Source organism: Gossypium raimondii, chromosome 8 (genome assembly GCF_025698545.1).
Source record: "Gossypium raimondii isolate GPD5lz chromosome 8, ASM2569854v1, whole genome shotgun sequence".
NCBI lineage: Eukaryota > Viridiplantae > Streptophyta > Magnoliopsida > Malvales > Malvaceae > Gossypium > Gossypium raimondii.
Window position 1 is genome coordinate 45,639,406 of NC_068572.1, and position 72,089 is coordinate 45,711,494.

Here is a 72,089-nt window from a genome sequence, read left to right on the forward strand (position 1 = left end):
AACGGGATTTGATACTTGTCAGATATCTTTGGATATGTGATTAATATTTATACATTTCAAAAACATAACATTCAATTTAACATATAAACATATAATTTATTTATACGAACTTACCTTGACTAGTGTTCGTATACACAAAAGCTACTAATCCAATACTTTCTCTTTTCCTCGATCTAACTCCATATTGTGTCTATATGGATCTATATGAATGAATTTAACTCAATTTAATACAATTCATATTCAATTCAATCCAATACACATCTTTGGCAAAATTACTATTTTTCCCTATACTTTTAATTAATTACGATATCATCCCTAGGCTTGGAAAATAAAATTCATACAATTTAATCCTTATTCCAAGCCTAGTCGATTTTCATATGTCACAATAGCAGCCCATGTATTTCATAAAATTCAGAATTTTTCCATGAATTTTTCATCTTTTCAATTTATTCCCTAAATCATAATTTCATCAAAATTCTCTTTACAAAAGTTTTTATCTATCAACAACCTTTCATTTTCTACCATAAAATTCATAATTCAACTATACTCATCCATGGAAAAACCCTAATACTTTAATAGTTTTACAAATTAATCCGCAAGATAGCTAGATTAAGCTATTACGATCTCGGAAACATAAGAATCATTAAAAACGAAACAAGAATGCATACCTAATTAAGCAAAATAAGCTTGCTTGAACTTAGGTTTCCATGCTAGGGCTTCCATGTTTTATTTCAGGAAAGATGATGAAAAAATGATGATATTTCATTATTTATTTCTTTTATCATCATTATTTATCATCTTTCCAATTTAACCTTTTACTTAATTAAATTTTCCAATGATGAATAATCATCCTTATCTAATAACTCTTCTAAATGGTCTATTTTCTATATAAAGACCTCCCATTTTGAATTCCATAGCTATTTCGTACCTTTAGCTATTAGAATTCAACTTTTACACTTTATGCAATTTGGTTCTTTTCATCAAATTAAACATGTAACCGATAAAATTTTCTTAACAAAATTTTCATACGATATTCATATCATACTATAGATTATAAAATAATATAAAAATGAAATTTTCTTCTAACCTCGGATTTATGGTCCCAAAAATTGTTCTGATTTCATTGAAAACGGGCTATTATAAAGGCTGAGAGACTTGGTTGAAGTGCAAGGGGTGTCGAAGCCAAGAATGCCAAATAGAGTGAGAAGAAGTCAATGGAGTGCTTCTTGTGTTGTGGTCCGCATAGGTTACAAAATTTTTCGAATAAGTTTATTGTCGAAAGGGACGATAGGTCACACAAAGCGCCTATGAGACTTGGTTCGATTGTAGGAAGAGTCGAAGCCAAGAAGGCAAAGAGGAACAAGAAGAAATGATTGAAATGCTTTTTGTGTTATGGTACGCATGAGTTAAGAAACTATCTAGAGCAATCTAAGTTATTTGTGGTTAAGAGAAAAGAAACGAAGCTTGTTGAGTCGTCGAAGAGGTTTTCACCCAAGGAAGAGGTGAGTTGTGCATCAAACTTCGAGGAAAAAGTAATGCTGCAAACACTAAAGCTAGGATAAATTATGCTCAATTATGGGAAAGTAGCAAAGCTTGTTGAGTCATCGGAGAGACTTCTGCCCAAGGAAGAGGTGAGTTGTGCATCGAACTTCGAGGAAAAAGTAGCGGCGCAAGTATTGAAGCTAGGATCAATGAGACTCAGTTCTATTGAGTCATTAGAAGAACTATCACCTAAGGGAGAGGTGGGTTGTACATCGGACTTTAAGGGAAAAGTAGCAATGCAAACTGGACAACCAAGTCGAGTAAATGCAACGAGTGAGGTAAATATCAAATGCCGTGGTAGTGTTTTACATTTTGACTTACCGTTAGCTTAGCAAGAATGTAGGGGCCCTTTCAAAGTTTTGAAGCGAGGAAGCCGATGGGCTGTGGGGATGTCGAAGCCTAGTTGTACGGATCAAGGGGATCCCGATCAAGGCAAGTTACAATGTGGTGAAGTAAGAGCAATGGGCTCTTGAGAGCGAGATATGCCTACGAGTCAAGAAAGAACTAAGGCGTCGAGAAAGTTTTGAAACAAATCAAGTTAGTGTCATTTCGAAGACGCAACAAGGGCGTTGCGAGAATGGGTGGAGGAGAATTGACCATTGCACAAAATGTGTCCCATGGAGGTCTATCAGTTAGATGAGGCTCATTTGACCCACGAGAACTGGCCCGATTCAAAGAACTGATGGAGAAGCCTATCTATTTGAAGCCTAGATGGCCCAATGAAGCAAATATGAAAAATTAGGCTACCTTGGTAAATAGGGAGAGTAATCTTCTAGAGGTGCTCATAGGCCAAACCAGGTTTAGGCTGGGCCCAACCAAAATTTTAGGCTCGTTGGCTAGACCCAGCCCGACCCAGAAAATGGGCTTAATTTTTTGTCCAAGCCTAGCCCAAATAAAAATTTTAAAACCCCAGCCCGACCCGTATTACTTTTTTATATAATTTTTTTAAAAATATATAATACATAAAAAAACTAAAAATATTAAAATAAATATTTCCCAACAAATTGAAAATAATTTTTTTTAAAAATATGTATACTTAAATAACACTAAGATAGATGCAACTTAATAAGCAAATGTATCTAAAATAGTAACAAAATTAACAATAAAACAATAGTTATACAATAATAACAAAATAGTAGTAACATAATAGTGAAATGGCAACAAAATAGTGAAAAACAACAAGAAAATAGCAAAAAAAAAAGATGTAAATTTTTTTGGCATATTCGGGCCGGCCGGGCCAAAAAAGCTTTACTCAAGGCCCCCCAAGCCTATTTTTTGAGCCTTTATTTTTATCCAAACCCTCCCACTTTTCAAGCGGGCCTTCTCGACCCATAAGTATGTCTACTTAGAAGACATGTAATATGATAAGGTTTAATTTTGTAATCTAGGAGATTATGTAAATTTTAATTGTAGACATGTTTTGATCTCGTTCGTCGATGTAATTCGATCTATATCGTCGATTTGAGGGGAGCTCAACTATAAATAGAGAGCCTCACCCCCAATCGTAAATCATCCATTGTATCCTGTACTCTTTAAGTTGAATACTAAATTTAAAACATTTACTGAAGCACTCCTCGTGCTTTGTTTTTTTTGGCTATTCTGTTCTCTTGAGCATTCTTTTGGTTTGAGTTGCTTCCGCTATATAAATTGTACTTGAATCCTTAATTGTTGAGAGTTAGACTGACTTTGACATTTTTCAAGAGAAGAAAATACATAAAGCTGCACAAATTACGAGATTAAAGTTCTACCCCCGTGACACTAGGCCCTAGTTCAATCCTTATACGACTCATATCCCTTTCTCGTTATCTGGAAAGATAGAATAAACAAATTGATTGTTTTGAAAAGCCAAATTTACCCAAGATTACAAATGTATTCAGCTCCATTCTAACATAACAAGAAAGGAAAGCTAAATTAAAGTAATGAGTATTGCAAAACTGTACCCTACCTTTTGCTCCGTGCTGTTACTGATGAATCATAAGCGATAGGAGAAATTTTGATTCTGTTTCTTACTGAAAAAAATAGAGTGTGTTACAATCGGAATGGTTTTGTCAGTGTAATCTTCAGTTGGAAACAGCAAGTTTCTTCAGAGCCTTCTAACCAAGCCTAGCAAAGTTTCTTTTGCTGCTACTGCAACAACCTCGGAGAGGTAAACCAAATTTCATGTATATTCTCCTTACTGGTGCACTTGCTCCAAACTAGTCAATGTCAATTGCCTTCCCTTTAGATCCAACAATCTTCCCCTACACAAATGTTGATCCTGCCTCAATATTGACCTTAGCTAATCAAAAGATGGTAAAACACTTTACTTGTAGGCATTTGATTGCTCATGAAAGAGCTCCTATGAGACAAATTTAACAGCCTTTCCTCCATTCTTTAGTTCATTAGCATTTTTAGTAGCAATCTCCAACTCAGAACCAATTCTAATCAGAATTACATTGGGGTTGTTGCATGAAGGGTTGTCTGAAATAAAGTAGGCACCCTTTTCAATCCTTTAAATGGAAAGTTCCTGCGAGTTCAACTTTTTGTTGGACAAAATATGTTAGCGGAAAAAAATATAAATATAAATATAAATAAACATATATATAATAAAATAAATTTAATAATTTATATTTAAATTATCCGATATGAAAAACCAGTACATAACATAACAAAAAGCAAAAATCAAAAAGAAGAAACGAATTTTATTAGATGTTGAGGTCTGCTTTACACAGTTTCCTTAAGATAGATTTGACCGCTTCTACAGTACTTGGAGAAATATTGGTCGAATGTCTCCCACAATACAACAACACGATGATCAAAGCAGTAGCACCGCTTTAAAGTGGAGATTAAGCAAAAACTTCTAAAGAAGTCTTAGCCTTTTATAGGCATTCAAAGTGGAGGGGTGCGCCCCAACCCCGACAAGTTTGGACCTACAACCCCCTTTGTGTGAGGTAAAGTTTCAAGCTTAGTCATTGAATCACTCTTCAAGTGAGTTCTAATATATATGCACATCTCACACTTGGTATTTAACCAATATGGGATCTAAGCTTTTATTTTCCTCAACAAATATTTCCAAGTAGCTTACTTTGAGCATCAATTTCCCATTCATCACTCTACCATTTTGAGCATATGATATACAGTTGTAAAGGTCTCATGAAGTAGAATATGAAACTATAATTTTATGATTCAACTCTTCACCTTTACATATTGAGAATATGCCTCAAAGTTCTCAAAAATTACAATTTTTCCAACGCTTTTTTCGAGAGAGAAAGAATGGAGGGTGTTTTCCTCTTGAAGATAACAACCTTGTATGCACCAGTAATTTCATTTCCATCAGCTGGATGGAGCACCAAAACGTTAGGCATTGCACAGAAGCTTGCTAAGTGCTCAATTGGCTAGTGAGTCGGCCTATCTTCCCCAAGACCAATGGAACCATGGGTCATAACATATATAACTCCAGCTTGACTCATGGAAAAAATCCTAATGGTTGCTCTCATGTAGTCAATGAAGACAAGAAAGTGGCACAGTAAGGAATCAGGCCAGGGCTATGAAGGGCAATGCCATTGCAGATGGCTCCCATTCCATGTTCTCTAACTCCAAACCTAACATGGCATTCCTTAGGGGTGTCCTAGAAATCACTGTACATTTTGATCAATGTCATGTTAGAAGAAGCAAGGTCTACACTTCCACCAAGAAGACCAGGGAGTACTTTTACAAGGACATTGCGATTTTGTTGGGGGAGGTTTTGAGTAGCAACAGTTGGGCTCTCTAGAGTGTATGCTTGGATATTACAAACAAAAAATTATCAAACGAAAGTTCTACATTCCAATATCATCAAACGATGAAAGGAGATTGTCTAAGAATTTACGTGTTTGACACTATTTAGTAACGAAAGTGCCTTCTCCCAGCCAGCTGACAGTTCACCAGTGATGATTAAGTTGAGCTCTACAGTTCTAATCAAATTCTAATTAATATTGGGCTAATTAGGAATTAGAACTAATATGCCAAGGTTATAAATATTAGGGTTATGGTCCCCAAATTACACACAAGATATCTTTTCTAATATCCCATCATTAGGAAAGAGAGAGCAAATATTCTCCAAATTTCTTGTGTGCTAATTTGAAAAATCAAAACCCCAAGATCTAGAAAATTTCAAGGAATCCATGGATTCCAGTACGCTTTCGCATCTAGTTCTGTTATTTATTTATTCTTGATGATTTGACATGATAGATCCTCATTTACAGTTCTAATTTTATATTAGATATTATTTAAAATTCTAACAAGTGGCATCCGAGCTTTGTCATGTTGAATTATTGAGAATGAATTGATTCTTTATTATTTTTGGATTGATTCGTTTTCTTTTTTAATTTTATGGATTTGATGTTTTAATATATATTATGTTGAATATTTGAGATTCTGATAAATTTTTGGTTTTGATTCTTTAAATAAAGTTTTAAGGTTTTATAAGTATAATCTAGTTTAATATTTCCATATGCTATTTGAAAGATGAAGGTTTATTTATTTATTTATAATCAATTGATAAAATTGATTTGTGAGATTTCTTTCTCTTCTTTTCACACAATTATTTTATAAATTTTGGTTAAAGTCATTATTAAATTAAAGTTACATACTTACAACTTTTGCAATTGAAGAATTCCAATTGGGTTGTATAATTGGTTTTGAAAGTTAATTCACTTGATAATCGAATAAATGAATGTTGGTAAGAAATTTTTTTTGCACTATTTGTTTTAAATTTTCATTTGTGGTTGAATATATATGGAATTATCATCTTTTGTCTTTATTCATGATGAATTATATTCACCATTGAATTCGATTCATATATACGAATGATTACTTTTGGTTTCTATTATAATTATTTTATATAAGTTTTACTCCTTATGGAACCCGAATAAAATTAAAATATTTGGGATTTTTTTAAATATGGTGGCTATGAATTTTCATAAGTAGTTGCATATAAAGGCTTTTATGCAGTTTGAGATTCTTTTATATTTAGTGGTTATGGATTTTTTAAGTATTTATCCGTATAAAGAAGTTTTATGATAATGTCTTTAGTCATGAATATAAATTTGAGTTTACATGAAATACGTAAGGCAAGCCAGTATTATTCTTCTATTATTATAATTGTGTATATATATTGTGTGTATATATATTATATGCATATCAATGATTTTGAGGATTAATGCATGATTATAGTTTGTGTGAATAGGTGTTTATAACCATTATTCAATAAGATATCTTTTATAGTTTAATTGGTGAAATTAAGTTTTGATGGATATCGTTGAAGTTGTTTTTTTTTGTTATGGTTATATATTCAATTTTATGGGTGCTTTGGTGCAAATTCATGTCAACTGTATACATATTTAAATATTTTGGTTTTAAGTTTGGTTCTATAATATTAGGTTTTGGTATCTTATGGTTCGAATATTTGGTTAAATTATGATGATATGGTTTATTGTATGAATTGTGAGATATGCCAACTATTATGATTTTGTTTTTGAGATTTATTGGCTTGAAAATATTTTTCAAGTATTCATGTGAAAATCTGTTTAATCATAAATACAACTTTGGATTTACATGGTAAATTCAATGTAAGTTTTTCTATTTGATTATGAATATTGGTCGGGCCAAATGAAGGTTAAAAATATCTGCTAATATAAATTCTATACTTATGCTTAATGGGACTAATTTCAATGAATGAAAAAAGCACTTACTTATAGTGTTTGGTTGTATGAACATAGACATTGGTTAATAATATCTGCTAATATAAATTCTATACTTATGCTTAATGGGACTAATTTCAATGAATGAAAAAGGCACTTACTTATAGTGTTTGGTTGTATGAACACAGACATTGCACTAAGGGAATAACAACCCGCACCTCTCACTGTGGAAAACACCCCTTATGTTAAAAGGGATTTTGAGAGGTGGGATCGTTCAAATTGCATGAGTCTAATGATCATGAAGCACAACATTTCATAAGCCTTTAAGGGCAAAAAATCTAGAAAGATTACTTAGGCCAAGGTTTCCTTGACGAAATTAAGAAACATTTTGCTAAAAACGATAAGGTTAAAATGACATCACTTCTGGCTTATTTGATGTCTATAAAGTATAAGGGTTAAGGAAATTCTGAGCGATCTAAGGTCTATGAGTTTTATGATCCCACAATTAGGAATATTTTTGAGATGAGAATTGCAACATTCTTTTAGGATGTTGAGTTTGGAGGGAGAAATAAGGTTAAAGACATTGCTTTTAAGGATGAATTGAATTCTAACTCAGTTTCTACTATCACTTTTGACAATGTTTAGGTTTTCATACCTATCATTGATTAAGAAGTGAATCCAGAACCTTAATAAGACAATGTTGAACAACTCCCTATTCAAGATGAAGAAATTGTTCCAGAAGAACAAACTCAACAACCTCAAGAATGAATGTCATTAAAAAGGTCCACTAGAGAAAGGGTTATAATGGCTTTAGTGGAATATTTTGACCTTAAGCTACATCAGATGAATATTAAGTTAATGGTTTCTCAATGGTAACATTGATCATACATTTATATGGTGCAATTAGAAAACTTTGTGTCTGATGATGCAAAAGTAATGATTTGCAAATTAAAGAACTTCATCTATGGGTTTAAGCAAACTTCTCATCAGTAATATTACAAACTTTACGAAATGATTATCTTATTTGATTTAGAGATGAATTTTGTTGATAATCGTATATACCATAAGATTAGTGGGAGTAAGGTTCTATATCTGGTTTTATATGTTAATGACATACTACTTGTCAATAATAAGTATAACCTCAATCAATGCCCTAAGAATGATTTTGAGATTACAAAAATGCATAAGATTTTTTACATTTTAGCAGTGGAAAGTCTAATGTGCATTTAGGTTTGTATACATTAGAATATTGTGTACATTATTGGGATGTTAGGCAGATATTTTAAGCAACCCTGGTTTGGACCATTGGATAGTATCCAAGAGGGTTATAAGGTATTTTTAGAAAACAAAAGATTACATGCTCACATATCAGAGATCTAATCAGTTACAGATCATCAGGTATACAGAACTCCGATTTTGATGGAATATGGATACAATATTTTGTCACTAAGGTGCAAATTGTGAAAACAAATTGCAACCTTTTATTCCAATAGCAACAAGAGTACATCAAAGTTAAAACATATAGACTTTAAGTTCCTAGTTATTAAAGTAAAAGTTCAGAGTGGCTGGGTCCCTATAAAGCATACTAGGACAAACTTCATGATTGTGAATCCGCTTACTAAGAAACTACACCTAAAGTTTTATAAGAGCACACTGTTCATATGGGTGTAATGTCATTTAAAGGATATTTGGTTTTAGTGGGAGTTTGTATTTTTAAATGCTTTTATGTTATAGACAAATTTTCAGCTATTTCAGTTTAAAGATATTAAGTTTATTTTCTACAGAAATAAAGTTTATTTGATTTTTTCACACTCTGATTTTTGTAAGGTTTGATCTCACTAAGGAGGACCAGTTGGAAATAGACATGTTTAGATCATATTGCATATAATTTCCATGCTACACATCCATACTTGATCTATGTCATTTGGTTGTGTTAATATACATGATTAAGGATGGATTTAGTTACGATATATGTAACGAAAGTCACCTTGGTTCTATGTTAACATAATTAATGGACGAGATTGTTCAGAATACCTTTTGGATATGATGGTAAAATTTTGAGCTGATAAGGTTATATAATGATATGTAATTATAGAGTAATTAGTATATATATGTGGTCCAAGTAGGAGATTGTTAGAAAATATAGACATCACATATATAATAAGGGTAATTGCATGTTATTATTTACTATCATGATAGGTTAGTCCAAATTAAAAGTGATCTAATTTGGTTAAAATTTTATTGGGTTTTAATTATTAAATAAAGTATGGGTCAAATATGTGTAGATACTCTAGTAATTGAGTTCTAATCAAATTCTAATTAATGATGGGCTAATTAAGAATTAGAACTAATATGCCAAGGTTATAAATATTAGGGTTATGGTTCTCAAATTACACAACAAGATATCTTTTCTAATATCCCATCCTTAAAAAGAAAGAGTAAATATTCTTTGAATCTGGAAGATCAAATCCCTAACATAGAGAAAACTTCAAGAAATTCATGGATTCAAGTACGTTTCCGTTTTTTAATTTTATTCTTGATGATTTGACATGATAGATTCTAGTTTACAGTTCTAATTTTATATTAGATATTATTTTACAAATCTAACAATTTCAAGTCTCGGGAGCTTTCCCATTGTCGGAAATTCTTCAAATCATCTTCCTAAAAGATAATGCAATAATCATAAATTTTAGTCATTTGTACAAGAATCAACGTTATTATTATTATTATTATTATCACTTAACAATGAAAGCAACCATCAAGGGCAACATGAAGAAAGAACGAAGGAATTTAGGAAATAAGTACAAAGACTCGTGGATTCATTGAAAGAAAGGGACACTGTCGTAGCCAGCGAGGTGAAGCACAGCATACTGTAACATACAACCATCAACTTCGCAACCCTTTTAAGTAATGGATAATAATAGAGATAGAGATGGTAATGGTGTGAGGATGATTTTGACGACTTCATTTAAATCATTTAATTTTATATCAAGCCGTATTTCTTTTTCGCTGTCTAAGAAACAAATTCGAAAAATAATTATTATTTGAAATACAAATCATTGCATCAAAATTATTTTTCCTCCTGAAGTTGTACATGTGCTGATAACCAGTAATCCCACTCAAAATGAAAATTATCAAAATATGAATATCTTCAAATTTATGTATATATAACCACAATGCAGAGGACAAATGATTAACCCAGAAATCGTATAAAATATAAAAATAATTAACACAACAATTAGTTTAATCTCTCTATTATTCTCAACTTTAGAATTAATTTTATATTTTAAATTGACGTATTTTTATAATGGTTTTGGTTGATACAAATAGATAGTGACTAGTGAGGTTAACTATTTTGATTAAAATGTTTATGTGAATTTTTCTTAAAACCACCACTTCTTTAATAAATTATTCTCTTCCCACTAAATTCGTCACATTTTGACTTTTAATTATCAAAATTCTTAATTTTGATTTCTTATTTATTAAATTTGTAAAAAACTTTAATGAAGTAGTTATTATATATATATATATTTGAAATTTAATTAATTAAAAATATAAAATAATTGATGTGATTGTTTTAAAAATTGAGTTAAAAATGTAACATGGTAAGGTAAGAAATTCACAGAAGTATTTTAAGCAGAGTAGTTAACAACATTGTTAGAAGGAAAAAGAAATTGTTAAGTAAACCACAAATGAAGCCGCACGCAGTAGCTGCGTTTGGAAATTAGGTAGCCCTCATGGCTCAAAATATGATTACCCCAAACCTCATTTTATAATATTTGGTATATATTTAAAGTTATTGATTGAGATATTAAGAAAGTCATATTATCACATTTTTATTTACTAAATACTTTCTTAAGAATATAAATTTATGAATTTATCCTTATTAAAAATAATAATATTTATGTATTTAATTTTATAATAAACTTTATTCTTAAAAGATATTTAGATTAAATATTTAATAATAAAATTTAATTGATTGTTTTAAATTATAATTTTAAGTGAAAGTAAAATTATTTCAAATTTGTCTTGCATATATATTTCTAGATATAATAATACATGTATAAAATTAAGTACATATAAACTTATTTTGGAATAAATTTAAAAATACTTGAAATCACCTTTACTTTAACTAAAGGCTAACCCTTAAGAATATATATATATATATATATAAAAGTTGATTCAGATATTGCTGTGAGCAAAACTATAAATAATTTAAACGTATATCATGCAAAAGATTATGATTAAATAAGTGAGCTAAACCTAAACCTTATTTTTCTTTTCCTTTTGCTCATAAATATTAATAAAGATTATAATAAAATTGAATTTTCAATTAATATACCGAAAAAAGAGAAAAACAATAGGAAATAAAGATAATATGTAAACAAATACTTAATAGATGATTAAATACACATAAATAAAATAAAATTTGCAAAAATCCGTTTAAATAATAGAGAAAATCAAGGAGGAAGAAGAAGACAATAGCTTTTATTTTTATTTTATTATTATTATTTTTATGTTTATTAATAGACTAATACCCTAAACCAATATAAAATATGATTCATTTTGTCTTAATATTTTTTAACTTTCCAATCTATATGGGAAAGTAATTTTCCCACCTGTTAATAAAACTTGAGATACCAAAAGTTGAAATCACTTTCCAACTAATTAAATTCTCAAGAAAGTGATTACTTTCCATTATACCAAACCTACCTTCAAGTTAAAGCAGAAATCTTTTAATCGGACCAAAATAAATAAAGGACGGCAATATCAAAATGCAAATGTGGAAGAAGGTTGTTGGGAAGTCTAACTTGCTTGAAATTCATGTTTTTTATGTTTTAAGATCTTGAGAAAATTTCACTGAACAGCTAAGATTAGTAACACAAGCAAAAACAAGACCAAAGTTAGTAGAATACATATATATATGGCTAAAAGTTTGTAATATTTCACTATAAAGCAGATTTCTCATTTCTCAATTTTCAAGTCAAGGCAAGGCCCTCAGTTTGTTATCGATGGAAAAACCAGGTGCAGCATTCTCTAGTTTCATCTATATTTTACATCATTTTGATCCGTTTACAGCTCGAGGAGGAATTCCTGATCCCCCTAGCTGTAACAGAATATGCTGCTGATGCTGATCGAAGAGAAGGTGACTTGTCAATATATGCATACCGTTCATTACCGTTCCAGTACAAAACTATCCGATTTGTGCAAGTATGCGACCAGCTATCACCTACTCAGCATGGTTACACTACATAAGTCAAGCACTGTAACTATGGCAATGGTCAACCATACAACAATATGTGTGTGACTATGCATTTATATAACACCTAGGAAACTAGAAGTTTAAGCGAGAAGTATAGGTGATCGGGGTTGATATTACCTAGTGCAAGAGCTAATTGAAAGGAGGCTTCTGTATGCTTAGTGGTCACCTGATTCAATAAAACAACCTGCCAAAAGGAGGTACAATAGAAATCAGTAAGCACACAAGCAAAGGTGAAATCGTTATGTACCATCCAATGAATTACAAAAACTAAAACAGCATGCATGATAAAAATAGAAAGAAAAAAGAAAAGAAAAGATGTATCATTGCATTTGAAAACTATGAATTTTACGACAAGAACAAACTAATCTCACCGCCAAGCTGAATCTTTTGGCCAGGTTCATTAACTTTAAAGCCATTCCACTGAGGACCCGGGTCCTAAGGGCCATATCATCAAAATCTTGGCGGAAATGGAAGGTAACACTATCCACAACAATCACCTTCACCTGTGACCATAATGACATATCTATTTAATGACCTGAGCAGGTGATTAGCAGCAGTGTTTACCAAAAAAAATCCCAGAACAAATATATCCCCAATAAAAAAGGAAAGGACCCGGCATAAAACTACTATACCTACATCTTTATGTTCTGAAAGGAACTTGTCTAAATAATTTATCAGGGCAATTTGCTCCGTATAACTACAAATGCGGAAATAAAATATGTTTTCCAGGATATCCTGAGGCAGCATTTTGATTTTGCATTCTTGGAAATCCTTCCTCAAGAATCTGTTATATTCTGACATATCTTCTATGCAAGCTTCAGCAATTTGAAAAGCACGCTCCACCATAAAACTGCCTTCCGTATCTAAGTATCATATGATCAAATTGTTAGCAACATAAATCCAATGGTAAACAGTGGAAAAACTTGCAGTGGTTTTTTATGAAAGTTACCGATATATATAGCCTTCCCACCCAGACCACCAAAATCATTTGGAATTTGAACGTTAACTGCTATTTGAATCCTGTCAATAGAGACGGAATTACAGCAAATATAAATCTGAATGTAACATGCTAGCAAAACTTGATAAGAAGCAACAACTCCTACCCCAGCTGTGTTTTACCAATGCCTGGGACTCCACCTATCAACATAAAGATAATACTTTCACTACTAAAAGCAGTTGTCAATTTATACTTCAGAACAGAATTAACAATCAGTGACAGTGATGACCAACCGATTTCAGTAACTTCTTTGCAATGTATTCCACCACCCAAGATGTTATCTAGATCCGCAGAGGACGTAGTTATGTGCATCAATGATTCCTCATCATGGAGCATATCCCAGGCACTTTGTGCACCTGCCCACCATTGGAACGTGTCCAAAACTATAAGAAGTTAAACTGGCAATATAGGCATTGGAGAAAAGCAGGAATGCACGAGGGAAAGTACTAAATTTCAATCAACATCATCCTGAAAGGAACGCGATAAGTTGAACTTCACCAAATAAACTGAAGCTTGCCTGCACGAAAACTCTATAATAGAAGAGAAACGATAAATACCCTCAACGATTGAACAACTTGCATTCGAGGTTTCCGACCCCCTACTATGTGATGCAACCTTCAGAATATTCATAGCTTCACTTTCGGAAACTTTTAATTCTGTATAAAAAAAGATAAACAGCGTTAGAAACATGAAACTCTGAAGAGGGAATACACTAATTCACACACAAAACAGACTTCTGTCAGGATTGAGGGTTGGGATGAAAGATAAATTGGGGAGTGGGGGCTTAAATGTAAGAGCCCTTGGTGTTTGGGAAGTAATTCAAGTTCGTTTGGTATTAAAAACAAACAGTTGGTAGGCTTGCATTAGCAAATACAAGGACCGCAGGATCGCGTGATGCAAAAGAAAAAAAAGCAAAGAGCTAATCACCTCGAGCAAGGTCAGAGGAAGAGATGGAAGAAAGAGAAGAGAGGGAAGTGTAGCCAGATGAGATTAGCTTCCCTCTTTGCGATGCTGAGATTGGTAGCCTCCATATTTCCATCTCTAGCTTCCTTGGGGTTGCCTTGGCGCCCAATAAAACTTCGGCGTAGCTTTTCTCTGGGCTAAATGCTCAAAAAACACCTTGACTTATTATGGGTTGTTTCAAAAGGCTCAAATAGGGCTAAAACGCTTTCAATCAGGGTCAAGTATAAGGGTTGGTTTCGAGAGAAGGCCGGTTCAGATCATAAAACATACATAAAAATGAGTTAAATATTTGTATTGACAATTTATGACTAGACCCTACATTATACTTTGAAAATGCTATATTATACGGAGATATCTATGCTCATCGCTAAATTCCTTTTTAAAGCACTAATATATTATTTAAATGTGGCACATGTGTATGCCCACTTTTACATATTTGTAGGTTCCATATTTTTCTATTTTATATATTAGAGATATTATGTTTTGTTTGATTGTGTTGTTGTCTAATTTTATCACCAAAAGTCCAATTGAATCTTATCTCCACTTAATTTAATCATAAAAAGTTAACAACTCGATCTCAATTTGATCTAAACCGAAAATGGTCCAAATTCAAAACGATTCATACCCAATAAAACCTAAGCAACTAACTCAATATGACCAAAACTTAAAATCCAAAATTATATAAATATAAAATGATTCGACTCAAAAACTCGAATTTCAAACTTGAATGACCAAACTCAAAACAATACCAACCTAAAGTTGACTTAATCCCGAAATAATCCAAATGTGGATGGGCTGCTTGGTTTTTTGTTTGACTCTTGAAAACTAGCATGCTTCTTCCCTAACTTAAAAGGAAATATATCTTTATCTTTTCCATCTTTCTTGTCTATCTGTTACATTCCTTTCTTCAATTTAGAATTACATGGTTAATTGATGAAACAAAAGGCTTTACAGAGAGTATTGAAAGCATCATGCAGCTCTCCAATGGGTTTGAACATATTCGTATTCTGAATCGTGCCATTGTAACGAGCAACCTCAATTAACCATCAGATAGTTAAAGCTGAAGGATCATCACGACGTTGAATTTAGACCAGTCGAGGATCTATGAAGACTGAATAGAGATATAAGCTCTGGGTGCATTTTGGGTATATGCACACTCTTGTATCATTGTTGTTGCAGTGAGGCTTGTACAAGAGATGTAAGCGATGGATGAACCCGAGCCCTTCTTAATGAGCGAGCCTCACTCCTGCCTTCGGCATATTCCTCCCCTAATGGCCACCTTGGCCGCAAATCATACTAGTGCAACGCAAACATGTGAAAATTCAAGTGAACTTTAGCTTATTTTTGCCTTTAACCATGCACAACTTATAAAGCAAACAGAGTCATGTCATAAGATATTTCCGACGTACCATGAAATCGTCTGGATCATTGGCAGGTGGTGGAGGATCATATCTTCCAACACGAAAGTTCTCAATGCCAGTCCAAGCAATCATCACGCCTATTTCATACAAAAATTACGGCATTACTTGTCTACTTTTTTATCTATAATATCTAGTTAATTCCCCAAGGTCTAAACATTGGGTTTAGGCGTTTATCCTAATACTCTAGAGCATTTGAACATTCTATAATTTTATCTTTCTATGCATACATACATGCATACAAGAATATAGACACATGCATAAACTTATAAGTTGACTAAAAATTACAGAAATGGAACTTACCATTGTCAGTGCAAAGGTTGGGGGGCGGACAGACAAGCTGCAGACTGTACTTCTGAACAACCTGATCCAATCGAGCCCTAACGTATTGATTTGATGCCACACCTCCAGATACTACCTGCAAGAAGCAACATGAGAACAAGGTCAGCATACACCAGTATGTGGCAGATTAACTATAAGAAGCACTCAGTACTATCAGTAGTAAATAAGATTAATACACATATGTATTACATATAATTTACATCACCAGATGCTTTATGGAAGGTTCAATCTTCAATGCCCATTCAACTGCTCGTTCACACCTTTCTTCTAGATGCAACACAGCAACTCGCTGGGGTACAGATTTTAAGGTCTCATATATCAATAAATATATTTTAAAATTAATGAATAGATATAGAATTAAGATTGTGGTACGAAGAAGAAGGGAAAATGAAGTAACCTGAAAAGAGGCAGCAATATCAGCTCGGGAACTTCTGTCTAGGCTACTTGCACAAGAAAGGGGAACCTTGGCATCACTACAACAAATGGGGATCTAGCAGAATTACCATGATAGATAAAAGGAGGAAGAGTTGATAATAAATTATAATAGATATCGGTAAGGTTTACATACATATTTCTGGATGCAATTGCTAGTTTCACTTGGGTCTTTAGACCGGCATATGAGAAATTGCAATCTTTATGCTGTTTCATTGGAATCTGAAAAGAAAATGAAGTGCAAATGTGAAACTCAGAACTAAATGAAATGGTCAAAACCATACATAAAAAACAACAGAACCAGCAAATATACATTCTAGAAAAGGTCAATACAGCTCTAAAAGAAAAACCTACTGAGAATCTAACTGATTCTGCATCACCCTCCTGAGCAAGTTGCTCAACAGCTGGCCCACCACTCTTCCTCATATCAAGGCCAAGCCATTTTGCAGTCTTGTCAAAAGCCTCACCAATTGCATCATCTATCGTGGTCCCAAGTTGAGTGTAATGACCAAGATCATGAGCAAGAACTAATAGATTGTGCCCACCTACAGGAAAAACAAGCAAGCAAGCAATGACTGTAACTCACAAACAGGAATTTAGTAGGTAGCTTAACTAAATTTATTATTTCTTCCATGTCAATCACCAAATTGCTTAATCAGATGGGGAAGCACTTCCATTTTGAGTTATTAGCCAAGCAATTTCAGCATTCCGTAACTTATACAAAGAGGAAAACTGCAGATGACAACTTTAATTACCCCATGTCACAAAGGGTTGCAGAATAATACTTTATTGCCCATGATGTTGTTCCACATTACAGCCTTAATATGGATCACATTATATGGAAATACCACGCTGCACGCATCTCTCCATCTTCCTCTCTGTCTCACTAACTAGCTAGCTAACAAGCAAAAATGTTTATGCAACGAGTGTAAGCGGCATAATGCTACAATGCCAGAAGCATGTACCTGATATAAGCAGAGCCAGGAAAGGAAATTGCAGCTCCTTTTCTATCAGCCTAGATAAGGAAGTAACAATGTCAGGTACTCATAAACAACATATGACTTCTCTTCTCATGTCTTACCTGAAGGCTACTTATTTAGAAGTGCTGGGGTGCATGCCTCATTCTAATCTATATATAGTCATTGCTTCAATACCTGGCCACTAGAGCATGAGCCTCCATGTGATGAACACTGATGATTGGTAGATTGAAGCTGCCAGCAACTCTCCTAGCTTTCTGCACACCAACTGCACAGAAATTGCATAAAAAATAGGTCGAAAGGGAAGGGTAACTTTGACCACAGTTTGAAACAATGATTAACAACGAAGTTCAGCTTTAAAAAAATAAAAACCATTATTAATAATTACCTCGAAGGCAAAGACTTAAACCAGGTCCAATAGTAACAGCAACAGCAGATAGTTCCCTTTCAGTCAAGCTAGCTTTATCAAGTGCATCTTGCACAACCTGCACTTTATAATCAGTTTAAATTTTTATTTTTGCATCACATTAATGATATAATTTGTTTACAAATAAAAGAAACTTATATGATACCTGATCAATGACTTGTGAATGTGCTTCTTCAGCCATTTTAGGAGCAACACCTCCATATCGAGCTAGCAAATCTGCCTTCATAGGGCCAATAGTTAAAGTGAAAAGAAAAGGTATTCACTTCACTGCCATAAGAAAATAAAGATGGTAATTTTTCTGCTAATTGGAATAAGTACTTACCTGAGAAGACACAACTTGACTCAGAATTTCGCCATTGCCTCTCACCTAACATTCACCCAAATTTTCCTTTTTTTACTCAAAGATAGTTTCCCATTGAAACATAGAGAACACCCATGAAGGAAAAAATGAAAGAGGAAAGCGGGAAAAGAAAAGGGTGCTTACGATAGCGGCTGCTGTGTCATCGCAACTCGTTTCGATGCCGAGAACGACCAAATCGTCATCGAAGGATTTGGACGAAACGGGTCTTCTTGAAGTGGAAAAATGAGCTTCCGGCGAATTGAGTGAAGAAGGAAAATGAAGGAGAGGATAATTGAAGGGTCTTAATCGCGGTTGCTTATGGAATTTCAGTAAACTGAGGGCTTTAAATGTGAAGGGAATAAATATTGATGATTTTTGTACTAAATTTAGGCGGGAAAATGTTGAAGGAAGTGCTAACAATGAAGACACCATTTTCAGAGGGCATGAAGCTTAAAAGACGACTGTTAGCCAGTGGAGAAGAGATTATGAACGAACGAATGAATAATGAAGCGAGGAGGTCGCCGCCGTTATGTAACAACGCCACCGTTTTATCTACAAGCCCATCCGGATCCTGTGGCCAGTGAGTTCTTTACCCAAAATCCAGCCCAGTTGGCCCACCTAGGTTCATTTTTCGTAAAACACATATTCAAGGGGGTTTTTTAAACATAATTTCCTAGAGTTAATTGCAGCTAGGGGTGATCATTAGCCGGTACTGTTAAGGTCCGGGCTCGACTTGAAAAATAAGCATAAAATTTTGTCTAAGTCTAATTTGGATAAAAATGTTAAAATTAGAGTTCAATCCGACTCAGACGTATTAATTCTTTTTATATTATTATTTTTGCATAAAACAAGTTTAAAAAATATAATACATCAAATAGATTAAAAATATTAAAATAAATATTTCCCAATAAATTGAAAATAAATTAAATATATTTAATATTTATGCTTAAATAACACTAGAGAGGTGCAACTTAGCAAGTAAATACCTCTAAAATAATAGCAAAATTAACAATAAAATAAGAATTATACAATATACAAACAATAATAACAAAATAATTACAAAACTGTGGCAAAACAACACCAAAACAGTGGAAACAACAACATTTTCTTTTTACAAATTCGGGTCGAGCTAAGCCAAAAAAAACTTATTTGTCTTTTGTTTCAAACCCATTTTTTTAGCTTATATTTTTACGCAAAGCCTCCCATCTTAAGAGCAAGTACTTGACCTGGCGCATGATCAAATCTAATTGTAGCATACCAATTTTATGATTGAGATTTTAAATTCACCCGAAAGATTTTACTTTAAATATTTGAAATATTCCATCATATTTATTATATCATCGTATTAAATATCAACTTAAACCTAATGGAAAGTATGTACCAAATTTTAGATGTCTATGTATCTATTACAAGACAATATCATTAAAATTTTGAAGAGATATTTTAACATATGATCTATGTATTTTAATATATACTCCATGCTAAATCTAAGATAGCATTTAATTCCAAATTAATAATTAATATAATACTACATTAACACCCCAATTAAAATGTTTTAAAATTTAAAGTGATATGATGCGATTAATATTATATTTTAATTTATTTATTTATAAAATAATTTTGTATTATTAATTAACTTCAAAAGGTTAAGATAATTAAGCTCCTGATTGTTGTTTTTAATTTTACTAAACACATTATTAAGATATTTATCAAATTTATATTGAAAAGTTGAACAAAATACTTTTTTTAAGTTCGTTGCACCAAACATTCTTAAACTATGATTTTCATTCTAAATTCAAATCGTTTTAATTACATCTTTAATTATTGAGGTTATAGCAATTGAATCCTTTCGTTACTAAAATCGTTAATTTAACGGTTAAATGACATGTTAAATTTTATGTGGCATAATTTAAAATGAAAATTTAAAAAAATTAAATATTGTAAAAATAGACATTTAAAAAAATATTGGTTTTAAGATTTTTAAATATTTGAAAGAAGTTTTAGCATTCACTAATTTTTAGGGTTTTATTTTATCTTTAGTTTTTACTTTTAAATGTTATGCATCAATAATTAATTTATTTAAAATTTAACTACATTAAATTAACGAAAAACACTCCATTCATTTATAGCTGGATCAAGGATTATAGTTTAGGGAGTTTTTGTTATTGCCACAAAATACATAGCATCCAATTCCATCTTCTTGTTTATAAGGAAAGGAAAATAGTCCAGTTGTCAGGTCTTGACTGCCAAGCGTCCTCATAGGACATATACCAGAAGTGAACAATGAATTAATAACATCTTCTTGTCTTCTTCCATATTTTCATGCAATAAATGTCATCGCCAAATCCACAGTTAGTCAGAAAAGGAAACCTCATTTATGGTCATACTGTCAGACAGACAGACATTTGAAATATAATTTTCATTTACTCACAATAACTCACAGTATCAGTAACCCCACCGGCCACCATCATCTCATCTCCTCCCTCTTCTCTCGTTGAATTTCGGACATGGAGACAAGGCAACAACCCTGCGTTGCTTCTTCGGTTATCAATGGCATTAAGGTATGGAATGTAACATGTTTCCTAGCATGTTTCAAAGATTGTATTAGGAACATGTTACATGAGTGTTTAAGACTTCTTTTCTGGTTTCTTTCTTTCTTTCTTATGTCTGCAACATCTCTTGCGGTTGCATGCAAGGACGATAGGCCGATGGCAAGAGACCAGATGGGAGTTTGTGTACCAAGGATGGATCGCTTGATCGCTATGGCAGGCCAGCCATAAAGGGTAGAACTGGAGGATGGAGATGTGCCATGTTTATATTAGGTAAGTTAACTGTCAGTAGGCTCAAGTTTTGTGGCAATAACAAAAACAATGTTTATTTTATTTTCAAATTTTAGTTTTAATTTAAATAATAATAATGAAATTGGTGATGTCAAATTTTGTTATTAATTTCTTTTGTGGATTTAATTTATGTTGTTTTATTTGTTTACTTTTAAATACTTATTTGATTATTTTTAATTTTTATAGTTTTGAATTTTAACATTCCAATCCTAATGAACATTAACAATTAAATTTATTAATTAAAATGATGTAACTTCCTTTTGAATATTATTTGAAACTACTAAGTTGTCCTGGCATTATGTGTTTCCGTATGAAATTTTAAAAATAATAAATTTTAATTTAATGAGTTTAATGGTTATATTTTCGAAATTTGAAAAGTACAGCGATTACATAAATTAAATATGCAAGCTTTTTATAGTACAGGGACTAATTACAGAATTTGACCATCCATTTAATTGAATGTATCAGCTTCGTCGTTTAGTACCATGTTGTCAACATGTGGTCCAAACTTTAAGACAAAAGGAGATGCTCTTTATTTGTCTCAGCCAGTTTTAAGTTACAATAATGCTTACACATACATAATTGGGGTTTCATTGTTGGCTAACAGTAAATCAAGGACTGGTTACGCTTGCATTCGCGGCGGTGGAGGTGAATTGGTTCTTTTTTCAAAATCTGTTCTAAGACAATCTAATGCAGAGGCAGCCAACACATTCAGTAGGTGGATGGGAACTATGTACCTTTTCTCTTTAATGGGTGCTTTTCTAAGTGATTCCTACTTGGGAAGATACCTTACATGTGTCTCATTTCAGGTTCTCTACCTTATTGTAAGTAAGCCTCACACAATTATCATGTACTCAGTTCAGGCTTTAATGCACAAATTGAACTGGTTTTGATTGGTTTTTGTTGTTGTTTTGGTCAGGGGTTGATAGCACTATCGTTGGTCACACAATTGTCTCTACTAAAACCTCAAGGTTGTGGCAAACTAGGACAGTTATGTGAACCTCATTCATCAGCTGAAACTGTTGTATTTTATGTTGCTATATATATGATTACTTTAGGCAATGGAGCCCTGAACCTGCATTTGCTGCATTTGGAACCGACCAGTTCGACGAGGAGGACAACACGGAAAAACAATCTAAGATTTCATTTTACAGCTATTTTTATGTGGCCTTAAACATGGGATCCTTGGTTGTTGAGACTGTGTTGGTATATATTCAGAACCTTGGGAACTGGATCTTGGGGTTCTGGATATGTGCTGCTTGTGCAGCGCTTGCATTTTGCTTGCTCTTGTGTGGGACGTTTCAGTACCCTCCAATGGTGAAGGGCTTTATGAAGTTGAAAGGAAGCAAGGCAAAAATAATGGGGTCAGAAGAATACTTCACACCAATGGCTTCAAGTATGTTTTTTTTACAGCTTATGAATTTCTTAATTTGTTTGAATTGGATGTGGTTCTTAACGTCTTAAATGTCTGAATGGCAGATATCTCGATCGAGCCTCCATTATCACCCTGGTCGACGTGGTCAAACCAGCAAATCCATGGCATCTTTGCACCATCACACAAGTTGAAGTGAAGTCCATTGTAAAATTACTACCAATATGGTTCTGCACCGTTTTGTCCTCTGTAGTGTTCATATAAATACTCTCTCTCTTTGCCGAACAAGGAGCAGCCATGAACACAACAACAATCTCAAACTTCCATATCCCACCAGCCAGCATGTTTGCATTCGACATAATAAGCACATCAACATTCATTCTATTATATGACAAACTGATAGTTCCTTTATACATTAAGGTAACAAAAAGAGAACCCAAGCCACCATCCGAGCTACAAAGAATAGGAATCGGCATAGCCATGGCAATGGCATCCATGATAATCGCAGCCATCGTGGAGCAGCAAAGACTAAAACATGCCGATTCTAAAAACACGAGGGGTTTAAGCATTTTCTGGCAGATCCCACAGTATGTGCTTGTGGGAGTGTCTGAAGCATTTGTGTACGTTGCCCAGATGGAATTTTTTGCGACACAAACACCTGATGGATTGAAAAGCTTGGGGATTGGGTTGTCGATGTCTTCTTCAGCAATGGTTAGTTATATATGTAGCATAATTTTGACAACAGTGATGGCCATTACATCTACGAATGGGGAAGCAGGTTGGGTTCCACCGGATTTGAATGATGGACATTTGGATCGGTACTTCTTTTTATTAGCTGCATTGACTGCTATTAACTTGGTTCTTTTTGTTATTTGTGCTAAGAGGTAGAGTCCCACATCGTTTGAGAACAGAGCTGAAAACATGGAAATGGGGACACAGGAGCAAGCTAATGAAGCTTGAGCAGATAGGAGTTTTCTGTTTTTGTTTTTGGATCAAAGATCTATTTTCTACTAATATGAAAAAGACAGGTTTTTCTACGCTTAGTTTGGATGGCTAGGGACACTAGTTTCGGTAAGATTGAAAAAAAGGCAGCAGTGAGATTAATTATTATAACAATCAGATTAAAATTAGTAATGAGATATGCATTTGGATTCAAATACAATGATGACAATGAGATGAGAGTAAAAAATAACTATTAAAGACATAATATTAAAATGATGGTATATAACTCGACTAAATTATCAAAAAATGTCAGAAATTAAAAAAGTTACATGTTTAAGCCATTTTCTCGAAAAATGATGGGAATAGGCTGATTTTACACAGCATTTTCAGGTGAAATGCATAAAATTGTATCAGCGTATCTGCAAGAAAACGCTTGCAAGTGGAAGCGTTTTTCCCCAAAGATCAACACCACAACGACTAGTTAAATAGCCGCTCCTCCATCACCTTTAATTGAACCATACTTAGATGCCGAATTTTTGCATGTAACCCTTATTGGTCGTTAGTGGAAAGGTGGAGATCCGAGATGCATACATTTCACCTTCCATGCGATGAGTGCACTATCACTCTAGAAGACATACAGTTACAGCTTGGGTTACCGGTGGACGGGCCGGTAGTGACTGGGTCAATTCACGCAGCTAATTGGAAAGACGTATGCTAGCAACTTTTGGGGTAGATTTCGAAAACCATTTTTGGAGCTCGGATAGATATAAATTGGCTAAAAATAAATTTTAGTGGGCTCGATAAGGATTAGACTGAAGTCCAAAGAGAACAACATGCTCGGGCGTACATCCTTATGATTATCAGGGGTTTTATAATGCCCGATAAGTCACGAAATCTCATCCATTTAAGGTGGCTTTTAAAATTCGTCAACTTTAGATAAGCGAATGAACTTAACTAGGGGTTAGCCCTGTTTGCGACATTGTACCGAAAGATGTGTCGGGCGACGGTACCACAAAAAATCAAAATCAGTGGTTGCATGCTACTACTACAATCATGGGCGCAGTACCGGCTGCCATTTTTATGTCCTCAAACGGACTACCCTTATACATTCTCACTCGTAACAAGGTAAAATTCATTAGTTAAAATAGTTACCATAATAAAATTATTTAAAATTTTAATTGTTGTGTTAACATATTATTTCTATAGGTGGAACTATGGGTTTAGTTACGTGAAACTACTTGACAAGTTTCGAGATATGCGGCTTCTGTTAGACCAATGATCGGAAGCAGAGATATGTATTTTTTAATTTTGAATTATATAATATTAACATAGTTCATTTAAAAATTAATAGTATATAGATAACTAAAATTTGTATTATTTTAATATAGTTTGAATGGACGCCTTACTTCGATCCAGCAATTCAAGAATACATCCCGTCAAAATTCTTAGTCAATCACAACATCTAGCACACGAAAGTGCCATAGGTAGTGTACACTACCGTGGATATGCACGAGTTGGATAGAGTGTTGTGGCAATTCAGGTTCCAACAATAAACTCCAGTGGCACCCTAAGACCTCGATGATCTGCATCTTGTCGACTTGCAAGGGAGGACGGATGAGAACTGGACTACTTCTACGCCCAATATATCAACATGTGAAACAATAAGTACGAGTTTTTACCTACTCATAAACCTATTTTCACTCCCGAGTTAGCCTGCTATCCGGAGTACATGCCATGGTTTAGGGTCCATGGCAAGTCATATCTGCTAGATGAAGATGCGAGGGGCAGGCCACCCTATACAAGGAGGCCACACGAGCGCCTAGGAATCCAAGGCGAGGAGGCCACAACGGAGTTGACAGTGCGGGCCCGTCGTTGACACTGGCACAAGAATCGACACCGATGGTCACACCACCCCTTGGTCAATATGACTCGACTTATTTTGGTGCTTATACTAACCCCTTCTTTTTTACACAAGCACCACACATTGTACCACATTTTCCTACTTCTACTTGGATGTCAGGTATTACACGCCAATCCCATCGACGTTTCTGACGACCACGATACTGACGACGACGTATAGGCTGTCTATGTTTGGCGCACTAACCGGGCGTCTGATTGTTATGCCGCCGGTGCATGGGACACAATATAGTTATACCATTACGTCGATGGTGTCGCAAACACCTCTAGGGTCATTGCTCTACCAAGGTGGACCATCTTTGCAACCACCTATTCCTAGATCGGAGGATACACAATGGCAACTGAGAAGCAACCGATCGCAATCAACTACGGACGAAGGCGAAGAAGATTAGAGGCGGAGACCACAACCTGTACCAGAGGTTGAACTAAGAAGGAATCCAACTCGCAACCGTCGACCACCGTGATATGGCACACATTCTGACTGGAGATTGGATTGATTTATTTTATTTTTGTACTTGTCATGTAAATTTTTTAACAAATACATATTTTATTGTATCGAAAGCGTAATATCTAATGGGGTCGATCGAAGTGCAAAATCGATATTTAAGGGACAATACTCTCATCTGGTTGGACCTAATGATTTTTTGCCTAATACTTGTCCAAAGTTCTGACAATTGTATGTTCTGGTTAAAATCCAATTGCGCTATGTTCTCTAATAAAAAATGACCCCGCTCTCGATGTCACGCACTTCACCATCGTACTAATTAATTTGTCCACTCATTTTCAACGAAATAACTTGTTCCACATGTTTGAAACAAAAATATATATTATGCAAAGAAATAGTGCTGTAATTAAATATGAACAACAAAAAATGATCCTTACTTTATGCAAATTGCGTGGTAGCTCCAAATTACCCCTAATCTGTGAACTTTTCTTCTTCTGATCTTCTTTCAATTTTTTTTGCTCGTAAATGCCTTATGGCAATCAACCCTGAAATAGCTTGCTTTTATAGACCTGAGGGTGAGTGCCAATTGATTTAGAAAATTTTCTCGGGCTAGTGGGAGTTAAAATTCTTAGAGAGAAAGCGCTCCATGTATGACGCTTTTTTAGTACATGTCAAAGAAAAGCACTGAAAGTGCCTCCAGCAGGACACATTTTCTTGCCACATCAACTGAAAACGTGTCCAGCTGGAAAAGCTTTTAGTGCTTTTTTCTGACATGGACTAAAAAAATGTCCTACGTGGAACACTTTCTCTTTAAGAATTTCAAGCTAAACTTTTAACCACTCAACCATCACAAATCCCTAGATATATTTTCTGAACCTATATCAGTGTTTGAAAATAATGCACTTAAATATTTAATCAAGCCGAGTAGTTCGAGTTTCGATTATGATGTGAATTGAAATTTGCAATTCAAATAATTAGAATATTCGATTGGTGTAAATACGATACCTCTAAAAATCAAATTAAAAAATTATTAACTTTACATCTCAAGAAATTATAAATAAATTAAAATTAAATAAATTAATATATAAAAAATTTTAAATTATAAAAAATAATATATAAAAAATAAAAAACTATAAAATATATATAAAAACAAACTCTAAACCCTAAAATCCAAAAAACTCTAAACCATAACCCTAATTAAAAAAACTCTAACCCTAAATAAAACATTACACATGAAAAACGTTTCCCGCTAGCATCATTTTCAGGTGAAATGCAGAAAAGCGCTTCTAGCTGGAAGTGTTTTCTTGCACATACACTGAAAACTCTTCCATTTGGACGCGTTTTTTTTTCATTTCACCTGAAAACGCTGTCAGCTGGGAGTGTTTTCGTAAAATCGACCTATTCCCATTATTTTTCGAGAAAATAGCCTAAACACGTAAATTTTTTTATTCTCGGCATTTTTGGGATATTTAATCATATAACTTCAAGAAAATATTGAACTTCAAAAAATGTAAATATAATAAAAAATAAAAATATCAAAATCGTGTACATATTAAATAATAAAATATATTTAAATTAAAGATAAATTATTAAAAATTTAAAAATATTCCTCAAATATTTTTTTTCAAAATTATACATATTTATTAATAAAATATATTAAAATGATTTGATATTAATATTATATTTATTTAGAGGAAAAAAGAAGTGGAAGGAGTAAAATAGAAATTAGTCCATTCCACTAGAGATTTGTATCCCCTTTGAAAAATTGAGAAACGGTGGAGCGTGTTTCTTCCAAACAACCTCATCTATGAGGTGCGGTGAGATAGAGGGTAAATTGTTCCATAGAAGCAAACGCACGGGAGATAAACACTGATCTATGTGCTGTATAGATGATTATATATGAGAAAAGAATTATTGGTTTAAAAACATTTTTAAGTTATTTTTTTAATTTAATTTCTTTATAATAAGAAGGATAAAAAATATTAATTAAGAAAACTCTGTTTAGTATTTAAAATTTCAAAACTAACAAAATAATTACTCAACTGTTAAGTATCATTAATAAAGTAAGGTCCGTACGTTAAATATATCAACTCTCATATAGGAGAGTGATTGTTATAAAATAATAATAGTTGTAAATCTAGTTAATTCCCATCAAATAAAGAAAGTGAGAATTAAATCAACAAAATTAAAAGACGTAAAATAGGTGCATGCATTATTGCTTTTATACATATTTTATTTTGTAATTTTTCACATGATTAATTATGAAGTTTATAATTCTAATAAGTTCAATTAATTTGTATGTATTATCAAATTAAATTAATTAATTTATCAGTAATCAATTTATAAGTTTATGATGTTCCAAATTTGATATCTTTAATTCCACTCATTAAAGATTATTTCCATTTAATAGAATATGATTAATAGAATTTTTTCATGCAAAATTTAAACATTTTATTGAAATAATATTCTAATTAAGATTATTTTATTTAATAAATTATAATTAATAGGTTTGCTTATATGAAATAGGTATAATTTTATTAAAATTTTCAACAATATGTTATTATAGAGAATTGATTTAATAAAGAATGTATTTCATAATTACGATTATTACTTATATAAGTGAAAATTGTTATAAAAAATTAAAATAATATATTTTTAAAAAACCAAAATATTAGACCTTTAAAATAATAAACTGCCGAAGGCGGTTTGCCGCAGTTTTCGTCGAAAAAAAATCCTTTTTTCCCCTAAATTTTGCTTTTTTTGGTTTAAAATTGAATTTTGAAACATTCAAATCATTATTTTCCTTATTTACTTGAAGTAAACACCGGACCTTTTTTTACATAATTGTCTTATATCATCCTGTTATAGGTATAAGTCAACTCATTCCACTTTTGAGAAGTTCCCTAAAATTTTCTATTTTATTCAATTTAGTCCCTAAAACCTAAATAGTCATATTTTCAAATCTAAGCTTCATTTTTCAATTCAAATTCAATTTCATCCTTCCATAACATTCAAATATTATTAAATACAAAAATTTCATGCTAATTTTGAAATAATTACACTTTAGTCCCTATACTCGTAACTAACAAATTATACTTTACAAATTAGTCCCTATTCATCTCTAAGCAGTTTGTCAGCGCGTAGATCTCGAAAAATTATTTGAAATCAAAAAAAAATTCGTCTCAATCGGACAACCGAGCCAAAAGTTATGGCCTTTCAAAGTTTTCCAAGCTAAAAACATAAACTGTTCATGCCACGTCAGCAAATCGCGTCATCGTAGGCGCGATTTGTGTCCACGTCAGCAGGTCGCGCTGACGTAGACGCGATGTCCTGACACGTACCCTGACATCGCGCTTACGTGGACGCGATTTCCAGGAAAATGGCCCATTCCGGTAAATAATCAAAAAATGCCCATTTCGGTAAATTTAAAAAAAAACGGCTTTTTTGGTATTTTTCCCTGAAAATTGTTATAAAAAATTAAAATAATATATTTTAAAAAAACCAAAATATTAGACCTTTAAAATAATAATAATAAAAGAAGAAAACTTGCCCCATCGTAATCATAGGGTTTGACTTACTTTGTGATTGTCCTGGCGTACCGTGGACCGATGACCCGAACATAAACTTTACCAAATTTTCCCAATGCTTTGCTTTGTCTGAAGATATTCCCTCCATTTTACCCGCCCAACATCTCCAGTCAGGTAAAGTTCCTCATCCCGACAAAGCTAAACAAAATAATATTAGCAGCCCAAAATTCTACACGCTTAACTGCCTTAACTTTTGGTCTTAATGTGTTTCAATTTCTTGCATTTTTCTGTTTCTGCTTTAAAGTAAGGGCATTGAATAACAACCTTAAACGTTTGTGTTGTTGCTGGAATCTTGTTTAAAGCTTTGATGGGGTTTGCTAATTGAAAAACATGTTTTTTTGCCGCTTGTTTTTCTTTACTCAAATATGTGATCATGCTTTGGGAATCGTATTCGCTATTGAGGAATTTAGAGTGGGTGTATCTGATTATTTTAGGATTAGTTGTTGAAAAGTTTATCATTTTAGTTCTTGGAATATTGCCTTTCTCTACCTGGGGTTTGTGCCTGTGAGATGGACTTGGAATGATGAATGAGGGAGTTGTATTATTCACTGGAATTTTATTTTTAACCATTTATTAATATTGTTTTCGTATTGTTTTTCCCGAAAATGTAATTTGTTAATTACTGTTGCTTTCAGGTTTTCAAGATTATTATGGTTGCTGGATATAACCTGAAGAGGGCTCGCTGTCTTTTCAGGTATGCTCGGGAACTTTGTCTTCTGTTATACATGACATACTACTTTGTGTTCTCCTGAGGCGTTTGGTAACCAGAATCCATGCCTAATGATTCAAAGACACCGTGCAATAACAGTATTTCAAACCTCTATATGTCTGAGTTATGTGTTAGATGTAGGAAACCCCTTTTTGTTGTATACAAATTTCAATTTCCAAGTTGCCATAGAGCAGAGCAAAATCAAACAAGTGATACTGTTAGGATTAAGACTGAGAACATGGCGAGTCTATTAAGTATTGAGATTGTTGTAGATTTGCATATAATCATGTCTAGATAGCAGTGCATTATGAAAGGCAAGTTTTCTTTATATATATATATACCATTTTTCAGTTGTCTTCGATCTTATATTTACTTGTGTCCCCTCTAATATGTGCTAGATTTTATTAATAACATTGTTAAAACTTGTAGGTGTTGTAGTAGCAGTATTTTCTCTGAAAGAGTCCGTTATAAGTCTCCCCTTGGTTTGTAACAGATATGCTACCGACAGGGTCAAAAGATACTCAACTCCGTGAAAGCAACAGCCAAAAAGTTCACCCTCAACCAATGGAAGACAGCATGAAGCAGAATCCAGAAGCTATGGAAGCTTTTATATCCAAAATATTTACAAATATTTCCTCCCTTAAGTCGGCCTATATTCAGCTCCAAACTGCTCATACTCCTTATGACCCTGAAAAAATTCAAGTTGCTGATAAACTTATAATTTCCGAGCTGAAGAATCTATCCGAACTAAAGCACTTCTACAGAGAAAACAACCCGAAACCAGTGTCTGTTTCTCCTCAGGATTCTCACTTAGCTGCTGAGATTCAAGAGCAGCAGAGCCTGCTGAGAACCTATGAAGTTATGGTAAAGAAGTTCCAGTCTGAAATTCAGAATAAGGATTCGGAGATTCGTCAGTTGCAGCAGCAAATTGAAGAGGCAAATCAGAAGAGAGTGAAGCTAGAAAAGAACCTAAAGCTTAGGGGGTTGTCTATGAAGGAATCTGAAGGCTCGGGGGAAGCAAACGGATTCTTCCCTGCGGATTTGACCCCTGAGCTCTTTGTATCAGCCGTTGAATCTGCTTTCAAAGCTATTCATGATTTTTCTAAACCATTGATCAACATGATGAAAGCTGCTGGCTGGGACCTTGATGCTGCCGCTGACTCGATTGAACCCAATGTTGTATATGCCAAGAGAGCTCATAAAAAATATGCATTTGAGTCCCATATTTGCCAGAGAATGTTCAGTGGGTTTCAAGTGGAGAATTTCTCAATTAATTTAGATAATCTTACAGTCAATAAAGAGAGCTTCTTCCACCAATACCTGGCTCTGAGGGAGATGGATCCGTTGGACGTGCTAGGCCAGAATCCTGATTCCGTATTCGGTAAATTCTGCAGGAGCAAGTACCCTGTGGTCGTCCATCCAAAGATGGAAACTTCATTCTTCGGAAACTTGGACCAGCGGAATTATGTAATCAGAGGTGGGCATCCGCGGACTCCATTTTACCAAGCCTTTCTAAAATTAGCCAAGTCTATATGGCTTTTGCATAGGCTAGCTTGTTCATTCGATCCTAACGTGAAGATCTTCCAAGTTAAAAGGGGAAGTGAATATTCAGAGGTTTATATGGCAAGTGTAGTGAACAACTTGATAATGGATGAAACTGATGAGAAGCCTAAAGTTGGGCTAATGGTCATGCCTGGCTTTTGGATTGGCAGCATCGTCATTCGGAGCCGAGTTTATCTTTCAGGAATGAAGGTTAATGAGTAATTACAAGCTCTATGCCAAATCTTTGTTCCAGTACGTAACATGTATTAAGCGTGTGCAGTTTTCCTTTATAATGTGTTGTTATTGCTCTCTACTTCTGTAATTGTATCACTAGTAGCTCTTTGTTTCTCTATCAATCGAACCATGTAATGTCATGATCCATGAGTATTCAGTTAATTGAATCAATCCGCATTTAGTCAAAGGATCATGTTTGAGTGAGGGCAAATTATCTTAATCCGATAAACGCTACAGATTTAATAATCTAGAAAATATATGATTCAGGATAATTGATGAAAGATATGCCAAGATTCACGTTTGATTGATTTTGCCGAGAACCCACTCATCCACATGATCTCTTTCAGGTCAAAAGTCTATCACATCCTATCCTTTTTGCTCAATCAAATGGATATATGTACATGCACCAAAAAGTCAAACAACATTCCCCACATGCTCTTATTCTATAATAAACTGCAAATAATATTGTAAAATCAAATGGGGATTTGTACAGATAAACCATGGATGATTACTATATATTTATACTGAGATTTGATTAAATAAACTCATTGTTGTCTTGTAGCTCCAAATACTGCGCACTCGGCGGCAATTTAACATACCCGACACAGAATTATTCATAAACCATATTCTTATTTTATTCTCCTTCATTACCTCGTTACACAATTATGGCTCTTAATCCACGTAAACTGCAAGCTACCTATGGCTTCGCATGTGGCCAGCTCTCACTGTTCTTTCTATATATATATGTTTATCCAACTTCAATTCTTCAATTTATAGTCTATATTTTTCAGCTTCACGTCTTGATCAATGGCTAAACTCAGCCTCTCCCTTCTGCTCTTCTTTTTCTTCATCTTTTGCATTAACATTGGCACGGTTGAGCCATTAAATAGAGCGGCACATTCTCAAGCTAGGACCTTCATTGAGGCGTCATGTCGGACCACACGCTATCCGGCCCTATGTGTTAAATGGTCATTAACTTCGTACCATTCTAGTATTAGTAATTTATTAATCATTATCTTCAAATACCCTAATATCAACTGAGGTTTAAATACTAGCTAGGATAGATTTAAGTGAGTCAAACTTTAGACATGTTAAAAGAAAAAAAGGGAATGTGATTAGAATTTAGATGTGTTTTTTTTTTAATATGCTAGGTTTAAGTAATTTATAAAATAAATATAAGTGTATTTTAAATATATTCCACATCAGCTTCATTGATATGGTATTTGTAGTTTAAGGATTGATTTGAAATGCTTTCAAGATTAAAAATTAAATATGAGGATTGAATTAAAATTGCGGGGCATTCCGAATGAAGAATAAATGGGCTTCAACGATGATGCATGGAGGCCCATGGAAGACCAAACAAGCCCAAGCTTAAGTGGAATTAAAACCCATAATTTATCATATCAATGTCTTCAAAACGATTTGCAAACAAAACTGGAGATGTCACGTATGGTTTAGTTTGTACCATGATTTAGTCCTTTTATTATAGGGATGATTTGGAGTCAAAGAGTGATGAAATTAATGTTTTCTTAAACTGGCCATCACTTGCGATTATCCTAATATCCAAAACTATTGAGCTAAATGAAAACATAAGAATTTCACCATTGTATATTTTAAAACTGAAAATAAATAGGTGAAAAAGTAGGCACCTTAAAACATAGAATTAGAAAAACTCAACCCAGCCCCCAAACCATTGCTTGAAAATCTAAACTTGGTAGCAAGGAAGGGCTTTACATAGTCGTTAAACCTGTTGTTTCATTCTGGGAAAAAAGAAAAAAGGGTCACTGTTATTATGTGTAGAAGCAGTATGCTATATAGGATGAAGAAACAATTAATAACATGAAGTAGAAATTACATACCCATTGCCATGGCAAAATGAGAGAATAACAATTAGAACAGCTAGACCTGCTAATACACCCACGATGAGGGCTACTGTTTTTCCAATATGATCCTCATCTTGGTGGGAGGAATCTACGCACAACAATAACAAATCAAAATGTTCCATGCACTATGTAGGGTAGAAATTATATTCTTCTTCTCTATTTCATAATTGCATGTATTATTGAGAGATGAGAGGAGAATTTTTGAAGAATATTTTTTTCCATGCACTATATAGGGTAGAAATTATAATGGATTATTGAAATGTTCCCCTATGCCTTCCTTATTTCTTTTTTTAATGAGGCAACACGAATCATATGGTTCTTATTCGAATTAAAGTCGGAGATGATGGCTGGAATTGACAATGTGATCATGCACAGATGTGTTCTTAGTACAGCATCGTACTGATCATAACAACAATAACCACCACTAACTTATAACACAGTGCTTATGGCATGGATATAATAATATGAAGCTTTTTTTATTTTAATAATGGAGGCGGTTTTTTCTTTCGAAATGACGAGTATGTAGCATTACCCCCTTAATGTCTTTTACTTTATAAAAGGATCACTTGTTGACTCTTGGCCTTTGTCTAATTATCTCTAAGTGAGTCAATATCATGTAACCCTGGTTCTTCTACCCTAACAATCAGTTTCTAACCAAAAATGATCTTACTATAGTTAAAAAGGATATGAAATTAACCTGCAGAAGAGAATTCTTGATAGTATCCAGATGCCCAGTACCGAGCATAACACTGCCCCAAGAAAACATCAGCTGCCGCAGCTGATCCGCATAAGCTCTTCAGTTTCCCAACAGCATCCCCAAGGCAAGAGGAGCAATCACTCGAGCTCAAATCCCCCATACACTGGGAAAAACCCTCGACCATACCCGACGAACTGACTTTAAAACCAACGCCCGCCTCCAAATCGGCTAACACTATATCTCTACGCCTAAAGAACTCCACGTCGTTATTAACACTACTTTTACTGCATTTCTTGAACTTCAGACTTGTATCGAGTGTCCCCAAGAAACTAGCACGGTCGTATCTTAAATAACAGCCTTCTAGTTGTAATGAAGCACCGTAGGAGTAAGGGCAAACCAACCCTATCTGGTTAACGGCACTTTGCATGCATCTTGAGCAGTCGGGTCTCTGTAAATCACCCCTGCACTGGTATAAGCCATAGACGGTGGTTCCATCTGGGGGCGTTGAGCTTCCATTTCCGGTGGCATAGGTATTGTAGGAGACTTGAGAGGCTGAGGTAACAACGGATGATAGAAAAGCGTTGAGGTTAGCTTCAAATGGGGTGTTGGGACCGTACTTTTCCTGAGAGCAACCACCATAGATGAAGATATGAGGTTTGACGAGAAGGCCATGACTGAGTCTGAGAGACAGGAAGAGAAAGAAGAATCCCAGGGCTGTGGAGTGTAAGTGAAGGCTCCCCATCATTTTTCTTTTGTGGCCCTGGATTCGTTTCTTCAATTTGGCATTGCTTTCTTTTGTTTTTGTTGGTGTAGGAGACAGTGAGTGAGAAGGCTTTGCTTTTCCTTTTTGGTCATTTAATCATTCTTCAGTTCTTAGATTCCAATTAAGAAAGGGCCCATTTGGTCTTCATGGCTGCACCACAATATTTCTACCTCCATGTTCGGTAAGTAGCCATAAAGTCCAGCATATATATATAGGTTTACTTTTATTTCTGTCCCAGATTTGTATCATTGGGACTCGTAATAAGGTTGTTGGTGCGATTGATATCGATATTTCCAAGCCATTTGCATTCATCCAACCCTTTCAAAAGTAAAAAAAAAAAAGGGGTCTAGTATATGACTTGGTGCCAGTAGGAAGGGAGCAGATTGCTCTCGTATCAAGAAAATCAAATCACATATATTCCTACCCTACCCTTTTTAACTTTTAACAAAGGGAGGATAGGGTTTTTGAAATTAAATAAATTAAATTATTCACTTAAATAAAATTGAATTAATTTTTGTAATTGGAAAAAGAATACTTTTATTTCCTTTAATTTTATATCGTATTACTTTTATTTTTAATTTTATTTCAAATTTATTATAAAAATATTAAAAATTAAATCAAAAATTTTTAATTAACTCAAAATATTTATTTTCTCACATGGCCAACAATCCAACATAAAATTTCCATGTCTTTTACTATTCTTAACCGGTATATATTAATTTGAGTTATATATATATTAAATGATAAAATTGAAATGAATATCATAAACAATTTAATTTATCAATTTGGGTTTTAATTATTAATGCATATAGAATTTTAAATTTGAGTAGGTTTGAGCTTTTAATGACACGTTTGGTTCACTAGAATGAAATAGAGCAGTAATGGAATTAACTAAACATAACAATGAATTGGTTGGATTGAATGAAATGAGTATTGTAATAATATTCATTCATTTGGTTGGGAGGAATATATATAAAAAACTCGAATGAAAAATATGCTCTTTAATAAATTAAATCATGTTTTACTTTTGTAAAATCATTAAAAACTAAAAGCGTTAAATGTTGAAATGACAAATATACCATTTAGTTTTTTTAACATGTAATTCAATTATATTTTAGTATACTTTATCGTATACTATTATTTTTGTATTTGCACATAACCTTATGTTTTATAAATTGAAGATCCAATTATACCACTTACATAAGTTTACTAAATATCCAACATTAGATTCTGTTATAGTAGCATTATATTTTTCTTAATAACATCGCTAGTATTGCTAAAGAGTGTTACTATCAAAATAAAAATACAGTTAAAGAAGTAGCACCAACGTAATCCAACAATCATCTCAGCATCTATCTTAACATAAAAAACCGTGGTCGGCTTTCAAGAGTCTAATTATAGTAGAAAATTCATTTACACATCTACAAAAAGTGACAATATTAGTATTACATACTTCCATGCCATTATATCATCCTACAAGTACATACAAAAAAAAAAGTTGAAGTAAACTTCAACACCACACCAATCACACATACAAAAATTGACAGCCTACAATTACATACAAAGGGTGATATTAGTTGAAAAAATTCTCTAACTAAAAAGATAAATAATAGCAAAGATGCCACCATAATCAAGCTGAAACAACCACAATGCTAAAAGCTTCCAGAGCAAACCAATAATAAAGATGAAACAGATTTAAATGGATTGTAGCCATGCTTCTGGCTGCATTTTTTTGTTTTTTGTTCTTTGTTCTTCTTGACTTAAAAACACTAAAATTTTACTTTTAACTAGACAAATGACTCGTGAATGTGGGTGTTATCATTTAAGAGTTTAAAATTATAGAAGTGATATCTATTGGAATCATAGAGAGAAGTGAAAAGGATAGTAATGTTAAAAATAATTGTTAAACTCAACCCGAAAGAAATAATTTTAAAGTTGGAGAAGGGAAATTCTAATCTCGCACAAGCTAAAAATCCCAGATCTAAAATACCCTATACTTTTCAAATACTAATCATTTAAACACATAAAAAAATTGGGGATGTTTCAGAGTGGATGAATAAAGTAGTTCAAGTAAAGGAGAAAATTGGGATCTTACTTTCTGAGCTTTTCTTGTTAATTTGTAAATCGAATCAGGTTTTCTTGGTTGCCTTTTTAGATTTTGCTTGTAAATTCCCTTTTTCCCTTTTTGGAAATCAAAGGAACTACCACAATAAGCAAGTAAACTAAACAAAGAGAAAGAAATCAAGACATACACAAACCTCCGAAGTTGGATGATAAAGAGATTTACAGCCTCCAAACTAAGACTAGAGTTGAATGAGGTCAGTGGGTTTGAGATTTTCTAGTTAGGGAAGAAGCTCGGGAATAAATTATTTTTTCTCTATTCGTTAGAGCGTTGAATTGAGATTCAGAAATAGAGTGTTAAACAGCCCCACCCATAATCCATAATTCATCCAAACCAAACCTTTGTTTTGGAGTATTTTACTGTAGAAATCGAAATCGGACCTGAATGGAATAGTCATTCACCCATAAAAGTATTAACTTTTAATGAGCATTTGGGTTGAAGATTGAAATTTTGGTTTGCATATGTAAATGGCTTATGGTTTAATTGGTTTAAAATGTCAAAACTGAAAACCGACCGAATAAATAAATTAAACTGTCCGAATAAATCGAAAATTTTGATTTTTTTTTATTTAGAATTTTCTTACATAAATGAAGCTATACTGAATTAGGCTTAAAGTAAATCAAAACATCTAATAAGAGAGAATCCAACTGGGCTTGTTGAATATATATATATATATGTCCAACAAGTAGGACGAATTTCTAGTATTGTAAGCCCATTTGTTCACTATTGTTTATTAGTAGGGAAGAGAAATCCTAAAAAAAGGTTTTGATTCTTATGTTACTCATCGATGAAGATATCCATCAACTTCGGATGAAATGCAATACAAAACTTTGAATCTAATCCACAGGAATAAAACGTGTATTGAGGTCAATCAAATAACAAAAATAGGGGGGATAATTTCAAACACAAACATCAAATCTAGCAGAGTTTAACCCAAATAGTAATGCTAGTCCAGGCTACTTTATCTTACGCTTGCCATTACCCTATTGCTTCATATACTCTTTAGTTTTACACGTTCAAGTTATAAAATCTGTTCATGAATATAATTTCAACTTTTTTAATGTTGTTAGGATAATTTTTATCACTGGCTCAAAACTAGAATGAGTTTGGGCCGGATCCTAATGAGCTCGCTATCCTTTGAGGTTACATGTGCATAATGTCATAAATATGTCTTGTGTCTAGAGTAGGATACGTGTTTATATGCATGAAGCATGTCATGTCAATGAACAATACCCATATCATATAAATATACATATACCACTACCTAAGAGAGATAGAGTAGAACACACAACAAATGCTTATTGTAATACCCAATTTTGCCCCGGGCCCAATTAATAAATAAAACCAATAAAAAAAATCCAATTCAAAGTCCATATTTAAAGTCCAGTTATAGTACCCGATTACAGTAATAAACTAAACCCAATTAACTAGGCCCAACTTAGCCCAATACCCATAAGCCCGAAAAATGTTTTCAGAAACCCTAGGGTTTCTGGAACCTTCAGTCGCCACTCTTGCCCTCCGCACGCCGCGCGCCTCTGCTCTCGCCACGTCCACCGCCTCCGTACACTGCCAGCTAGCCTCCGTACCTACAAATAGGACGAAAAAAATAGCACAGAAAAAAAATGAATATTGTTTTTATTTATTTATTTCGAATATTCGGCTATAAAACTAAATAGAATACCTTTGTAAATTTTTTACATGGACGAATACGAAATAAAAAAAAATACCAAAGAAATCTAAGCAAAAAAAAAAGGATATTCGAAAGGTGATTTTAGAGTATTTTTCTTTTTTCTTCTCTGGATGTTCTTTTCTGTTTCTTTATTCATCAATCATATGCTAAAAAAAAAACAGGAAAAAGAAGAGTTAGAGGATAAGGAATTTACCTGGTGGCTGAGTCTTCATCTGCTCCGTCGTAATCGAAGTTGAGCGAAGGTTGGGAGGCCATAGATTGGCCTGTTTGCTGAGCGGCGCATGGCTAGGGTTAGCCATTTGTTTTCAAAAGTAGTCATTAGGTTTTTTTTATTATTTTTTTTAGTTTATAAGTGCTGAGCAACGGCACCGTTTGGGACCTAGGTCAATGGTTTCAAAACGGTGTCGTGTTGGCCTTGACCTGCGCGGTGACCCAACCCAGGGGAAAGATCCGCGTGTTTTCGCTTCAGTGGGATATTTGTGCAAATGGTCCTCTTGCTTTTATAGCGCATCCGGATCAATTCTTTCATTTCTTTTAAATTTGGCCTAACATTTATTTTTGCTTCATTTTAGTCCATATCGCAGTGTTGCGTTTTTTGGAGGATGGGGAATATTTCCCAATTAGTCCCCCACGTTATTCACGCGCTGCATTTTTGCCCTTCAATTTTATTTTATTTTCGTTTTTTTCTTTTTGAATTTGTTTTAAAACCAATTTAATCCTTATTAGCTTGATTTAATTTGCTCATTTTTTAATTTATTTAAGTATTTATATTTCATTATTTTTTGATATATTTAATTTTTGAATTTGACCCTACTTTTATATTTGTGCTTAATATTATTTTAAATCCATTATGAATGTTGTTTAAATTTATCATATAATTATTTTAAGTTTTCATATATTATTCTTCAAATTTATTATGTATTATTTTATACATTTTATGTAAATTTAATATTATTTATACACAATTTATGATATATTATTAATTCCATATTATTATATTTTTACTTATTCTCATATATATATATATATAATTTATTTCTTTTAAAACCTACTTTATTATATTTCACCCATTTCAACTTTTTACATGTATTATCATGTCTATTATTATTTATTTTGAGTTTTTTCATTTCATATGTATTATTTATTTAGATTAACATATATATATTATTATTATTTTATATATTACTTAATTTTCTTCATATGTAACATTTACTTTAGATATTTTTAACTCCAATTTTGATCTATTTTAAATTTTCTTACATATTATTTATTTTAAATTTTGTATGTACACTTTATTGGTTTACAATTTTCTTTCTTTCATGTTTTTAGTTATTTCAAACTTGTACATTGGGTTGGTGTTTATGTTAATTTGCTTGTTTCTTAGTTTTTTTATTAGCTTTTAAATATTAATGTTGATATTTACATGTGATGTCAGATTATTGCCTTTATGTGTATGTTATTTGTTTATTGGTATTTATTGATTATTTGTGTTCATTAACATATATTGTGGTTTACGAATTATCGCCTCGCGTCGTACATTGTTATTCCATTGCGCTTTATTCGTTCAAAAAGTTGTGTTTAATATGGTTTAAGTTTTGGGAATCATTTTATTCAAAAGCTTTCAAGATAACGCAATACTCGGTATTTGGGATCTTCAAGAGGATTGAGCCCTAACTTATTGGGTTCCAATTTTCCTCGTTGAATCTAAATAATCGAGAATATTCTTTAATCAAAACACATAAATAAAAAGCTCATTCCCGAGGATTCGATACGTTGTGTCCTAACTCATTGGATACGGCATTTTGTTTTCTCGAGATGAGGATTTTTTCTAAAAATAATAAAGGCAATATTCAATGTTTGGAATTTTGAGAAATCGTGCCCTAACTTATTGGGCTTCGATTTTTCATCTGACTTAAACAATTGAATATCCTTTTTAAATTTCATTGCATGAGTTTTTCAAAAGACAAGCTCATTTTTGAGGATGTGAAATATCATACCCTAACTCATTGGGTGTGACATTTTCTCTCTCCGAAATAAGAGGGTCTTAATATGTAATTTGATTTATACATTTTTTTAATAAAAGGATCGTATTGTAAAATCTTTGCAAATTTTCGGTATTAGGACACTAAATCAACAAGGTACCAATTTTGGGCGTGTCAAGGGTGCTAACCCTTCCTCGTGCGTAACCGACTTCTGAACCCGTTTTCTAGATTTTATAAGACCAAAAATTATCGTTTTAGTAAATTAAAATTTTTATTAAAATGATTTAATTATGAAGTGATCCGATCACACCTCAATAAAAAGGATTGGTGGTGACTCTATTTTCGTTTTTCAAAATCTAAGTCGATCTATTTTCAAAAAAGTGGTTTCGACACTTATATTCTAAATTATTAAAATATATTTTGATAATAATATTTTGCTTTTTAATAAAAATATATTTTTATTATTTAATTTAAATACACGTCCCTATACAACTAAACCTACCATAGAAGCTAACTGGCCATGAAGGAATCATCTAAGTAAGTTGTGGTGGAATTTTTGCCACTAAAGGTGATATGATGATTTCCACTATAACGTTTGGTCACTACTACCTTCACAAGATGCATGATAGGTACACAAGGTGAGAATCACAATGTCAGCCCTTTGTGTTTTTGTATTTTTCTTTGAAATATCTAAAAAGAATGTTAAAGGTCGAATCAAATTAAAAATAAATTTTAGAAAAATTTTGCCTTTGAATTAAATTGAAAAGATTTGTTCTGTAACACCCCAAACCCGGCGTAGACATTATGGGCGAATCTGGAAATGTTACGAAGAAAAAATTAGAAATTCAACCATTTTTCTTTCTGAAAACATCGTATATCCCTGTTACTAAAAGAGTCCACTTATTTAAGAAAAATGTGTTGTTATGCTTGTTAGTTAAAAATCGTCAATTGTTTATGTTTCCAAAATAAATCATGTAGTTTGCAGCAGAAGTTCTTAAGACGTTATACTTTGGAAAAACCGAGTTTGTTCTCTCGAAAATGGTTGATTGCATAAAATAGTTGTTTTCGTAAAGTCGTTTTATCAAATGTTATGCTAGAAAAACCCAAATTAAAATTCAAATAAAAAATAAAACCCAAAAGTCCAGAGAGTCCAAAATTTACAAAACATTTAACCCAAAATTTTAATATAAATAAAAGTGGTTTACAGAAGAATGGACGTAACCGAGCTCCCGTCGCACTGACCGGCCTAAGTCTGAGGGTTACCTAAAATTATCAGACAACAGAAAGTGAGTTTTTATAACTCAATGTGTAACTCATAAGAAACAGAATCTCATATTCAATTACATGGTAGAATAGATACAGACTTATTTCATAAACAGAATCAAAATCACATCAGAGTGGTACAAATACAGATGTATATATCCTACCCCCATCCTCTACACACTAACTCTGACCATCCTAACACACCACGTGGGGTATAAAACACCCACTCTGCCCTACACACTGCTTAGTGTACATACGACACTTTTAAGAATAATCGCACCTGTGCTTCCAGTATAATGGCGAGATATCGCGTCACACAGAACACTTCCTCCACATGATACATATCCCGCCCCATAGCTAGATACAAACATAATATTAGATATAACATAATAACAGATACCAAAACGTATATAACATGCATGCTCGTATAACATATATTAAACATGCTTATACACAACAGATTAAACCTATTAAACATTATTTACATGAAGTTTCCTACTGTTAGATTCACAAATTTCATGCTGAATAGCTTATATAATCACATACCAACCCCTTGGATGACCTACAATCGATCGTGACGACATGTACGAATTTAGGGAAAAATTTTAAAATTTGATCCACACACTCGTGTGGCCCACACGGCCCAAAATGGCTTACTCGTGTGGGCCACACACAGCCCACACGACCCAAAATGGCCTCGATTGTGTGTCGTACACGGCCTACCACACGACCGTGTGGCGTCGACAGGCCCCAATTTTGGCTTTCGCTAATTGCCATTTTTCGGGGTTCTCGTTACACACCTAGTTCGATTTTGTTACAACTGTACCCCCAAAGTAAACAGTACCTAAAAATCGACAAATAAACACCCAAAATCAATCTCAATCCCTCAATTTTCATCGAGTAACCACTTGACTACAATGTATTCAAAAGCAATTTCAACAAAAAGGATTGCACTCAAACTATTTCAAACACTTACCTTTGATTTTGGACAGCACTCGCACAACTCCTAATTCACCAAAAGATTATTTGCTTTGTGAACTTCACCTAAAACCAACCAATTGATTAACATTGATACAAAACCCACCACATGTCAACACCATCGAAAATTAATGATGAAAATTCTATAATACAGGAAAAGAAGAATGAGACTTACACCAACCAAATAGCAATCAATACAATTGAACCCTCTACCGATTTGAATAGCAAGAACAAGGGAAATAAGGCACTTAAGACAAAAAAATCAAAAAAGGAATTTTCTTTTCAAGATCTCATGTGTAGAATAGAAAAATAAAAAGAAAATAAAAATTGTAGGGAAACCAAAAAGAATGTGAGGAAGAAGAGAAATTTTGGGAAACAAAATAAAAATAAAAAATAAAATTAAAGTTAAGAAAAATAATCTCAACTCCCCATTGCCCCACTAACAACCCAATCCCACCAAATTCGACACATTGATCCTCATCCAACAACCTCCAAATTTCAATTCCACTAAACCTCTATTACACAATCGACACACACACAAAAGTAAAAATGATTGCCAAACACTCACTTAGAGATTCAAACACAAGACTCTAAGGCAAGCTTACACTTACCACTTGAACCAACAAACTTATTCTAATATGAGTTGACCGAAAATATAATATAAGTCAAGCAATTAAGGATAAGGCTAGGAACAGAAAATAGTAGAATTTCTAAAAGTGAGACTTGAACCCAAGACCTCAAGCACACACCCACATCACTTAACCACTAAAGCAAATGCTTATTTATTACAAAATTCATAAAAATAGAATTTAATTAATAAGGCGTTACATGTTAATTTACTCCAATTAGTATCACTCATTTGAACTGTGGGGAAGAGTTTGGCTGAGGAATAAAAGTTTAAACCAAATTAGAATCCTAAAATCTTTATCAGAAGCACAATCAACATTATTATTTCGATATAATCTGAATTTAATACCATGATTAGAAGGGAAAAAAGTAATCTCTATAAATGTACACCTGCCCCATTACAATAAAAAAAGTATTTAAAAAGAAAAGGTAAACCAAAATTCCCTCAAAAACATCATTATCATAATAATTGAAAATAATAAATTATCGTCATCATCAACTACTATCTTTTTTACCACTAGCACCAGCCAAGGCTCAACCTTTTTCAATGGTGGTGGTGCTTCCATACCATTTTACTTCCACCGATTCCAACCATGATATAGGTCTAGACCCTCTTGAACTCTAAGAACAGGCAGGAAATGGTGATACCACCTTGGTGGCTAAACCCATACTCCTCTTCTGCTTCCCTTAATAGCTCGTCGGACAAAGGGTGGTTAAAATAAATAATTGACACCAAAACTCTATGGTAATCGTTGTCTTTTTGACCGACATAGACGATCAAGTGTCCTTTTAGAACTTTCGTAAGCTTCTCGTTGATTGGGCCTTGACTAATAGGAACATAACTGAACCCGGACTTTGATGACCATATAGATTTAGCCCCTTTTATCAAGTGTTGACTTCAAATGATGAGCTTTGAGAAAGACTTAGACTTACAAAACGCTTCTGATTCTGATTGTGTCAGGCGATAGTACCCACATGGATTCCGAGCTTTGCGAATGAACCACCTCAAGATCCGGACCAACCATTTTTTTATCTTGAAACCTCTTATCTTTCTCATCAATTGTGTCTAGTAGTAATAGGGACAACGTTAACAAATAGGCTTTTGGCTCTAGGTTTTCTTTTTGAATCTAGAAGGAAAAACACAGAAAAGGGATTTTGTTGTATTAAGAAAAGGGCCAAGGATCGACTATGGACATAACAATGTGAAGAGTGTAAGGCAGACTTTAGAGAGAGAAGTTAGAATATTTGACATCGTTACACCTATCACCAACTGAGTATTTCATTCAGAACCTGGCACAAAATTCCTAGCCCTGTATTGGTTTGTCTTTTGTTTCTCTGTTTAGGGTGTTTGTAGAACTAAACTCAGGACTAGAGATGATAGCCATAGAGTAAAGGGAGATGATGAAGGACCTAACTATAAATAAATATACAAAGTAAATTAAACTTAAAGAGGTTGAAAAAAATGGAAGTGTGGTAAATTTAAAGGGTCAACAAGAGTGGGAAGTAAAGCTTTGAGAAATGGGGCACGCGCAATCGAATGTTGAAAAATTGCAAGTTGTGGGGAGTGAATTTGTGGTTTAAATAAGGTGAAAAGGTTATTAGAATCATATATGGCTACGTTCAACCGTCACTTTTTCTGATTTTCAGGAAACCTCTTTATAAATTGCGATTAATATGATGGAATAAATCTCCTAACTATGTATAAATTTTGGTATAATCTGTAAAATATCCTTTTTTTATTTTTTATTGATATTTTTGATTTTGATTCTTTTCATAAACTAATAATATATATATCAACTCATAATACTATTTTATATTAAATAAATATTTATATTTGTAACACCCCCATACCCGACCCGATCACCGAGTCAATGCATCAGGATGTCACAATTGTTGCCGAAGCAGCCAATAAAAATTTCATATCAATTTATCATATTATTTAATTAATGTAGATCATTAACTAATTATAGTAATAATTGAATTGACGATAGAACTAATTATGAGTTAAAGGAGCTCATTAAAACATCCACAATTGATCAAAGGCCAAATTGTAAAGTTCATAAAGATTTTTGAATAGTTGCCGCGACGTTGGGGTTTCCACGTCGTGACATGGCGAGCTCATCATAGTGACGTCATCTCCATTTTCCCACAAGTTCCATGCTTTATTTTTATTTATTTAATTTATATCATTACCTGAACTGTATTCAGATGTCATAACCGCCGCTTCATTTTACATATCATCCACTTACATCTATTTCTAATCTCAAGTCCTCATAAAAATATGATATTCAATCAAATATTAAAAATTTTATTAAATTAACACAAATATTAAAGTTTTACAAATAAGACCATTGGAGGACTTGCACTTGAAAAATTAGTTTACCTAGTTTATTTATATTTCATATGTAATGACCCAAAATTCACGGGCATCAGAAAAGTATGATATCGGGCCTCCGTCTTAGTAAATTGAGTTCGAAGATAATTATTAGAAATATTTACTAGACTAGTTGTGTGTTTAATTAGATTTTAGATTGTAATACCCTGAAAATTTTTACAAGAAGATATTATTTTTGATATAGTAAGGAAATAAAGTGACAAAAAGGAGAATTTTGAGTTATGATAACATTGGGAAGTATATTATGACATATTAATTCAAGAAAAGGATTAAATTGTAAAAGTGAGAAAAGTCTTGTTACCCAATAGTAAATACTCAAAATTTGAGGGTTAAATGTAAATATGAAAAGTTGAAGGATCAATAGTGTAAATATTTTTAGGGTGGAATAATCTAGAACCTAAGGAAAATGGATGAATCGGGACCAAATCGAATAGATGAAGAATTATAATTTTACCAAATTAATTGGTGAGTTAAGGATGAAATTTTAGAAGATCTAAAGGGCAAAATGGTCAATTATAAGAGAGAGAAATATAGAAAATAATGATGATGTTGGAGATATTTTAGATTAAATAAATAAATAAATATTAGTTTATTATATTTTGATTTGATTTTTTTTCTTAATGATATTTTATTATTTTATTTAGTGTATATATATATGTGAAAAGAAATATGGAAGCCATCATCCCACCATTTTTCCATGCATCAACGTGAGAAGAAGAGAGAAAGAAAGAAAGTTTTGCTTTCTTTACAATTTGGTCCTCACACAAAAAATTCACCATTTTCACTTAGAATTCAAAGAAATTTCCATACCCACCAAGAGAGAAAATTGATAAGGAGACTATGGGGTGCTAGAATATCAAGTTAGATTCAAGAAATAGAGGCTGGAGGAGAGAGAAAATCAAGTTAAAGATTGAAATCAATAGAGCAAGGTAAGAACATCAAGATTTCAATATATTTTTGAGTTTGATATTATTGAAAAAGTATGAAATTGATGTTAATGTAGGGTTTTATTATATAAGGTTCTATGTTCTTGATATGTTAGTGAAGAAAAATAAGAGAAAGTGATGGGAAATACTATAGAGAAAGGGAATAAGGGTGTTATAAATTTAGTAATCAACATTTTGCACTAAAATAGTTTTGGATAGAAACAGTAGGTTAACTTTGAAAAATCACCATAAATCATGAAAATTGAATTAGAGGATGAAAAAATATGAAATTAAATCTTATTCAGTCTAATTTCTCATAGAGAAGCAGTGTAATCAATGCACTTGTAAATTATGAGATATAATAAATTTTGTGAGACAATGTCGAATGAATTTGGGTTCCCTATTCTGACTTTGGAAAATCATTAAAATTGTAAAAAATTATTATGATTTATAATTTATATTATTAGAGTCCTTAATAAGTCTATTTTAAAAGGAACAAGCGATAACATCATCCAAATTCTGTACAAGGAGATAATTAATTTTAGTGAAGAAGGGTCAAAACTGTCAGACAGCAGAACAAGGATGAATTTAAAGAATAAAATGTACTTATTGGCTAAACTAAAAATTATTAAAATTTTATGGTTAGAATATACGTGAGTCTAGTTTTAGAGAAAATTTACAGATCTCAATTCGAGTTCTGTAGCTTAAGATATAATTAATTTAGTGATTATAACTCAAGTGAACAACTAGTTATGAGTAAACAAGTAAATAGTGGTAATATATATATCAAGGATGTGGAATGGAGTGGAGGAGTAAAATAATATATGTGAATATTAAGCTAATATGAGTTTATTTTAAAATAGCTAATTTACATGTTTTAGGTTCAGGGACTAAATTGAATAAAAGTAAAATTTTAAGGGTAATTTTGTAAAAATGTCAAAAATGACCAAATTGCATGAAATGAATTGTTTTATCTTTTAAATTAATAAATTGAATGAAATATTAACTTAGATCAAGATTTGGGTGGAAATTCGAGAAAAAAGGAAAATTACCAAAATGTCCCTGAATTTTGATATTTTTGCAATTTAGCCCGATAAGTTCGTGCAACTTGAATTACATTCTTAAATGCTTGAAATTTTTGTTATTGATGTGAATACGATTTGAATGGTCATTGTATGAAAATTGATGAAACATTAATATATATTTGATAAAAAGGGGAAGAAATCTCAGTTGAATGGAAGGAAAATTCGATGGATCTCTGAAAAGGAATTGACGGTAAAAAGGATCTAGCCCGGACGGGTGATCCTATCCTGATATAGCCCTCCCAAAGAATATGTGGAAAATGGATTTAGCCCGGATGGGTAATCTGAATTAGAGTCTGAATTTAGCCTGGACTAGTAATTCAGATCCAAGCTCATTGGAGTAATTGTCGTTGTAGGAGATTTAGCTTGGACTGGTAATCCCGACAATACTCTATGAGTTTATATTACAGGGGATTTTGCCTGGACTGGTAATCCCGTTGTAAGAAATGAGGTTCGCAGTAGTGTGCTCTATTGCAGGGGATTTAGCTTGGACTGGTGATCCCGCTGTAAGAAATGAGGTTCGCAGGAGTGTGCTCTCTGAATTGAAAAATGTGCGCACATGAATATGAATTGATGGACCTGAATTTGTACACTAAAATGTACCTTTGTAAATCCAGCGAAATTCCGAGAAATTCAACGGGATAAAAATAGAAAATGATAAGTACATAAAATCATGAAATTAAACTTGAAATACATAGAAATGATAATTATTTGATATACTAAAATATGACATGGAAAATACATATATGTGAAACTTGCCTGATAATTATGTATCATGACATGTAAATATGAGACTATCTTTGATACGTTGATACAAGAAAAATTATGTGTATTAAGACGAGTAATAAATTTAAGTGAGACATGGCGAGAAAATAAGTTTGTCAATATTAAAGTACGCTAGCCAATGTTGTTGCTTGAAGTTTAGGCAAGTGCCAAATTACTGTTGAATGGTAATAAGTTTAATTATAAGGTGCATTGGAATGGTAAGTGCTTAGATGAAAATATAATTGAGCTTATGAAAGAGTGGAAATGTTTCAGTTATGCAAATTCTTATGAAAAGATTTGTTATGTGATACGCCCGTATGAACCCTGCACCTAATTCAGAAATAAAAAAAAAAGTTAAAATCTAAATATATATATTTAGTATTCTGCGAAAAATTCTCTATGATTCCGATTTAATCCCAGTAGGTTCCTAATAAATGGTCTGGGCTTCAAGAGCCCAATAGAGGGATGTTATGATTATTTTCAGAATATGAATAATAAATGATTCAGAATTATTGAAAATGTTCAGTAAACTCTGGTAATGCCTCGTGCCCTATTCCGACAACGGATACGGGTAGGGGTGTTACATAGATAGGTGAATTTAGCTTAATTAAGAGTAATTAGCAAAAATGATTAAATTACAATAGAAGTGAAAGTTTAATTATAGATTAAAATAAAATAAAGGGGATTAAATAGGTAATTATGCCAATTGTCAAATTTGAGTGACATAAGCATAAAAATCTAAGATTTTTATGTGTTAAAATATGTTGTTATTATTATTATTATTATTATTATTATTATTATTATTATTATTATTATAATTATTATATTGTGAAATAAATAAGATGGTGACAAATGTATGGCAATAAAATTAGTACATGTGTAAAACATGTATTTAAACACTTGTATTATAATGGTATATTTTCTTAAATTTTAAGTGAAAGTATTTATATATTATATGTGAAATTATTATATTAATAAAAATATCTATATTAGTTAAATGTTAAAATAATATAAAGTAAATAATAAAAAGAAATAAAAACAAAACAAAAGAAAAGAGAGAAAAAAGAACAGAGGCATTTGAAACAGAGCAGGAAAAAAGAAAGAAAGAAAAGAAAAGGAAAAACTAAAGGTTTAAGGTTTAAAGCTTTGATTGGTAAGTCAATTGAGCCCTTTTTTTATTTAGTTTTGATGATTTAGAAGCTTTAAAACAAAGTTTTGATGGAATTAAGTTGATATTTTGTAAGTTCATAAATTTTTAAACATGATTCATGTTGAATAAATTGTTGAATTAGGGATTTAATTGAATGAATTTTAAGTTAGAATTGATAAAGGGATTAAATTGGAAAAGAAACTATAAGTTTTATGTTTTAGGGACTAAATTGAGGAAATTCAAAATTAGGAAATATGCTGAAATTTTAATAGTTACATTTGAGTTTGGATAAAATTTGAATAGAAATAGAGTGTGAACTGAATTAGGAAAGTAAGTGAACTTAGTTAGGATTAAATTGAGAATAAGGAAGAAATTGAATAGAAATTCAATTATTTATCATAATTAGTGCTGAAATTAATAGTGTAAATTATTATTATTTTCGTAGCTAACAAAGAACCCGAGGCATCGGCATCAAAAGGAAAGGAGAAAACTATCGAGGACTAAAACGGGAGATTTACGGTTTGTATTACTATAATTTGAATTTATTTATTTTCAATTGTTAAATTTTGAATTAAAGTACTTGGTAAGTGAAATTACGGTGAGTATTAAAATATTTCATTGACTAAAAGTGAATGAAATGAATTGAATCAAAGTGAAATTATCTAAACTGTGTATTGATGAAAAAGTGGAAAGTGAAATTGAATTGAATTGTGATTGAATCGAAAGTGAATTTGAAATAAAAAAAATTGATTTGAATACCCTATTAACTAGTCGGGTTGAGTCGGATATAGTTGGCATGCCATAGGATTGAAAGAGTTTAGGGATACTTCGACCTCGAGTCGATGAGATACTGGGTGTCACTATATTTCTTCGGATAGATTCGATGAGGTACTGGGTACCAACTTACTTCGGCTTGGCCGATGAGACACTGGGTGTCAACTTTGCTTCGAACTATTCGATGAGGCACTGGGTGCCATTCTGGTGTGTTTGGTTGGATCCATATATCCGCCAAAGTCCGAGTCTTATTAATATGGGCAAATAAATGGAATAGCAAAAATCAAATGAAAATGATCGACTTTATTCATGAAATGAAAAGCGAATTGAAATTGAGAAATGAGAATGAAAAGAATGAATCAAAGATTCATGAAGAGATTTATGTTCAAATGAAATGTTCTATGATATTAAATTGATGAATAGCCAAATTGAGTTGTTATTGTTGAGAAATGAAATTTAAGAATAAATTAGTTTATTTATGAATTAATTATTATATAATTTGGCATGTTTATTTGTTATTTTACTTATATAATTTAAATTATAGTAATACCACTGAGTATGAAATACTCAGCGTACGGTTGTACTAGGTCATTAGGGTTCAAGGTCATTAGGGTTCAAGGTCCAGTTCAGCATCCAGAAAGATCCCGACTCCATCAAGAAAATTTTGGTGATGTATTTCTTCCTTTTGTTTAAGTGGCATGTACTAGGTGATGGAACACGAGTTGTATATATATAAATATATATATATATATATAGTATATATATATATATGCTAAATGATCTTGGTTGTGAGTAAATGATTATAATCTTGTGAATGATAAATAAAATAGTGAATCAATTTATTAAGTATGATTAATAGCATTTTAAAGTATAAAATTATTGATTGAGATATTGGTATTGTGTTTTTTTTTTTTTAAGTTTGCAGTGGGTTTTAAGTAAAAATAAGCAAAAATACCGTCGAAATTTTTTTAAAATAATAAAAAAGAAGCCAATTAGCATAAATTTATACGAATTTATGATTCTTTTATATATGTTCGTTATTTATTTAAGAATTATTTGTAAATTGTTTGATATGTCCGGTAATGCCTTGTAACCCTGTTCCGAAGACAGTTTGGGGTTAGGGGGTGTTACATCATATTTATTTCAAAATTGAGCCAATCAATTTAATTCTTCATAAAATTTTAAGAAAGAATTCAATATCACATCAATTAACAATTATTTTCTTATTATTTTATCAATTCGTTTAAAATATACTCACATGTATTAATGATTCCATCACCTACAACCATTTCAAACATTTCAAATTCATCTACTATATATATTCATATATTTTCCTCCTCTTCCTCTCCACTCCACATCCTTTATGTATATATTTGTTAAAATCTTTAGCTTTTAGTATATAACATGCTTATTTGTAACATTATCTACAATTCCACTATTTACTAATGTGTTCATATCAAAGCTATCCATTTGAGTCATAGTCACTAAATTATTTATATCTTGAGCTACAGAATTTGAAATTAAGCTCCACTTGATGCTTTTGAAACTAGACTCAAATATATTTTTATCATAAAAATTTCAAAATTTAAAATTTAGCCAATAAGTACATTAAGTTCTTCAAATTTGTCCCTATTCTGCTGCTTGACAGCTTCGACCTTTCTTTACTACAAATTAATTATCTCTTAGTACGGGGTTTGGATGATGTTTCTATTTGTTTTTATTGACAATAGAATGAATAAGAATTTAAAAATATAAATTTAAACACCTAATCATTTTTTTACAATTTTTGATGATTTTCTAAAGTCAGAACAAGGGAACCCAAAATCAATCTGACATTGTCTCACAAAAATTCATATATCTCATAATCTGAAATTATTTTGATAACACCGTTTCTTCTATGTAAAACTAAACCCAATAGGATTTAATTTTATACTTTAATTAACCTCTAGTTCAATTTCTACAATTTTTGGTGAATTTTAAAGTCAGACTACTGTTGCTGCCCAAAATTATTTTAGTGCAAAATGTTGATAACCAAGTTTATAATACCCTCGTTTCCTCTCTCTGCAATATTTCCCATCACTTCCTCTTTTTTCCCTTCACTAGCATATTAAGAACATAAAACTTTATACAATAAAACTCTACTTTAACATCATTTTCGTGCTTTTTCAATAATATCAAACTTAAAAATATATTGAAATCTTGATGTTCTTACCTTGTCCTATTGATTTAAAACTTTAACTTGATTTTCTCTCTCCTCCAACTTCCATTTTCTTGAATCCAAGGTGATTTTATTGTTCTCCATAGTCTCCTTATCACTTTTCTCTTTTTGTGATTATGAAAATTCCTTGAAATTCTAGGTGAAAATGGTGGATTTCTTGTAGAAGGACCAAATTGTAAAGACAACAAAGTTTTCTTCCTCTCTCCTCCTCACTCATGTTGGAAAGAAGGGAGGATCCTCTCTTCTTCTTCTTTTTCATCTTTCTCTCCTTTTGTACTAGCTATTTATAATAAAATATTAGTAAAATATCTCATTAAAATATTAATAAAGTAATATTTATCTAATTAAATAATTATAAAATATCATCAAAATATCTCCAACATCATCATTGCCTTCTAGAGTTTTCTCTCTTTCTAATTGACCATTTTGCCTTTTATAATTTTTAAACTTTCATACTTGAATCATTACTGAATTTGGTAAAATTACAATTTAGTCCATTATACTTTTTTGCTTTTTTCGCTTATTCAATTTGGTCCCTATTACTCCATTTTTCTTAATTTCTAGATCCTTCTACCTTTAAGATATTTGCACTATTGGCCTTTCACTTCAACTTTTCCATATTTATATTTATGCCACAAAACCTTTCACATATTTACAATTTTAGTCCATTCCTTAATTTAATACATTATGTCTTGCTTCTTGATTTAACTTTCTTTTGATATGTTACAACTTTCATTTTCATTGATCTTATACCCTTTTTTTTCGCTAATATTTTATCTCATATTATTTACTACAAAAGGGTTTTAAGGATCTTATAATATCTATACTTTATTAAATGTGTATAATTAAATAAAATTCAAATCAAAGTTTAATTGTAACATTGATTAATGCAATAGATAAAACTAATATATAATTTGGATACTTATACCACTAATATCGATAATATAATTGTTGAATACTCATAAAAAGTAAGAAATTTGTTATGGAGCTTTCAAAATAAATAAATTTTTTTATGGAGTTATGACCATTGGATTGATATTTAGGAATCCCACATTGACGAGGGACCGGAACTTTTTATTATATTAGTACCTGCAATAATATAGGAACAACGTGGATGCACTTTGTACTCCACCACGCTCCTTCCATGAAACCTCTTCAGTTCTTGTGGTTACCCATAAGGAGAGAAAAAAAATTAAGTTTGGGGAGAGATTAGTTTCGATGCGACGGAGAAGCAATTAATTGTCCTCAACCTATTGTCATCGATCGACGTGGCCTTGTAAAGAATAGTATTCTGCCTAAATACGAGAAATGCGAAAGTCATAATTTATACTCCTTTATAAGAGTAAATATTGTAATTGAAAATTTTAATAGTAAGAGGGTCAAAAATATATCAGAATATGTTGAATATATAATATCTTAAAATACAACTTTAAGTTATTTAATTTCACTATTTTCCCTGTAACACCCCAAACCCGGCCTAAACGTTATGGCCGAATCTGGCGATGTCACATTGTAACACCCTTTACCCGTATTCGACGCCGGAATAGGGTACGAGACATTACCAAAACATGTACATTTATAAACGTATTAAACTGAGTCATAAAATTTCATACAGACTATAACTTTCAAATTATTATCTTCGAATCGCTAATTAGGGCTTACAAGGCCCAATATATATATACTCATTTGATCCAAGCCTTATAGCTATCACCATTTGTTCATTTCATAGCGATATATGAACTTATAATCCTCCACTTTTGCGTCATATGAATTTATCAATTATTACTTGCTTCTCGCGAGTACCTGAATTGATCTGTATCATTTTATATTCTCGTATCGTCATATTTTTCCTATTAAACCATTGTAATATATTAAATATTCAATATCTTGTAAGGATTCGCTAATCTATCCCATATACTTTCACACAGATTAATTCACAATTCACAAGTCTTATCATTTCAAAGCTTATAAGACACATGTACATATCTGTACTAACTCGTATGAGTCTCATACTCATTCATATGCTCAATAAATCCGTTAAATCATTTCAACATCGAAGAATCCACATTATGTCAGAAACAATACTAATAACAATCATAAATCTTTTCATGTTAATTTCATATATCACTTACTGAACTTCAAATATCATTTCATAAATATGTAATTCACTAACACATCTTGCCATATACAATATCCAATTGGTGAAATCACTTAATTGAATTCAACTTCAACAATCACAATAAATCTATCACTTGAGTGTGAGTCCATGTAACACTTACCAACTTTGTCAAATTAGTGAACGTCTTATGTAATTGAGTACTTTATTTTCTCAATGCCATACTCCAACTATGGTCTTACACGTAATCACATAACATATACCGATGCCATAGCCCAGCTATGGTCTTACACGGAATTACATATCACTTATTGCCATGGTTCATCCATGGTATTTTCAGTCAGTTCGTCTTTATCACTGAACGAAAGTACTCAATCCTGCATTCTACTCAATTTGAACTTTCTTTCCAATTTATCTATTTTTCTTAACAATCATAATTCAACCATGAATATATATAGAATAATACTTTATATCATGCATAATAGTAACAAATAATTATTTGGTTTCATCCATATGAATTTACAATTCAATTCATAATAACTAATTGAAATGAAACATTATGTCATTTCTAATTCAACGTTTATCAAATATAATCGGCATATGACCAATTTATATACAAATCATTCATATATTTTATTTTTCCTCCTCCTCCTCTCTATTCCACATCCTTAATGTACATAACATTCTTATAAATAACATTTTCTATAATATTACTATTCACTCACATGTATATTCAAAGTTGTCTATCCGCGTCAGAGTCACTAAATTATTTTTATCCGGCGCTACAGAGCTCCAAATTAAGATCCATTAATTTTCCCTGAAACTAGATTCACATATCTTCTTACCATAAAATTTTCAGAATTTTTGGCTTAGCTAATAAGTACAGTTTATTCTTTAAAGTTCCCCTATTTCACTGCTCGACAGTTCTGACCTCTCTTCACTAAAAATTAATTATCACTTGAAAATAGACTCATTCAGGGTTCTAAACATATAAAGTTTATTCATTAATTATTTTTGTACAATTTTTAACAATTTTCCAAAGTCAGAATAGGGGATTCCAAACTCATTCTGACCCTGTCTCACTAAACTTAAAATATCTCAAAATATATATGTCTTTTGCTTGCTCTGTTTCTTTTATGTAAAAATAGACTCATTAAGCTTTCATTTCATATATTAGACACTCTCTAATTCGATTTCCACCATGTTTGGTGATTTTTCAAATTCACACAACTGTTTCTGTCCAAAACTATTTTGTTGCTAATTCTACTATTTCATAATTTCACTTTTTCACTGTCGATCACTATTCAATGCAATTCCACACATATATTCATCATTCAATTACACTTAATCGTTACATGATCTCATGTATTTTCACTTATTCAATTACCTGTTGAACACTCAGAATATCCACGGATACGTAGGGAATTAGCACATAAGTGCCACAGTGATATGTAGCCGAAGCTACCACTGATACGTAGCCGTAGCTACCACTGAAATGTAGCCGAAGCTACCACTGATCAATAACACTGGAAATGTCCACGGGCCTGCTCACACAAGCTATCAGGTGTCTGCAACACATGCTAGATCACCCAGCACCCGGGACTCACTGTAACACTGGTCTCTAGAGACGTGTCACTTGTATCCACTTCTATTCCTAAGTTCAACCGGGAATTTACACTTAACACTTTATTTTAAACACTTTATCACTTGAATAATTCGTGAAAAATTTTCCTTCCACATTCAATATTAATTCACATATCAAATATAATTCACAATTTATAAAAAAAATATATTGCTATTATTTACACATAACTTACTTTGGTGCAATAATATAAAAATTTAGCAATTTAGTCTTTAATAATTTCTTTTCTCCGATCAAGGTCGATTCCACTTCTTTCTTGATCTATACTAACATATTTGAATTATTTAATACTCACATTTATCAAAACAGCCCTTGACTCAAACTTTGGAAAAATTACAATTTTGCCCCTAAACTTTTACATATTTACACTTTTGCCCCAAAACTCGTAAATTAAACTTCATCCCTTATTCTTATGTATTATGACATGCTGAACATTTTTCCCTTCTATGGTAACATCGAATTCCCACTCTAACACTTACTTATGAACATTTTTCCCTTCTATGGTAACATTTTTCCCTTCTATGGTAACTCGTTTTCACTCAAAATCGCTTAACAAAAGTTGTTTAACATAATTTCAAGCTTCATATTCTACCATAAAAAATCAAAATAAACACATTTCACCTATGGGTATTGTTGAAACCGTTTTTTTTTGTGAAAACGGGGTCGACTTGGATTTGAAAATGAAAACAAATATGGGAGTCGCCACCAATCATTTTTTCATGAGGTGTGATCGGGTCACCTTGTAGAATGGTTGTTTTTAATAAATGATTTGAATTTATTAAAAAAATGTTTTTGGTCTACAAATTTGAAAAGACGGGTTCGGGAGTCGGTTACGTACAAGGAAGGATTAGCACCCTCGTAACGCCCAAAATTGGTACCATGTTGATTAATTAGTGTCTTAATGTCGATAGTTGAAAACTTGAAAATAATTTAAAATACGATCCTGCCTTTTTATTAATGTTAAATTTATAAATGATGCTTTGGATAAGTCGATGTGGATGCTAAAGACATTGTCTCAGAATAATAAAATGTCACATCCAGTACGTTAGGACACAACATTTTAAATCCTCGAGAACAAGCTTATCTTTTGATTTTCAAAACTCGTGCATTTAAATTTTAAAAGGATATTCAATTATTTGGATCAAAAGAGAAAAATCAAAACCCAGTGAGTTAGGGCACGATCATTCGAATTTCCCAAATACAGAATATCACCTTTATTATTTTTTAGGAAAATCCTCATCTCGGGAAAACATGTCATATCCAATGCGTTAGGACACAATGTATTGAATTTCCGACAATGAGTTTTTTGTTTATGTTTTTTGATTAAAGAGCATTCTCGATTATTTAGATTCAACGAAGAAAATTGGAACCCAATACGTTAGGGCTCAATCTTCTCGAAGATCCAAAATACCGAGTATTACGTTTATTTATAAAATTTTCTTTTTTTTACGAATTTGAGGTAAAAATTATATAATGGAGTAACAATTATGATAATGTAAATATAAATAGCACGAGCAAGAACAAAATAATAATAATAATAATAATAATAATAATAATAATAATAATAATAATAATAATAATAATAATGAAAAGATAAATAAAGAAATAAACAAATCAATCATGTATACACAATATCAAGTAAACAAACAAATAAAAACAAGCATTTAAAGAATATAATAATGATAATAATGGACATGTGAATAAATAAATAAATGAACATCAAGTAAAGCAATAATAATAACAAAGAAAATAGTAAAATTATAAATATATATAAGAAATATATGTGTGTATATATATATATATAAAAGAAATATATGTGTATAACTAATTTTATATTTAAAAGATATAAATGGGTAAATACTAATACTAATACTAATAATAATAGTAAGCTAAGAATAAATAATGAAGAATAGAAAACAAAAAAGAAAAAAAAAAGAGTAAGTAAATAAATAAAGTAAGCAAAACACCACAAATAATAAAAAAACCCTAAACGAAACTAAAAAGGATTAGATTAAAGTCAAAACAAAATTTAAAGGCAAGAAATCAAAAATAAATAAGTAAAACCGTCCTAGGATCAAATCACAACGTGCGCATAACATGGGGGACTAAAAGGGGGAATTTCCCCACCCTCAAAACGCATCGCTTTAATACGGGCTTAATTGAAATAGAAAGAAAATGGGAGAATAAAATTTAAAAGGAAATAAAATATAAAAGAAGGGCCAGATTGAAACATGCTTAAAATGCGGAAGGACCGCGTGCATAAATGTCCCCTGTATCGCAGAAACATGCGGATACTGAGGGTTCGGGTCGAACTCGAGTCGGCCCTTGGGTTTTAAGCTAAACGGTGCCGTTTTGGCCACTAAGGACGAGGTCCAAAACGAAGCCGTTTTTATGCCTTATAAGTACAAAAAAATCAACAAAAAAAACATTTTACCCCACTTTTCAGAAAAAACAGAGAAAGGGTTCTCTCTCCCTTCTAAGACCGGCCTAGGTCTCCGATCGAGGGCTCCAGCGCACCTCCGCCGTACGTGGCGGCCGGATGTGCAAAATGGGCCTTTCTTAGCCCCACTTAAAGCTTGTCACTCCTAGAACCTGGATTGAAGACTGAATCCTTTGAAAGGTGGCCACGAGCCCTAGAATCGGAGGGAAACCGTTTGGCTTCTCCTCCTCCGGCGCGGTGCAGGTAAAGATTCTCCTTATCTTTTCTCTTTTTATATATATATAATCTTATATATATATATGCTAAAAAAATAAAAATAAAAATAAAAATAAATCAGGAGATCGAATGAAATAGAGGAAAAACGAACACCTTTCTTCCAAAATTTTTGATTTTTTTATTGATTTAGCAATATTTTTTTATTTTTCAGTCGTTTTTATCCCAGTCCCCCCTTACAATGTTTTGGTTGCTGGCTTATAAAGCTGAAACAACCATGCCTTCCTCTCTTTACTTTCTACTGTTTCTGCTCTTTTACACTACTTTAATGCCATTTTCATGTTGTTTTCAGGTCTGTGGTGTCAGGTAGCGCAAGTAGCGGCGCTAGAGGTGTTAAGGGGAGCTAGGGTTTTTTGGAATTTTAGGTTGTTGGGCCATAATGTTTGGGCCCTTAGTTTTTTTTTAGAATCGGGCTCGTGGGTTTGTTTAATTTGTAAATGGACTAGATATTGGGCCCAGACAAATTGGGTTGATTACAACTGCCCCTCGTTGCTCGTTGTCGTGTAACGAGAAGAGATAAAAGACTCAGAAGGACCAATTTTGCCAGTTCTCGCTGATCCTTAACTTGTTCTAGTGCTTCTCTTCTTCAAGTAGCCTCCTTCCAGTCACCTGGGTCTTGTTGCTTCGATCCACTCCACTCCACTGCACTTCAGAGAGATACGGCTTGTAGCTTCAATCCACTCTGCTGCAACTTCAAGGAGATAAGACTTATTGCTTCAACCTGCTCCACTATGACTTCAGGGAGATAAGGTTCGATTAGATAAGATCCGCTATCTACAGTTTGCTCCACTACAACTTTAGGGAGATAAGACTTGTTATGATAGACTTAATCCGACCTACTGCAACTTTAAAGGTATAAGATTCATCGTTTTAATCCGCTCCACTGCAACTTCAGGGAGATAGGATTAGTAGCTTCAATTTGCTCCACTGCAACTTCAGGGAGATAAGATTGGTATCTTCAACCTGCTCCACTGCAACTTCAGAGAGATAAGGTTTGTCATCTTCAGTCTGTTCCACTGCAACTTCAGGGAGATAAGACTTATTATGGTGTGATCTGCTCTACTGCAACTTTAGAGAGATAAGATTTGTAGCTCTTCAAGAAAACATTTGCTATCTTCAATCTGCTACACTACAACCTCAGTGAGATAAGACTTGTAGCTTCAACTTGTTTTAATGCATCTTTAATAAAATCTGATGTGATCTGCTCTACTACAACTTCAGAGAGATAAGATCCATCATTTTAATCCGCTTCACTGCAATTTCAGGAAGATAGAATTGGTTTCTTCAATCTACTCCGCTGCAACTTTAGGGAGATAAGACTAGATGCAATCTGCTCTACTGCAACTTCAGATAGAAAAGATCTGTGATTTTAATCCGCTCCACTACAACTTCAGAGAGATAGGATTGGTTTTTTTCTTCTCCACTGCAAATTCAGGGAGATAAGGTTGGTGGCTTAAATCTGCTTCCCTACTACCTTGGGAAGATAAGATTCGCCATCTTCGATCTGCTTTACTACTGCTTAGGGAGATAAGATCTACAATCTTCAACCTACTCCACTGCTGCTCAGGGAGATAAGGCTGGTGGCTTAAATCTGCTTCCCTACTACCTTGGGAAGATAAGATTCATCGTCTTCAATCTACTCCACTACTGCTTAGGGAGATAAGATCTTCAATCTTCAACCTACTCCACTGCTGCTTAGGGAGATAAGGCTGGTGGCTTAAATCTGCTTCCCTACTACCTTAGGAAGATAAGATTTTTCGTCTTCGATCTGCTCCACTACTGCTTAGGGAGATTAGATCTGCAATCTTTAACCTATTCGACTGCTGCTCAGGGAGATAGGACTGGTGGCTTCGATCTGCTTCACTGCCGGTACAGGAAGAAAAGATCTGCTATATTTAGTCTGCTCCGCTGTAAACTCAAGGAGGCTAGGCTTGATATGATGACTTCAATCCATCCCATTGCAACTTCAGGGGTATGGGTAACTGAATTGATCTGTTCTCTAGGGAACATGACCTGTAAAATCTATTTCATAGACCTATTTATGCCTAGTGTTTAGAATAGTATGATCGGAATGAATCAAAATTTCCTAACTAGATGTGTATGAATGATATTTTCATGAATGCAGAATCTCATAAGAATGATCCATTTTTAATGTTTAGGTTGTCATTCCTCGTTGTTCATCAAGGTTTTATCACTAATGCCTTCTTGTTTAGTCGGTATATTTGACAGAAAACCAAAGAATTAGTCACAATTTAAACTATTCTTTCTCCAATGCTTCTAACCCTTAAGTTGGTTAGTTCTAAACAATAGCCCTGTTCAGGTCCTTGTACTATTTAGAAGCTTCCAGAGTAATATGCAAAACTTCTTTTGCTTGAATATTATCAGTCCAGTAATCGTTATTTCAATGAAAAACTCTTGAAAAAGATTATCAAAATGGACAAGATGAAATTTTGTTGAGAGCAAAGCTCGAAATGAATGAATCAATTAAGATAGCAAATTTTTCTAGCATACAAAAATAAGAATAAATTAATCAAGATGGCGTATTTTTTCAACAATACAAAAAATGAATAAAATGGAAATAGGTGCCCCAGATATCGTAGCATGAGCTTCTCTGCCCCAAACTTCTTGAGGACCCTTTTGAACTTGATATGTGTTTAAAAGTCTTAGAAAAATTTGTTGATGCCCCAAGATGTAGCATCTCTCCTTCTTATTAATTCAGAGAGGATAAGACTACCGCATGCCCCACCTTCGATTAAAATTTGAACTGCCCATTCCTGGGTTTTCAATTCAAAACCCCTTTGGTCTCAAAGCGCCCTTTGCGGGATTTCACTTGGCCTCTCATTTTTCTTTTTCGTTCTTCTTTTCTTTTCTTTAAAAATGAAGTATTTCTTACTTGAATCAGAATTCTCAAGATTAGGCAGGTTCTTGTCATCCATCTTGGTCAATATCAACGCCTTTTCAGATAAGCCCTTCCACATAAGGTCCTTTCCATTTTGGCCTCCACTTTCTTCTGAAGTCTTTTTGTATGGGAAGGATCTTATTCGATACCAGGTCCCCCTCATGGAATTCTCTGAGGCGAACCTTTTTTGGTGAGCTCGTATCATTCGCTTTTGGTACATTTGACTATGATGAATAGCTTTCAACCTTTTCTCTTCAATCAAATTTAACTGATCATATCGGGCTTGGATCCATACTGCTTCATCCAACTTCAGCTCTGACAAGACTTGAAGGGAAAGAATATCAACTTCGATGGGTAAAACTGCCTCTATTCCATATACCAATGAGAAATGAATTGCCCCGGTAGGGGTTTTTTTGTTTTTTATTTTCTTATTTTTTTTGTTCTTTTTTGCCTCCACTACATTGTTTACTTTGGGGAAATATGATGTTAATCTTGAATAGACTGCAAACTTCTAATATTGTGCTGTTGTTCAAATTTAGTGCATTGTCAGATATGATCATTTTTGACATTCTATACTGACATATGATTTCTTTTTTTCAAGAATTTGCAGACTGTTAGCTTTGTGACATTGGCATATGAAGCAGCTTCCACCCACTTAGTGAAGTAATCGATGACCACAAAGATGAATCAAAGACCGCTAGAAGCTTTTGGCGAGGTCGGCCCAATGACATCGATGTCCCTTATGGAGAAAGTCTATGGAAAAGTCATAACATGAAGAGATGAAGGAACCACATGAATCTTGTCTCCATAAATTTGGCACTTATGACATTTCTTGGTATAACTGATGCAATCCACTATCCTGCACGGAGGTGAAAACCTGACGAAGGACTAGTTTCTCACTCCCACTTAAAAGGGTGTGACCCACGGTCATGCAATCCAATGTGTAGAGATAAAAAATTAAAGTGCAAAACATGATGAAAACTATAACTCAAAACAGATGAAATACAATGAAAGGATCATATGTTAAAGATCAAAATTTCAATTTTTGACAAAAAAGATAAAAATTAATCAATTTATGGCTTGACTCTCTTATGCGTCCCTAGTGGAGTCGCCAAGCTATTGACACCGTTTATTTGTGAAAACGGGGTCGACTTGGATTTGAAAATGAAAACGAATATGGGAGTCGCCACCAATCATTTTTTGATGAGGTGTGATCGGGTCACCTCGTAGAACAGTTTTTTAATAAATGATTTGAATTTATTAAAACAATGTTTTTGGTCTACGAAATTTGAAAAGACGGGTTCGGAAGTCGGTTATGTACAAGGAAGGTTTAGCATCCTTGTAACGCTCAAAATTGGTTTGAAAATCAAAAGATAAGCTTGTTCTCGAGGATTTAAAATGTTGTGTCCTAACGTACTGGATGTGACATTTTATTATTCTGAGATAAGGTCTTTAGCATCCACCTCGATTTATCTAAAGCATCATTTATAAATTTAACATTAACAAAAAGGAAGGATCGTATTTTAAATTTTTTTCGAGTTTTCAACTATCGACATTAAGACACTAATTAATCAACATGGTACCAATTTTGGGCGTTACGAGGGTGCTAATCCTTCCTTGTACGTAACCGACTCTCGAACCCGTCTTTTCAAATTTCGTAAACCAAAAACATTATTTTAATAAATTCAAATCGTTTATTAAAAACAAACTGTTCTATAAGGTGACCCGATCACACCTCATCAAAATATGATTGGTGGCGACTCCCATATTCATTTTCATTTTCAAATCCAAGTCAAACCCGTTTTCACAAAAAAAATGGTGTCAACAGATATTTTTCCAGATATTAACCCTAGGTTAAATTATTGCTAGAATAAGCTAAATCAAGTTACCAGGACTCTAAAAATGTAAAGAACATTAAAAATGGGGCTTGGAATCACTTACTATGGAGCTTGGAAGCTTGAAAACCCTAACTATGGCTTCCTCCTTGTGAAATTCGGCCAAGGCTTGAAGGTGGACAAATTTTTGGCTATTTTGGCCTTTTTAATTCATTTAATTACTAAATGACCAAAATGCCCCAACTTAAAAATATCCTATTTCACTTATCTCATGTCTATCTTTGTCCAACAAGTTAACCAATGGTCTAATTTCCATTTAAGGACCTCGAATATAAAATTTCATAACAATTGGACACTTTTAACATGTAGAACTCAACTTTTGCACTTTTTACAACTTAGTCCTTTTTACTAAATTGAGTGCCCAAACGTTGAATTTTCGAACGAATTTTTCACAAAATCATTCCATGAAATTTTAGACCATAAAGATATAATAAAAACAATTTTTTTCCTCGTCGAATTTGTGGTCCCGAAACCACTGTTTCGACTAGGCCCAAAATCGGGCTGTTACATTCCCACGACAACAATGAGGATTTCCTCTCAAACTCAAACTTTTATTTATGATAGACTTCCAACAAATAGATTTAAAAAAATATTTAGATAAAACAATGAAAATGGTTTATATCTTCTCAATATGTATTATTTAGAAAAACAAAGTCAAACTTTATGGTTGAAGGCATTTCTGAAATCATCACAACCACAACAAATATAATTAAATTGTGTCGAATGGTTTACTGAGAAATTTGCGAATTATCATTTAAAATGATGAATTTCTTAATAAGTTCAAAATTGTCCTTCATAGAAGTATTGTCTTTAACTCTCCCACGTTTGAAAAAAAAGTGAATCTAGAAAAGAAGTGTCTTATTACATGCTTGAGAATGTAAACCATGCTTATTGAATATGATTGTACTCAAACTTATTCTATAACTTATACGGCACTTATAGGTGAGAATGCTATGACTTGTTATTCTTTTAGTTTCAACTATTAAAAAGAAAATTATATTTTAAGCCTTACATAGCAAAATGATAAGTATATATAGTATATTTATGGTTTTTATATGAAAACAGTAGCTTTTTAATTATTTACTAAAATAATTATCAGCAAAATTTATGGTATGAGTGTGAGTTCAATTAAATCCACTAAGCCACCAAGTTTTCCTCAATTAAATAGACTTAACATTCATAGATATTGAGTCACGTATAATTTAACTGTATTTAAGTTTCACTGCTGAGGAGTTAAACCATGTTAAATACATCAGGATCTTGACAACTATGGATGTTGGGTTCCTCTTTAATTAATATGTTAATAAATAATCAAATTGCACTCTACACCTGCAAGTGTCAAACTCTTCATTATTGTCTCTTTTTTGCTATGCCTACGGATATTGTCTCCCTAGTCCTCTCATCTATTTTTTCATACAAACTAAAATGGTTACCTATAGCCAAAGCCCATTCCATTTCTGTTACTTTAAATTAATTTTTTTAAACTCTATTATGGCTAGTTTGAGGAATGAGAGTCATACTACTCAAGTAGCTATTGATATGGTAATTTTTATTAATTTATTATTCAAGCCAATAGTTATTTGTTGTTAATTTTTAATTTCAGAATTAAATTTTTATTATGTTGAACATAAGATATATATTTATTTTTGTTTTCATTTACTTTCTAAGTTGATGAATGAAACCTTTCAATTTAAAGAAACATCTATTATTCGATAATGAAGGAAGAGCGATGTCTACTAAAAGTACATTTACAATAAGTGAGTGTTTTGAAGGTGGTTGTTACTTACAGCCTTGGTGGAAAGGTGAAGACTACAGACTCCTACTTCCACTTTCCTAGCGGTGAAAGAACAATCATCTTGGAAGATGTAGCCTTAATCATAGGTCTTCCATTTGAAGGAGTTGTTAATTGGCCATTATCCATTCGACAAAGATGATATTAATGGGGACCGAGTGAAGTTTGCTTAACCGAATACATCGGTTAGGCATCCCCCAACAAACAATATAATTGATGAAGAGTTTGAACATTATGTTATGGTGTACATACTATACATGATCAGTGGAATGCTTATAAGATATGTCTAGTTGTCCCTACCACTTAATGTATTTGTTTTTGCAGGAAGAACTCACTTTTGTCCCCATATATAGCTGAGGGTTTGCCCTACTGGCATTCTTATACCAAGCACTTAAAAGATTGGCTTATTGAAAAATGAAAAGAATTAAACAGTTATTGCACCCTTTTACAAGTATAAGCATAGATGCGAAGGTTGTTTTACTAGCCAAAAGATAAAAATATATTTATATTTAACGTTCAAGCTATACTCTCAAAGGATGTAATCGATAATGCGTACAAACTGAGAATAACATGCTTGGCCTTTATATGCCTCTATACCAACGAATAATAGCACATTTATCAGGTGTGGTAGCAATACGACATGTGACAACCAATCCCGAGAGAGTTAAAGGATATAACAATAGTTCGAATGGCAAGAGGAAAGAAGTTGGGCCATTGAACTCAGAGAATGGATATAAGGTTGGCAAAAACATCATCAATGTTTCATCATTGGAGGTACGATCTAGTAATATCAGTTCCATATGGATATGTGATGTATGTTCACGTTACTAACTAAAAATACGACAAAGGCAAGTGCACCACCTATCAATAAATATTATAGCTATGGTGAGTAAAGATATCGTATCCACGAGGACTAAAAGTATTAGTAATTACTGTTTTCCTATTATTTAGTCGATAAATTGGAGTGATTGGTTTAAACTAAGATTTACTAAATTAATTTAACTAAATAACTCAACAAAAAATAAATCAGGAAAATAGCCGAATGATAACCAATGAGAGAGACAATACCCAGAAAAGAATCCACCTAAACTTCATCTATTATTATGAATCTAAATTAAACGATTTAGTTGTAACAGCCCTATTTTCAATAGTGTCAGAAATAGTGGCTCGAGGCCACCAAATGTGGTAAGTAAGTTCGTAAATATTAAATATTAATACTTACGAGTCAAATATGGTTTTAAAAAGGTTTTTGAATTAGTAATTTGTGTTTTATAATAATTTATTAGGTCAAGTGGTTTTAAAAAGTGAGGTATCGAGACCTCGTTTCTATAAAATGAGCTGTAAATATTTTACAGAGAGTCATTAAGGTAGTATTAAAGTTTCGTTGAAAAATTTTAACATTTCGATAGTTAATTAATTAAAATGACTAAATTGAAAAAGGTGCAAAACTTGCTAATTATAATAATTAAGTGATTAAATGGCTTGATTATTAAAATTACACCTAAAATAAATCATGAGGCGGCATAAGAGAATAAAATAAAATAAAGCCATTCAATGGCAAAATTGTAATTTTGGTGAAATTAAAATAAAACAAAATTGAAAGTTTCTAGACATTTTCTTCTTCAATTTTTGGTTCAAAAATGACATAGAGCAGAGCTTAAGCTATTTCTTCAATTTTTTCTTCATGTGAGTTCAATTCTTACTGTTTCTTATACTTTTTATGTTTTTGATATTGTTACAATTAGGTTCAACTAAACCTTACATTAATTTTTGATTTTATTAAAATTTTGAATCTAGCCATTGATGAATATATATGATTTTATTTATTAAATGATAAACTTTATATGTTGGTTGATATTTAAAAGTATTTTTAAGTAATTTTGATGAATTTTTCGATTAGGGACTAATTTTTAAATTAATAAAAGTACAAGGATTTAATGTGAAATTATTACATAAATAGGATGTTTTGAATATCATGAACATTTGGCTAGCTTGGTTTTGTATTAAAATGGTTAATTTTCATATTTTGGGCTCGTGGACTAAATTGAATAAAAGTAAAACTTTAAGGAAATTTTGTAAAATGTAAAAATGACCGAGTTACATGAAATGAATTGTTTTATTGTTTAAATTAATAAATTGAATGAATTTATTAATTTAGATCAAGATCGAGTGGAAAATCAATAAAATATAAAATTACCAAAATGCCCCTAATTCTTGGTATTTCGCAATTTAGCTGTAATTTCATACGGTTAAAATTTTAATATTTTTATAAATTTTATGAACTATATTATGCATTAATTCTATTTTTGGAAATGAGTCATTGTTGGAATTATAATATTAAATTGGATATTCAGTTTGAATGGAACGCGGGATTTGAGTACCTTCGTATTTTGGTGTACGATGGTATTGGAAGGAGACAACGAAATTTTTCCCAAGTAAACTAGGGTTCAGAATTTGTTGCAAACTCTCATCTTTTACTTTCTGTTCAGCTCTTACGAGCTTCTGTTGACGATGTACTCTTACCAGTAAGTCATTTTTTGTATGGAAAATTTCGGTAAGGTAATTTGTTTAATGAATTTAAAAGTTATCAAAGATATTCTAAATGTTTCAACGGGTAATGTTCTGTTACAAGACGATATGAGTTTGATACGAACCAATACATGTATATACATGAAATACATGGAAATGATGGTACATGATATATTGATATATTGAAATAGATGATATATGTATATGAAGAAACGGTAAGAGAATGATATGTATCATGACATGAACAGATATGAATATCTTTGATATGTAGATACATGGAAATTATGTAGGTTGAGACGAGTAATAAACTTGAATGTGACGTGTTGAGATAATAAAGTTATCGATGTTGAATTTATATGAAATATGTTCAAGTATGCTAACAAGTGTTGTTGTTTGATGCTTAGGTAAATGCCAAGCTGTTGGTTGAATGGTAATATGTTTAATTATAAGTTGTATTGAAATGGTAATTGTTCAAATGAAAATATGCTTGAGCTCATGAAAGAGTGGTAAGGTATAAAGTTATTTAAAATCCTACTATGCTAGGAATGATATGTATAAGTGATGCTGTGGATTTATTCACCTTGCGAGTTGTTAAATATAGCTTCATGAATCTTTCAGTATCGATATTGGATTGTTCTTGATATGTATAAATTTCATATTTGAAATGAATTGATATGATTAAAGTTTATACGAGCTTACTAAGCATTCATTACTTACGTAGTTGTTTTCCTTTTCTTTTAGATTATCAGAAGCTCGATTGGGTTGAAAGTTTGTCGGAGTTATATCACACCATCCATCTGTTCTATTGGTACTTTCGGATGTTTTGATTTTGGTTATCGTGGCATGTAGAGGTATACTGGTTAATGTTGGCCTATATGTATTTTGTTGAGATTAGCCACTTATTTGGCTTGTGTTTTGGCACATTTTGGGTTGTGCATATTTGTCTTATATGGTTTATGTGCATAATGTTGATTGCAGGTTGACACAAAATTAGGCGTGAAATATGGCTCGTAAAATGGCCTATTTTCGTCCACACGGGGCAGAGACACGAGCTTGTGTCTCAACCATGTGTGACACACAGCCAGGTGACATGGCCATGTGTCCCCTGTATCTTTTAGGAATGTATGTTAGTATGCTCACATGGCCTAGTACATGACATGTGACTTGGCCGTGTAACCAAGTCAGAAAGTTACACGGGTACAGACACGGGCTGGGACACGGTCGTGTGTCCCTAATTCGAATATCCACACGGCCTGAGACATGGGCGTGTCTATTGACCGTGTGAGTCACACGGCCTAGCCATACGACCATGTGACCCCTGCAGCTTTGAAAATATTTAATGTATTTTGAAAATTTTCTTCAGTTTTCGAATTAGTCCCGACTTATTTCTATAGCGTATTTTGGGCCTCGAGGGCTCGAATAAGGGACAATATGTATACTTTAATTGGTTTTTGACATGAATGTTATGTTACATGAAATGTTGAAATTTCTATTTGTTTGCTCTGTAAACTTCGGTAATGCTCCGTAACCCGATTCCGACAAGGGATATGGATTGGGGGTGTTACATATTCACTTGGTATCTTGATCCATAGAAATCCCTAAATTATGCTAATATCTCTTTCGAGAGTAAGAGCAACTGACCCTAGGTTGATTCATTAAACTTTCTTTCTAATTATAACCCCTGTGATTGCATTAACTAGATTTATGGATTCCTTATTAGATTTGACTCTAATCCGATAGATTTATGTCTTCCTATTTTTAGGATTGCGTGCAACTCCACTCAATTATGCTAGATCTACTCTTAAATAGGGATTTTTCCTCTTCTAACTTAAGCACATTAAACATGAATTAATATCCTGGAAATATTAAAACAAGAAATAAGCACATATAACTGAGAATAAGAATTAAGTATTTATCACGTAAAACAGAAATTAAAAAATAGAATTCATTATAGGGTTCATCTTCCCTAGGTATCTAGAAAATTAATTCATAATTGTGAATAAAAATATCTGAAAGTTAGAATAATCACAAGAAATAAAGAAACTCATTGAAACTTCAAAAGAAATTAAAAGGAGGCATTCACTCTTGATGGAAGTCTACTTCAGAGTTGGCTTCAATGGTGTTCTTGTAACGACCCGATAGTCACAGGTATCAGAAAGTGTATTTTTGGGTCTCCGTTTCTGGAAAACGAATTCGTAAATATTTAAAAAAATATTTACGAAGTTAGTTGTGTGGTTAATTAGATTTTAATTAGGTGCATTTGCTTAATTTAAGAGTAATTAGGTGTAAGGACTAGATTGTATATAGGGAGAAAGTTAAATTATAGATTAGAGAAAAGTGAAGGGACTAAATAAGAATTAAACCTCAAATTAACAAGTGTGTGGTATTGGAAATGACATGTGTAACATTTAAAATACATACATTTATAATAATTATTACTTAACATGTGTAACATTTAAATACATACATTTATAATAATTATTACTTACTTATTATTTAAGTAAATATTATTATATTATTATATTATATTGTTATAATAATTAAAACATAAAATAAATAAAAGAAAAGAATAAAAGAAGAAGAACAAAGTAGAACGAAACAGAGAAGAAAAGAGAGAAAGAAAAAGAGAAAAAATTAGGGTTTTCAAGGGTTCAAAGCTTAATTGGTAAGTCAATTTAGTCACTTTTCTTGTAATTTTATGTTTTAGAATCCTAGAATTAAATACTACTTAACATAAATTTTAGAAAATATTGAATTTTTAGATGTTGTTTATGTTGAATAATTTAAGTATTTAGGATTAAATTGATAGAATTTTAAGTTAGAAATGAAAAGGGATTGAATTGTAAAATAAATTATAAGTTTTCAGATTAGGAACTAAATTGTAAAAATTTTGAAATATAGGAATTTAAGTGAAATTAGAGAGTTGAATTTAGTCTAAAGTGGAAATTGAATGAAAATATGGAATTAGTTTTGAAGAAATAAAGGTAGTCTCGATTTAAGGACTAAATTAGAATTTAGAAAAAGTTGAGGAAAAATTGAAATATTCAATGTAAAATTGTATTGTATTGATGAATTTTAATTGTTTTAGTTTCCGTAGCTAACGTTGTACTGGAAACTTCGACTAAGAAAGGAAAAGATAAATTCGACGAGTAGTAGCTCGAAAATTATGGTTTGTATTTCTATAATCTGAATTTAATTATTAATTGTTGTATTTTTATTTAAAAGTTTATGTTAAGTAA

General features: G+C 32.4%; 4 protein-coding genes, 1 long non-coding RNA gene and 3 pseudogenes across 13 annotated transcripts; 2 read left to right on the forward strand and 6 right to left on the reverse strand.

The window, feature by feature from the left end:
* Positions 1-3,635: 3,635 nt before the first annotated feature.
* Positions 3,636-9,837, reverse strand: LOC105793357 (transketolase, chloroplastic-like; annotated as a pseudogene).
* Positions 9,838-12,106: 2,269 nt separating this feature from the next.
* Positions 12,107-14,768, reverse strand: LOC105791654 (DNA repair protein RAD51 homolog 3). Of its 3 annotated transcripts, none has more exons than XM_012619831.2 (9): positions 14,390-14,762; positions 14,020-14,118; positions 13,696-13,845; positions 13,569-13,602; positions 13,415-13,485; positions 13,102-13,328; positions 12,837-12,968; positions 12,583-12,649; positions 12,107-12,432 (listed from the first exon to the last, which is right to left on the reverse strand). In XM_012619831.2, exons 1-9 carry the CDS (start codon positions 14,499-14,501, stop codon positions 12,257-12,259), a joined length of 1,068 nt encoding a protein of 355 aa, XP_012475285.1. In that variant the 5' UTR covers positions 14,502-14,762; the 3' UTR covers positions 12,107-12,256. The 3 variants fall into 3 exon arrangements, with proteins under 3 accessions (XP_012475285.1, XP_012475286.1, XP_012475287.1); XM_012619832.2 differs by having other exon boundaries at positions 13,696-13,818; positions 14,390-14,752; XM_012619833.2 differs by having other exon boundaries at positions 12,289-12,450; positions 14,390-14,768.
* Positions 14,769-15,271: 503 nt separating this feature from the next.
* LOC105791655 (probable tRNA N6-adenosine threonylcarbamoyltransferase, mitochondrial) lies at positions 15,272-18,889 on the reverse strand. The gene is made up of 13 exons (XM_012619834.2): positions 18,506-18,889; positions 18,344-18,388; positions 18,167-18,241; positions 17,983-18,079; positions 17,772-17,862; positions 17,583-17,632; positions 16,972-17,162; positions 16,754-16,839; positions 16,583-16,658; positions 16,391-16,474; positions 16,147-16,261; positions 15,835-15,923; positions 15,272-15,721 (listed from the first exon to the last, which is right to left on the reverse strand). Exons 1-13 carry the CDS (start codon positions 18,791-18,793, stop codon positions 15,590-15,592), a joined length of 1,419 nt encoding a protein of 472 aa, XP_012475288.2. The 5' UTR covers positions 18,794-18,889; the 3' UTR covers positions 15,272-15,589.
* A 1,979-nt stretch (positions 18,890-20,868) lies between these two features.
* Positions 20,869-23,596, forward strand: LOC105791656 (protein NRT1/ PTR FAMILY 7.3-like; annotated as a pseudogene).
* Positions 23,597-29,432: 5,836 nt separating this feature from the next.
* LOC105791657 (protein GRAVITROPIC IN THE LIGHT 1) lies at positions 29,433-32,136 on the forward strand. 6 transcript variants are annotated; one of them, XM_012619836.2, is made up of 3 exons: positions 29,433-29,578; positions 30,100-30,158; positions 30,603-32,136. In XM_012619836.2, exon 3 carries the CDS (start codon positions 30,669-30,671, stop codon positions 31,935-31,937), a length of 1,269 nt encoding a protein of 422 aa, XP_012475290.2. In that variant the 5' UTR covers positions 29,433-29,578; positions 30,100-30,158; positions 30,603-30,668; the 3' UTR covers positions 31,938-32,136. The 6 variants fall into 6 exon arrangements, with proteins under 6 accessions (XP_012475290.2, XP_012475289.2, XP_012475294.2 ...); XM_012619835.2 differs by having other exon boundaries at positions 30,667-32,136; XM_012619840.2 differs by having other exon boundaries at positions 30,682-32,136.
* Positions 32,137-32,565: 429 nt separating this feature from the next.
* LOC105791658 (plasmodesmata-located protein 8) lies at positions 32,566-35,361 on the reverse strand. Of its 2 annotated transcripts, XR_008198766.1 has the most exons (4): positions 34,530-35,361; positions 33,809-33,920; positions 33,599-33,709; positions 32,566-32,903 (listed from the first exon to the last, which is right to left on the reverse strand). XR_008198766.1 is itself a non-coding variant. In XM_012619842.2 (3 exons), the coding sequence occupies exons 1-3, from the start codon at positions 35,272-35,274 to the stop codon at positions 33,691-33,693; spliced, it is 876 nt and encodes a 291-aa protein (XP_012475296.1). In that variant the 5' UTR covers positions 35,275-35,361; the 3' UTR covers positions 33,528-33,690. The 2 variants fall into 2 exon arrangements, 1 of the variants encoding a protein (XP_012475296.1); XM_012619842.2 differs by lacking the exon at positions 32,566-32,903 and having other exon boundaries at positions 33,528-33,709.
* A 1,260-nt stretch (positions 35,362-36,621) lies between these two features.
* LOC105791659 (uncharacterized) lies at positions 36,622-37,872 on the reverse strand. The gene is made up of 2 exons (XR_001133050.2): positions 37,551-37,872; positions 36,622-36,840 (listed from the first exon to the last, which is right to left on the reverse strand). It is a non-coding gene; the product is annotated as an uncharacterized LOC105791659 (long non-coding RNA).
* A 6,491-nt stretch (positions 37,873-44,363) lies between these two features.
* Positions 44,364-45,663, reverse strand: LOC128042863 (auxin-responsive protein SAUR36-like; annotated as a pseudogene).
* Positions 45,664-72,089: the final 26,426 nt, after the last annotated feature.

What these genes read in the sequence shown, in the direction of transcription:
- LOC105791657 (XM_012619836.2), top strand. Translation starts at nt 30,669, where the DNA reads ATGCTACCGACAGGGTCAAAAGATACTCAACTCCGTGAAAGCAACAGC.
- LOC105791654 (XM_012619831.2), bottom strand. Translation starts at nt 14,501, where the DNA reads ATGGAAATATGGAGGCTACCAATCTCAGCATCGCAAAGAGGGAAGCTA. An exon ending in TCCTTTCAGAACATAAAGAT is followed by an intron (nt 12,969 to 13,101) that starts GTAGGTATAGTA and finishes TTATGGTCACAG; the next exon opens with GTGAAGGTGATTGTTGTGGA. An exon ending in TCAATTAGCTCTTGCACTAG is followed by an intron (nt 12,433 to 12,582) that starts GTAATATCAACC and finishes CATGCTGAGTAG; the next exon opens with GTGATAGCTGGTCGCATACT.
- LOC105791655 (XM_012619834.2), bottom strand. Translation starts at nt 18,793, where the DNA reads ATGGTGTCTTCATTGTTAGCACTTCCTTCAACATTTTCCCGCCTAAAT. An exon ending in GTCAAGTTGTGTCTTCTCAG is followed by an intron (nt 18,242 to 18,343) that starts GTAAGTACTTAT and finishes GGCCCTATGAAG; the next exon opens with GCAGATTTGCTAGCTCGATA. An exon ending in ATTCACAAGTCATTGATCAG is followed by an intron (nt 18,080 to 18,166) that starts GTATCATATAAG and finishes TATAAAGTGCAG; the next exon opens with GTTGTGCAAGATGCACTTGA.
- LOC105791658 (XM_012619842.2), bottom strand. Translation starts at nt 35,274, where the DNA reads ATGATGGGGAGCCTTCACTTACACTCCACAGCCCTGGGATTCTTCTTT. An exon ending in TCAAGAATTCTCTTCTGCAG is followed by an intron (nt 33,921 to 34,529) that starts GTTAATTTCATA and finishes TGTTGTGCGTAG; the next exon opens with ATTCCTCCCACCAAGATGAG.